Source organism: Peromyscus maniculatus, chromosome 22, assembly GCF_049852395.1.
Source record: "Peromyscus maniculatus bairdii isolate BWxNUB_F1_BW_parent chromosome 22, HU_Pman_BW_mat_3.1, whole genome shotgun sequence".
NCBI classification, from domain to species: Eukaryota; Metazoa; Chordata; class Mammalia; order Rodentia; family Cricetidae; genus Peromyscus; species Peromyscus maniculatus.
In genome coordinates this window covers 5,920,551-5,980,171 of record NC_134873.1, presented here as the reverse complement: position 1 = coordinate 5,980,171, position 59,621 = coordinate 5,920,551, and the positions used below count along the sequence as shown (strand labels likewise).

The 59,621-nt window shown below is 41.6% G+C and overlaps 1 protein-coding gene across 2 annotated transcripts; it reads left to right on the top strand.

Moving 5' to 3' along the window:
• Positions 1 to 30,983: 30,983 nt before the first annotated feature.
• Positions 30,984 to 55,427, top strand: LOC121825011 (uncharacterized). 2 transcript variants are annotated; one of them, XM_076558725.1, is made up of 5 exons: positions 30,999 to 31,107; positions 51,388 to 51,495; positions 52,054 to 52,180; positions 52,464 to 52,524; positions 53,380 to 55,427. In XM_076558725.1, the coding sequence occupies exons 3-5, from the start codon at positions 52,147 to 52,149 to the stop codon at positions 54,647 to 54,649; spliced, it is 1,365 nt and encodes a 454-aa protein (XP_076414840.1). In that variant the 5' UTR covers positions 30,999 to 31,107; positions 51,388 to 51,495; positions 52,054 to 52,146; the 3' UTR covers positions 54,650 to 55,427. The 2 variants fall into 2 exon arrangements, with proteins under 2 accessions (XP_042122989.2, XP_076414840.1); XM_042267055.2 differs by lacking the exon at positions 51,388 to 51,495 and having other exon boundaries at positions 30,984 to 31,107.
• Positions 55,428 to 59,621: the final 4,194 nt, after the last annotated feature.

Genomic DNA, 59,621 nt, shown 5'->3' with positions numbered 1-59,621 from the left:
AGAACAGCTCATTCAGCTCTCTCACCATATCCTCCTTTACATACATATCCTCCATTTTCCAAAAATGACCCTGAGGCATTGGGTAAGTAATTTACTAATAAATCTAATCTTGAATTGTCTCCACTTTTATGAAGACTTAGGAGAGCCTATGAAAACGTTGACTTCATTTATAAATTCCTTCTGGGCCTCATGAGGTATGATTGACATTTCTAGTGCAACTTTAGTGAAATCAAAATGTTTCACAGCTAATTATGCACTAATCAATCCACTTAAAACACTAGAAGGAGAGATGGCATTGGACTGACCTCACATATTATCTTGAGAGACAAAAAATAACTACAACAATTTGAATCCAGATCAAAAAGGCATTTGTATATCCTGTGGATCCTTTGTTTCCTTCAAAAGTACTTATTTACTACACTAAATTGTCACCTACAGATATTTTACACAAGTATAAATCTTTGGAATGGATTTATTTACAACGTAAGAAGTAGAAAATGCTACCAGCTTTCCCTACTCTTCTTGCACAATTAGTAAATCAGGGCAGTACCTGTTACCCACAAGTATTTGGATTTGATTGTTGCTGTATTACACTATCCTTAGCTACCAATCAGTATTTAAGTGTGTTAAAGAACTGTATGAACTTTTATATCATTTACAGATTACTATGGCAAGATAGGGGGTTTCTCATATGACCTGAATTTGTGATTACAAAAATTGTCCAATCTTTTCCCATTCTACAGGCAGAAACTTTTTCTATTGATGGCTCATTCAATGATTGGGAAGGATTCATAGTCCAGATAACCCCCAAGAAGCCCCCTCTCCCTTGGGTTCCATATACTGCACCACTAACTCTGGCAGAAGAGTTCTGCTTTACTGGAGGCCATGCTAGTAACCCCTTCCCAGGGCTTCATAGTCCAGCCAACAATTTTGGCAGAAAACTTATGCTCTATCGGAGTTCATACGTTACTAGGAACCCCAGAGGCAACATAGGCACCCAAAACCCCAGATGTCATGCAAGATAGAAAAACCTCAATGGAGACACCCCACTGGACCTGAAGACTTGCTGGTCACCAGAACCACAGTCTACTCAGGCCAGGAGACCAGAGAGGAAACAGAAACTGAAGGGAAAACATCCAAAAAAAAAATACCCATCTAATCAAATCAGAAATCAACACCTAAACTGATAATAACTACAAACCCATATGACTAGAGGCAGCTTAACAAAATTAAAAATAGCCTGGGTAATATGGTACCACCAAAGTCCAGCTATCCTACCACAGCAAGCTCTGGATATTCCAATACAACTGAAGCACAAGAAAATGACCTTAAATACAATCTTAAGATGACAGAGACTCTTAAAGAAGATATTAATACATCCCTTGAAGAAATCCAGGAAAATGCAAACAGGTGATGAAAATGAATAAAACTGTTCAAGACTTGAAAATGGAAATAGAATTAAAGAAAACACAAGCTGAGGGAATCCTGGAGATGGAGAATTTAGGTAAGTAGATGTAACTACTGACATAATCATCACCAACAGAATACAAGAGGTAGAAGAGAGAATCTCAGACATAGAAGATATTGATATATCAGCCAAAGAAAGTGTTAAATCTAAAACATTCTTAACACAAAACATCCAGGAAATCTAGAATACTATGAAAAGACCAAACCTAAAAAAATAGGAATAGACATAGGAGAAGAATCCCAGCTCAAAGGTCCAGAAAATATTTTAACAAAATCATAGAAGAAAATTTCCCTTACCCAAAGGAAAAGATGCTATAGATGTACAGGAAGCTTACAGAACACCAAAGAGATTGAACGAGAAAAGGAAGTCCCCTGCCATGTCATAATCAAAACACTAAATGTACAGAACAAGGAAAAAATATTAAAGGCTTTGAGAGAAAAAGGCCAACTAACACATGAAGTCAGACCTATTAGAATTGCACCTGATTTCTCAATAGAGACCCTAAGAGCCAAAAGGGCCTGGACAGATGTTTGCAGGCCATAAGAGATCATAGATGCCAGCCCAGATTACTATGCCCAGCAAAACTTTCAATCACCATAGATGGAGAACACAAGATATTCCATGAAAAAAAAAAAAAACAAATTTAAACAATATCCATCCACAAATCCAGCCCTATAGAAGATACTAGAATTGAAACTCCAACACAAGGTTAACTACATCAGAGAAAACACAGGACATAAATGATTTCACACTATTAAAACCAAAATAAGGGAAACACACACCACCACCACCAGCAGCAGCAGCAACATCAGAATAACAGGAATTAACAATTACTGGTCATTCATATTTCTCAGTATCAATGGACTCAATTCCCCAATAAAAAGACACAAGGTAACAGAATGGATGTGAAAAGAGGATCCATCATTTTGCTGCATACAAGAAACACACATTACCATGAAAGATAGACATTACCTCAGAGTAAGGGGTTGGAGAACATTTTCCAAACAAATGCACCCAAATAGCAAGCTAGTGTAGCCATAATAATATCTAATAATAAAGACTTTCAGCCAAAATTAATCAAAATAGATTGGGAACACTTAATATTCATCAAATGAAAAAATCCACTAAGAAGGCATCTCAATTCTCAACATCTATGTCCCAAATGCAAGGGCATCCACATTTGTAAAAGAAACATTACTAAAGAGTAAATCATTTATTGAACACCACACATTAACAGTAGAAGACTTCACTAACCCACTCTCACCAGTAGACAGGTGGTCTAGACAGATACTAAACAGAAAAATTACAGAACAAACAGACATTATGACCCAAATGGACCTAACAAATATCCACAGAACATTTCACCAAAACACAAAAGAATGTACCTTCTTAATACCTCATGGAACATTCTCCAAAACTGACTATATATGTAACCAATAGTACTCAACATAGTTTAAATCCCTGTTTTTTGGTTACAGAGTATTACATACAATGCTTTAACTCTTCTCATACTGTTTATTATGTTTACTCATGTATCAAATGACAAATAGCTTTATCTACAACATCTCAAATGAAAGCCACTGTGAATATCCTGATTTCAAAAAATAAAAAAGGAGGAGCTGGTGGAACAGAGTCTAATCATGGAGTCATTTAAGGAGAATTCTGAGTGCTTGTGCAAACATTCCAAGAAAACAAAACAAGATTGTTGTGACCTCAGTTTCTTCAAAACATGAAATTGTTCTTGGAATGGGTTTTTGTGCTGCTCTAAAGTGTAGCATACAGAAGTGAGTTTACTTCAGATTACTTATAATTGCTTGCTGATATTCAATTAAATGTTTAAACTATCCTTTTTATGGAGAAATGTGTTTTTTTTTAAAGATTTATTTATTTATTTATGTATACAGCATATGTGACTGCAGGCCAGAAGAGGGCACCAGATTTCATTACAGGTGGTTGTGAGCCTCCATGTGGTTGCTGGGAATTGAACTCAGGACCTCTGGAAGAACAGTCAGTGCTCTTAACCTCTGAGCCATCTCTCCAGCCCAAGAAATGTGTTTTTTATGTCTGGTGTATCCTTGTGATTGTATGTGGCTTGAACACATGAGAACTTTACTCATGTGACCTTTCTTGACCTTCAGGGTATATATATATTTTTCCCCTCTCATTGGTAGTGAGCTTGACATTCTGTGAGGGGCATGTAGGGCTCTCTAAAAGTGAGAACAGTTCCCTCATTTCCTGTTCTGGAATAGGTAGGAAGGGTTTAGGCCAATTTATTGTCCCACATAATTGTTGTAGTTCCAAAAGGGAGTATCTATCTTTTATATCTAATTTGAAGGACAACAGGTGGACATCCTTAGCAATAACAAAGGCCAAGAATGAAAATGGAGGTACTATTTGGATCTTATCTGTTGTCACAATTAACTTTAAGGAAGCCAAGTCTTGTATTATTGATTTAACAATTTGTTGTAAATAAGCTGAATCAGGGGATGCCAATAGCAAATTATCCATAATAATGTATTAACATAATATCCTTAGGAACATTATCTAGAGCTTGAGCAACATATAACTGACATATTGAGGGGCTGTTTTTCATTCCCTGTGGGAGGACTGTCCTTTGATATCTTTTTGCTGGTTTGTGCATGTTTGGCTCCCAGAGTGTAAAGGCAAAGTGACCATTGTCTTCCTGCGGTAGGGGAATCTGGAAAAAGCAGTCCTTGATATCTAATATTGTGATATAATGGGAAAGAGGAATTGTGCTGGGGTGTGGCAGGCCTGGTTGCACCAAGCCCACTTTTTCCATCTGGTCATTGACTACATGAAGGATTTGCAATAGATGATGCTTTCCTGACTTTTTTGGAATAACAAATATTAGAGTATTATGCCTGCTGGTAGACAGTTCTATATGTCCAGTACATAATTATTCCTCCACCAGCTGTTTTAATATCGATAAAATAGGCTCAATAATAGGCCACTATTCTACCCATACATATTGGTTAGAAAGCCAATTAATTGGAATAGGATCTGATTGATTAAGTAGCACTGGACTTTGAGAGGACAGTGGCCCATAGAATTGGGGGTTGTGCTTCAGGTCTTGGCCAGCAAGGTCTATTTTTTCATGGACAACAGTATCATCAAAGAAGTACCTACCATCTGTTGTAAGGACAGCCCCCATATCCTCCAAGATATCTCTGACCCACAAGTTTCTAGGCACAGTAGAGATGATAGGATGAATGGCTCCTCAGTTGCCAAGTTCCTTCCAATGGACTGGGTGGGTGGTTATCTTGGAATCTTTTTGACCCCCCAACTCTACTAATTGGGGGGCCAGGTTTAAATTTCCACTGTGGGAAATGGAGTGCTTTTGCCTCAGTTAAAATGGTGGCATCCATACTCATATCCACCAACCCTTTAACAGGCTGCCCATCCAAGAAGATGGTCATCATAGGTGAATGAGGAAAGATGGGCAGTGTCCAAAAAGATCTTTGGGTTTTCAGAGCCTCCTCTTATTTGTGGGGCTGAGTAGCACCCACCTGAGTTCAAGGGAACCTTGGCCTCCTCTGGTTGGGAGTGGCAGTCCTTGGCCCAATAGAATCCTTTATTATATTTTGGACATATAGTCTTAGGCTTAGCCTGGGGGCAGTCCCTCCTAAGATGACAAGGTCTGCCTCATCCTCAGCATGTTCAATCAGAGGGGCAACTTGTGTTTCTTCCCCATTCTGTTTATCAACAAGGAGGGTATTAAGGGAGGCTGTGAGGGCAGCAATTGGGCTACTGTTTGGATCAAGATCTCTAGCTATTACCTATCTATTAATGTCCTCATTGCAGATGGCAGCTACTGCATTGCATGTGGGAGCATTAAGCCCTTCCCATGTCAATTGTTTAATCAGCATCTCCTGAGTAGGGCCAGGATCCACCCTCTGCTCCACTGCTTCATTAACCTGCATGAGGAAGTCAGTAAACAACTCCCCTGGCTGCTGGATGAGATTACAAAAGTACACAGATGGGTCATGAGAAGTGCAAGACTTAAGTGCCTTGAAGGCCAATTCTGAGACCTATTGGAAATAAGCATGTTGTCCAATTTGAGCTTGTGTGACAGGTTTAACATATGATACTTGGCCCATGAGCTTCTCAAGAGAAACACAATGTTGTACTATATATTAAAACAAGCCTGAGCCTTAGCCTGGCCATCATAGGCAGCACACCAGTTAAGGAAGACCACAGGCTCCAACACAACCTTCATCAAATGGTGTCAGTCATAATAAGTCTGTAAATGTATTGCCCATTACCGTAGGATTTGCTCAAAAAATAGCGAGTCATGACCCAATTCATTAGCAGCCTTATGGACCAAAGACATCTGTATGAGGGGTAGGTATCCCTGGCTGATTGGCCACATTGGGGCCCACATTAACTGGAAATGCCATGGTGGGCACATGTGATACCATAGGTGGAATAGGCTGAGAGGTAGCAGCTGATTCAGCAGGCAAACATCGAGGTAAATCATTCCATGGATACTGCAGTGGGGGGTGGCAGCCAATCAAAGTATGGGGGAGCAGAGAGAGGGACTGCTGGTGTAGGCTTGGGTGCTGCTGAAGTCATTTCCTCCCTCTTTCCATCATTTTCCTTTACTTTACACCTATTCTCATCCATCTCCTTGTCAGCAGAGGTGGAAGAAATACCAGTCATGGATGGAATGAAGGTGATGAAGAAGTTGGTGTTACATTGTTCCTGGCAGTGCTTATTGTGGGCCTTAATGACCTCCTCAGTAGAGGAGGACTTCAGGCCAGCAATTACAGTCAATAAAATGGGCATAAAAAGCAATTGGAGGGTTACTCCCAAGGCCACTTCCCTTTTACTGGCCAGGAACAGAACTCTCACCCAAAGATCAGGTTCCCACATGTTCTCTGAAGAGATCCACGGAGCAAGCTCCACAGCCTCCATCCAAAACCTTTCTAGTTTGATGTTGTAGCCCAGAGCCCCTGGCTGTTTAGGAGGGACTTGAGAGCTCCAATAGGGCCACTTTACAGTGAGGGAGGAAATTTCCCACAACAGTAGAAGGTGTGATAGACAGCAGAGACCATGGCTCTATTTCCTGATGGTCCAGCCCTTATATGGAAACACCCAGCTAGCCTGAACAAAAGTATGTACCACCCTACCATACAGACAGGCTCACAAACAAGACAAACAACAAGAAGAAAGGGGGGGGGAGGTCCCAGTGCTTACCTGCCAAAGGGACTGAATGTACACCATATAGGACCTACTCACTGAGGTACACCACTCAAGGTTGTGCTCAACCAGTGCTGCATATGAGGAAAGGGAGACAAACAAGTCCCTGTTTGGGCACCAGATGTGGCAGGGTCCTGTGCTGTTCCCTTTGCGGGAGGGGGCGATTAGATGCAGAGTCAACAACATAGACTCTGGGAGGACAATGAAACTGCAAGCTCAGTTTATTCAGGAAGAGGCAAGCCTTATACCCTCCACCATGCCTTAGGGGAAGGTCCAATTAATACGCATCTGCTAGTGTACATGGCTGCCTCTCATTGGTCTAGGTCATCTCAAATCATGTCTCAGCTGCTGTTGCTAAGGCCCTTAGGCAGACCCAGGTTGGCTCTTAGGGAATATCTTATTACAGGTTTGGGCCAGCTGGCCTCAGGCCTGTTAGGGCAGAGTCATCCCACAGCCAACAAACCAACAAAAGGCAAACAAACAAACAAACAAAATACTTCATGACAAGTGATTATATGTGTGTATTTTGAGGCAGAATCTCTCTCAGTTGTCTGGGCTGCCTTTGAACTCACACTACATCTCTCAATCTACTGATTCTCTTGCCTCAGCCTCCTAAATATCTGGATCATAGGCTTGCACCACCAAGTGAGGAAGCTAGAACAGAGAGAGGATTAATTACCTGTTCAGGGACACACAGCTAGTGGCAGAGCTGCATGGCAGGACCAGAATGTTCCTGGGCTCAGGTGGGAACTGAAAACCTCCCTGAGGTAGAATGCCATAAGCTCAGCTTGGTTGGGTGGGACCAGCTGCACAGCCCTAACTTCTTGGGGAGTCTAAGTGTCCCTAGAGCCTCATTTGGGTTGGGCAACAGGTGCAGCATGAGGTACTATTAATGAAGAGCAAGAGGCACATGACCAAGGCCCAGGTGGCCATGGCCAAACAGCAGTCTGGGATTTTTGTACAGAGGATGATGGGACACTTGAGGCCCAGAGCTGTGCCCAAGAGACCCAGGAAAATAAGGACAAAAAGGAGGGTTCCCTCCTTTTACTGTCAAGAACTGAAGAGCCTCCGAGCTGGCAAGGTCTTGTAAAAGCAGCCTATTTCTCACATGGGAAACTGAGACATAGAGAAGTAAGAGTTTCAGCTAGAGCTACTCTGTTGATGCTCCAACTAGTCATTGTAACTGTGGTAAAAAGTGTGGCACTTCTATTGCTCTCTCTAATTGTCCCCATTTGAAGTAACAGGAGGAAAGGTAAATCCAGGCACACAAGGTCACATAGCCACTAAATGGATCGTAAGCCAGGATTTGAACCCAAATCTCCCACCTGTAACTTTTAAAAGATTTTTAAATTATATGTATTTCTTCAGCTAGGGGTTGTGATATGCATGTGTGGAAGTCAGAGGATGACTTGCCTGCATCTGTTTTCTCTGTAAACAACATGAGTCCCAGGAATTGAACTCAAGTAGAGAGGCTTGGCCCCAAGTGCCTTAACCCCCTGAGGAACTCATTGTCCCCTAATTGTATCTTTTTGTGGGTTCTTCGTGTGCATGTGCATGTGTGGAGGTCACAGGTCAACCTTGGGCATCCCATAAGACTGAAAACCAACTAGGGTTGCTGGGTAACTAGCTAGGGGCAGCCTGTTTGAGACTCTAGCATTCTCTCAGATTGGCCAACAAAGACCCTAATTGCAGGGGAGGCTGGGTGTTTTCCTATGAAGGACTAAAAAGACAAATTATTTGCTTACCTGTAGATCACACAGTGTCTAGTTTCTGTTTGCTGTGAGCAAACAGGGCCATGTGCCAATATAACATTATGGGTAAACATCAAATGCGATTTAGAATCACTTCAAGGGTCACAAAATAAATCTTCCCTTGGATTATTTCATTCTCAAACATTTAAAAGTAAGAGGAATGTCTTCATCCTCTGGGGTAAACAATACAAGTTCTTTGTTAGCTCATCCACTGTCCTCAATCTGTGACCCTGTAACAAGCTGCCCAGTGAAGGTTCCTGGTCCATGTTTGGCTCTTGGTGGCTGCTCATGGAATCCAGGTCACCTGTAGATTACAGACCTGTCCAGAGAAGTCTTCATGCTGCTGGAGGCCCTGAAGGCACAGCAGGCTGCCCTGGACAACTCTGAGAAGGATGTGCTGAGTGGCCAAGTGACAGTGTCACTACAGAGGATAGTTCTGTGCATGTGAGTATGGGTGATAGGAGCCAGAGATAGAGAAGACAGGATACAGACAGTGATAGTAAGATCCAGGCCAGAAAAGGCCCCTCAGTCAGTAGTGACCTGTGTCAGGCGTCAGTGACCACTGACCATGATGTTTTGACTCAGGTTCAGAGGTGTGGTGTGGGTGTGTCTTGCTGTAGATGAGTCACATCTCTCCTACCCTCCACTTCCCTTTCCATTCACCTCCTCCTTTTTCCTTGCCTTCTTCTCATTCCCTCCTCATCCTTCTTTTTAAGAAAGGACTTCTGTGGCCAGACTGACCTCAAACTGATGGTGCAGACAAGGATGATCTTCAACCTCTGATCCCTTTGACTTCTCCTCCCCTGTTCTCACGGGAAAAGTCCTGGGAGAATGGTGCTGTAATGGTTTTTATATAGCAACCATCTCATGTATGCCATTCAGGTAAGCACCATATCTCCTAGTTCCATCATGATGCCCATTCTCATTCAATATTCCTCTTCACAATACCTCTGCCACTCCTACAAACCAAAGAGCCATTAGGACTTCTCTAAACACACACATGCAAAAATCGCAGCCCTGCAGACACACACATCACACATGCTTTACACTCATAAATATAACTGTCATACTTAGATATATACTGCAAATATATACTCCCATATTTCTCAAAAAGTACAGTTAGAGTCAGGAAGTTGGACAAGTCAATGTGTGGCTTGCTGCCAACCCTACTGACCTAAGTTTGCTACCTACATGATGGAAGGAGAGAACCAATTCTCAAGTTCTCCCCGACTGCTGCCTGTGCACTGGGGCATGTATGCACCTTACTGCAGATACATATACACACAAATAAAATGTGATAAACATACCTTTTTATCTTTATTAAGAAATTTTTTATTCATTTTACATACCAACCACAGATCTCCTTCTCATCCTTCCTCCCACTCCTCCCAGTCTCTCCTGTAAACCATCCCGTACCTCCTTCTCCAAAGAGTAAGGCCTCTCATGGAGAGTCAGCAAAACCTGGTACATTCTGTTGATGTGGGTCCAAGCCCCTCCCGTTGCATCAAGGCTGTGCAAGGTGTCCCACCATAGGTAGTGGGCTCCAAAAAGCCAGGTCATGCACCAGAGATGGATCCTGATCCTACTGCCAGGTGGCCCCTTAAGCACATCAAACTACATAACTGTCTCACTTATGAAGAGGGCCTAGTCCAGTCCCATGGAGGCTCCACAGCTGTTGGTCTAAATGTCATGAGTTCCCACTACCTTGGTTCAGTTGTCTTCATAGGTTTCCCCATTATGATCTTGATGCCCCTTCCTCATAGAATCCCTCTTCCATCTCTTTCACTGGACTCTTGGAGCTCAGCCTGGTGCTTGGCTGTGGATCTCTGCATCTGCTTCCATCAGTTACTGGATGAAGGCTCTATGATGACAGTTAAGGTATTCACTGATCTGATTACTGGGGTCAGCCAACTCAGGCACCCTCTCCACTATTGCTAATAGTCTAAGCTGGGGTCATCTTTGTGGATTTCTAGAAACTTCCCTAGCACCAGGTTTTTTCCTATCACCATGATGTCTCCCTCTACCATGGTATTTCTTTCATTGTTCTCCTACTCCATCCCTTCCCTAGCATGACCATCCTGCTTGCTTATGTTCTTATCCCCCATCCCCTACCCTCCATTACCACCCCCATCCTCCATTTACTCAAGAAGATCTCATCTATTTTTCCTTCCCAGTGTGATCAATGTGTCCATCTTAGGGTCCTCCTTGTTAGCTAGCTTCTCTGGAGCTGTGGGTTGTAGTCTGGTCATCCTTTGCTTTACATCTAGTATCCACTTATGAGTGAGTACATACCATGTTTGTTCTTCTGAGTCTGGGTTACCTCACTCACAAATGGTGCTGGCATAACTGGATGTCAATATGTAGAAGATTGAATATAGATTCATATCTATTACCATATGGAAAACTCAAGTCCAAGTGGATCAAAGACCTTAACATAAATCCAATTACATGAAACCTGATAGAAGAGAAAGCAGGAAGTAGGAGACCACTTCCTAAATATAACATCAGTAGCACAGATACTGAGAGCAACAATTAATAAATGGGACCTCCTGAAGCTGAGAAGCTTCTGTAAGGCAAAGGACACGGTCAATAAGACAAAATGACAACCTACAGAATGGGAAAAATCTTCACCATCCCCACATCTGATAGAGGGCTGATCTCCAAAATATATAAAGAATTCAAGAAACTAAACATTAAAATATCAAACAATCTAATTAAAAAATGGGCTACAGTGCTGAACAAAGAATTCTCAACAGAAGAATGACTGAAAGACATTTATGGAATTGCTCAACATCCTTAATCATCAGGGAAATGCAAATCAAAATGACTCTGAGATACCATCTTACACCTGTCAGAATGGCTAAGATAAAAATCACTGATAACAGCTTATGTTGGAGAGGATGTGTAACAAGGGGAACACCCCTCCACTGTTTGTAGGAGTGCAAACTTTTACAGCCACTTTGGAAATCAATATTGCAGTTTCCCAGAAAACTGGGAATCAATCTTCCTCAGGATCTAGCTATACCACTCTAGAGCATATACCCAAGGAATGCTAATCCCTTCTTAGAGGCAGCACTCCATGATGAGTAAGTATTAAAATGTATGTGCCTATGTGGTCCATTCTCTTTCAAATAACACAGTATCACCTTTTCTATCTTATTTTTTACAGAGATCACTACTATAATCTGTATTTTCTTCTGTTTCTCAATGTCCCCCAGTCATTAAGAATTATACTCAAATTTTGACAAATGGTTATTTCTTTGTTTTTAGAGGAAGATGTCTGGTAGGTGTCTTAGTTTTTTTTTTTTTATTGCTCTGATGAAACACCACAACCTCACATGAATTGGGAAGAAAACAGTTTATTTGGCTTATACTTCCATATCACTCTTTATCATCAAAGGAATTCAGAACAGGAACTCACACAGGGCAGGAACCTGGAGGAAGAAGTTGATGCAGAGGCCATGGATGAGTGATGCTTACTTTATGGTTCTCCATGGCTTGCCTAGCCTATTTTATATACAACCTAGGTCCACTGGCCTTTAGGTTGGACCCACTTACAATAAGCTGGGCCCTCCCCCATCAATAACTAATGAAGAAAATGCCTTACAGTCCAGTTTACAAACTGATCTTATAGAGGCATTTCCTCAATTGAGGTTTTCTCTTCTCAGATGATTTCAGCCTATATCAAGTTGAGAACAAACAGTCCAGCACATTATTAGACTTTCCTTGTACAGTGTCAGTGAGCACATTATTAGACTTTCCTTGTACAGTGTCAGTGAGAATTGCTTTGAACACCAAGAACTGCCTGTGCCATCCAGTGCTGGGAATACAGTCATTCAGGTCAGCAAGGAGAATAAGACAAATGAATGTGTGTCCTAATAGAGCCTAGTGTTTTGGTGGGAAGTTGCAAATGCATAGGGACCTCTGTAAGAATCAGAATGTATTGTGCACTTGGCAAGCTGGTATACCCACAGCAGAGAAAAAGTGGTTTGCAGGAAGGAGGTTCATAAGTCTAAATTTGTCTGTATTTGGTATTTTTATTGACTAGTTAGATAATCAACTTTAGGTGATCAAAACGTCCAGATAAATAATTTTGGGATGTCCAAAGTCTAGGACTATAAAGAATTTGGACAAACAAGTTCTAGATGGAAATCTAGAAACCTAATTACTGCTGTTGCACTAGTTCAAATAGAACAAAAGTGCTGAAATAATTGGTGTGACTCTGAATAACTGGCTTGTTATTTTTCTGGCTGAAAAATGTACATGTAGAGAGGAAAGGTTTGATTAATTCTTGGTGTACTCCAATAAAAGTTAGTTCTTTGAGCACATGGGACCATTAATCTTGATTTAATGCTTAATTAGGGTTTCTATTGCTGTGAAGAGACACTACACCATGACCATGGAAACTCTTTTTTTTTTTAAAAAAAAAAAAAGATTTATTTATTATGTATACAGTGTTCTTTCTGCATGTATGCCTGCACACCATAAGATGGCACTACATCTCATTACAGATGGTTGTGAGCCACCATGTGGTTGCTGGGAATTGAACTCAGGACCTCTGGAAGAGCAGCCTATGCTCTTAACCTCTGAGCCATCTCTCCAGCCCAGACCATGGAAACTCTTATAAAGGAATACCTTTAATTGAGGCTGGCTTACAGTTTCAGGGGTTCAGTCAATTATCACTCATAGCATGGAGCATGATGGCATGCAGACAGACATGGTGCTGGCTACTTCATGATCCCAAGGCAACTGGAAGTAAACTGAGACATTAGGTATAACTTGAACATATATGAGACCTCAAAGCTCTCCTCCACAGTGACATACTTCCTTCAACAATGTCATACCTACTCCAACAAAGCCACACATCATAATAACATCTTCCTATGTGATGGGGCCAATTACATTCAAACCAACATATTTTGCTCCCTAGTCCCTATAAGCTTGTAACAATATTATAGTGCAAAATGCATTTAGTCCAACTTCAAAAGTCCCTACAGTTTATCACAGTCTCAACAATGTAATAAAGTTCAAAGTTTAAAGTCTCTTCTGAGAGTCATACAATCTCTTAACTGTAATCCCCTATAAAATTAAAATCAAAAAGCAGATAACATACCTCCAACAAATAATGTCACAGGAAATACCTCACCAAGTATCAACAATTTCAATAAGGCACACCTAGAATTGCCCACATCTCTCTTAGATGCGCAATTTTAGCCAAAACTTTAATAAGTTTTCCAGCCTTCTGTGGTGTCACTGGCCCACCATGCCAACAATTTGAAGGTGGAAACAGAACACTAAAATTTAAACCAGTTTGGTCTTATGAGGCTGTGCCAGGCAACCCTATCCTGATGGCATTGTTTTTGCCTGCCCAGAAAGAGCTGATCTAACTCAGTTATTAGGGTACTCAGATGAGAATGTTTACACAGGTCATCTGTAATAGCTAACGAAACTTAATTTATAGCCAGGCATGCCTTAAGTGCCATTGACATTTTGCTCTATCTCCTAGTAGCCTGCAGGTGGGGTAATAATAGGATAATGTCTGTGAGGTATTAATATCTCCCTTTGCTTCTGTAAAATTCCTTATTACGATGGGACATGATGAATAGGTCTTTTTTTTATTGCTGTCTAGCAGGAAAAGAAGAAATAACTGAAGGAAGTAAAACACTTTCCCTGTCCAGCTGTGAATTCCATGGATAGTTGTAATACTCACCTTTCTGTTGTCTGCCTAAAAATGCCACCTTACCCCCTTCCACACACCATTTTGTCTAAGAATTATTTAATCTAAATTGGAAGAGAGTCTAAGTTTTTGGTTTTTCCCTATGGATTAGAACACCAAAATATTCTATGATAAAAAACCAACAGAAATTAGGGTTCCCAGAGTAAAGGTGCTCAGGGTTAGAACTGTGTTAACAAGGTAAACATACAAAGATCGGGATTAGTAGGTCTTGTATAAGCTTTTGGTTCATGTTTAACAGAACATAGTCCAGGAATGTAGTCAGGTGAGAATTCTGAGAGCTTGTGAGAACATGCCAAGAAAACCAGACAAAAATCTTGTGATTCCAGTTTCTTAAGAAACACAGAATTGTCCTTAGAGTGTGTTTTTTGCTCCTCCAAGGTGCAGTAGATAGGAGTGAATTTACTTAAAATTAATCACTCTTTCTTGATGCAGTTATTCAATTAAATGTTTATGCCTCTATGGAAAAAAAATCATGATCTTGCAACATATTGCTCGTCCTAGTGTTTTTATATTGCTTAAGGTCAGGATAAATTTGCTCATGTGACCTTTCTTAAACCTCAGAATATATATTTTCTGAGGAGGTGAATAAAGTTTGCAAGTGGCTTTAATATGTCTCAACTATGGCTCCATTGTCCCAAGTACCACTGTCTTTAGGGATGTGATAAGGATTCACATCTGACTATGACCTCAGCCCCTCCCTGGGGGATTATAGGGAGAGGATCCCATTTGACTACGCCCCTAGCCCATCATGGTGGATTCTAGGCAGAGGCTCCAACCCTAAAGCATGCCTCTAGCCACTCAGGGGGACATATAAGGCAGGGTATCTACCCCTGAGCCACAACCCCATACTTTGGTTTCTGTACCGATTGCACTGCACTCGTGTTTATTTCCATAACTCTGTTTTGGATCCAGAAAATAAGACTTTCTTCTGGAGCCCCTGCCCAATCCCTGCCCTTACCTAATATCAGTTATTTATCCCTCTTGCAGTGAGTTTATACTCCTGGGAGGATGTTTTTAATATAGGTGGTATATGGGGAGTCTTATCAGATAATGAATGATGGGAATCAGAGGGCCAGTGAGTAGGAAGCAGAGAGTATAGGGCGGTGGGATCATCTGGGCATCATTGGTAAATTGCCAGGCTGGCCTTCTAGTGCATTATGAGTCAGTTTCATCACCTTTGTGCCTGAGGTAGTTTGTCCCCAAGGCTTCTGCTTGCAGAAGTGAAAGATGGATATTGAATATCTGATCCCTGTCCTCATTGGCCCTAAGCCTGCAACTGCTGCTTCTACAGGATCTGCCAGAGAATGTACTGCATATTCTCATCCATCTGTCCCTGCAGTGAGATGGCTGGATACACAGGCAGAGCACAGCCTGGTGCACTTGGGTGCTCAATTGACCCCTGCATTTTCCCCACTGAAACTGAAGTTTGTTAATGCTCCATGAGTTAGGTCTGTGGACAAGGATGTTTCCAGAGGTCACAAGCCTCTCCCAGAACAAAAGGGGAAAGTGAGGCCCAAACAGTGCAGAGGAATGCTGAAGGAGAGTGGGAACCCAGACAGATTCTGGAGTCAAAAGAATGACATCCAGGAGATGGATGCTGTATAAAAACCTCTACAGCACCATGCTCCAGGGCTCCATCTGTAGGGTAAGGGGAGGGGGAGGCAGAAGAATCAGAGGTTCAAGTTCATCCTTGGCTACATAGTAAATTTGAGGTCAGCCAGTGTGTGGGAGCCCATTTTTAGGTTCCTAGTGGCTTTACCAAGCAGGTCTGCATAGAGAGGATAATTAGACCACAGACCTGAGTGCTGATGTTTGAGATGGTCTGCATTTAGCTGTGCTGGGGGAGGTCTTTTCCTCCACTTCTTAGCATTTGTATAAATACCCTAAGGGAGAGGCAGACAGGGCCAGTTGGAATAGGTTCCCGGCCCACTCAAGGATTTCCTTTATTTTCTATCTGTTTATCTCCACAATCTAAATCCTTCTATCTAATATGGCCTGCTGCTCTCACTCAAGAAAACTCTGGGTAGAGAGGTCCCCAGAAATCCACAAAGATATCTCCACAATAGGCTACTGGCAATGGTCAAGAGAAAGTCCGAACTGACCTACTCTGGTGATAGGATGGCCAAACACCCTAACAGTCATGCTAGAAATCTCATCCAATGACTGAGGGAAGCCATTGCAAAGATCCATGGCCAGGCCCCAGGTGGAGGTCCAGGAGTCCAATTGGCGAGAAAGAGGAGGGATTGTATGATCGAGAATTGTGGAGACCAAGCTTGGAAAAAGCACAGGGACAAATAGCCAAACTAATGGAAACACATGAACTATGAACCAATAGCTGAGGAGCCCCCAACTGGATCAGGTCCTCTGGATAAGTGAGACAGTTGATTAGCTTGAACTGTTTGGGAGGCCCCCAGGCAGTGGGACCAGGACCTGTCCTTAGTGCATGAGCTGGCTGTTTGGAACCTGGGGCTTGTGCAGGGATAGTTTGCTCAGCCTGGGAGGAGGGGACTGGACCTGCCTGGACTGAATCTACCAGGTGGAGCTGAATCCCCAGGGGAGTCTTTGCCCTGGAGGAGATGGGAATGGGGGATGGGCTGGGAGGAATGCTGGGGGGGGGAGGACAGGGGAATCTGTGACTGATATGTAAAATTAAATTAAATTATAAAATAAAAAAAGAAAACTCTGGGGAACTGTGGGGTTGGTGGGTAGCCACCCTGAAGAATGGTGCCATAAACAGGGACTAAAGATAAAGAAACAGGGATTAAAGACAAAGGAATAAGGACTAAAGACAAACGAAAATAATAGTAATATTTAGTTTTATACAGAGTTTTTGGTGAAAGTGAGAGGAAGGCCCTGACAGTTGAAGTAGCTGGTCCAGTGTTGAAGTGAAAGTAGAGAAATTAATAAAGGCAGGAGGTTTTATCCTCAAGAGAAAAGGAAAACCAGACTGGAAGGATGTCTGATGCTGCAGCCCAAAAGTCTCTATCAAGATTTCTATCTTTTATCTCTTTCTCAATTTCTATCTGTGAAAAATAAGTAAAAATCCTCCCTGCAATAAGAGAGGCAGGGCTTGGATTTCTAAACACCTCTTCTAAGCTCCATCTCTTCAAACTAGTAAAAGGCAGTGAGTGGATCAGAGTGCCCTGAGAGAAAACGCTCGGGAGAGTGCAGGTGAAGAGCCACAAAGAGCCCAATAGGCCAGGAAACTGTTTACGTGGGAAAAAAGAAAAAAGCCAAGCCTTTTCAGTTACAGCCGAGCTGAGGCATCAAGGGTTTGTTTCTAAGTGAGCACTTGTTGGAATGAAAGGGTGCTCCTAACTGCCCTAATGCAAAGATCCCCTGAAGCAATGAGCTGAAACTCTCTATTAAGTGTTGTATCCTCGCTTCTGACCAACAACTGGTCAAGAGGCGACTGGCCAGCGCCTGTGATTTGGAGTGCATTCCAGGGATACTAGAGTTCCTGAAATTGTGAATATCTTCCTGGAGAGTAGAGCTGAGACAGGAAGGTGCAGGACCCAGGGGAAAATTGCTAATGAACAAAGCTAAAGTTGGCCCGAACAGCACAGTAGCCTGCTTTCCTGCAAGTTCAAGGTTGTTAGGTGGGGCTATGCAGTGTCCACAGCTTCAAAAAGAAATCTCTCTGAGAAAAGCTTTTCTATCAGAGAAAGGACCTTTCTGGGAAAACAGTAAAGCTGAACTGCATCTGCAGTTGGGCTGCCAAGTCAGGAACGCTGTCTGGGGAAAGAGCCCAGCCAGGGCAGAACGGAGAACTAACAAGGAGTAAAGTTCTTTTCTATCCGAGAAAGCATCTTTTTGAGAAAAGCTTTGTTTGGACTGACTCCTGGTGAGGTGAGGGAGTGTAGCCCTAAGGGGTGAGTGCCTCTGGAGATGAACTTTGTCTGAGAGCCTGGACAAAGGAACACACGTCACTGGGGGACTGGGTCAGGTGAAATGCCTAATGTGGCAAAACACCTGTTCTATTAGGAGCTTAGGGAACAAAAACTTCCCTTGCTGCTGTGCCCAGATCGTGACCCCCAGAAAGACCACCAAAGATGAGCATGCCGGAATGCAAAAGCAAGGTTTCATTCTGGATATCCAAAAGCAATACAAGCCTAGGCAGGGACTTCGTCCAATACATCCAACGCAGTGGAGGCTGGAGGAAGCGCCCACCTATCTGCAAGCTCAGCTTTTAAAGGGAAAAGTCACAAGGTTACATCATTTAGGGGTGCTAGTATGGATACAATTCTGATTGGCTCGCTTCTAGGGGCTTTCTAGAAATCATGGCTTAATCTCACTTCTAAGGGAGTGGATACCCGCCACCATTTCTCATTGGCTGCCCTCAGGTGGGGACATTTTTATGGTCAGTTACCCTTGAAACCAGGGAGAGGACATTCCATAGTCTGGCAGGCATTACCTCATGACTACCTTGTGACTCTGTACTTTTACACTTCCTGGTTTCTGGAATCTGAACTGACTGGTTTTAGTAACTCATGGCTGTTGTGCCCAGATCGTGACCCCCAGAGGGACCACCAAAGACGAGCATGCCGGAATGCCAAAGCAAGGTTTCATTCTGGATATACAAGCCTAGGCAGGGACTTCGTCCAATACATCCAACACAGTGGAGGCTGGAGGAAGCGCCCACCTGTCTGCAAGCTCAGTTTTTAAAGGGAAAAATCACAAGGTTACATCATTTAAGGGTGCTAGTACAGGTACAATTCTGATTGGCTCGCTTCTAGGGACTTCTAGAAATTACTTCTAAGGGAATGGTTGCCCGCCACCATTTCTCATTGGCTGCCCTCAGGTGGGGCATTTCTGTGGTCAGTTGCCCTGGAAACCAGGGAGAGAACATTCCATAGTCTGGCAGGCATTACCTCATGACTATCTTGTGACTCTGTACTTTTACACTTCCTGGTTTCTGGAATCTGAACTGACTGGTTTCAGTAACTAATGGCCTATTCCTAAAAGGGGAAATCTTAGGCCTTAATTTTAGGGTGAAAGCATTTTGGTATTATTTCTAAGATGGCTCATTTTGGTCTCACAATGGCCTGTACCTAAAAGGAGAAATCTTGGGCCTTAGTTTTAGGGTGAAAGCATTTTGGTCTTATTTTTAAGATGGCTCATTTTGGTCTCATATTTGCTAAGCTTTATTTATGAACACAAACCTCACAGACCCTGAAAACAGAAAAAGACAAAAAGCCCCTACCTTCAGTAGCAGGGAAAGCTGCGACTGTAGTGTCAGAAACTGTTTCTGGGGTAGAGGGAATAAACTGAGACCAAACTGGGAACTGTCAGGGAGAAAGACTCTCTGAAGAAGAAATGCAGAAGGGACAGATTCCTCCCCAGAAAGCTGCTAGAGTTTGAGGCAGATCTGGGGAAAGAAAAAAAAAAAAGCCCCTACCTCCTTAGGCATCTAGCAGAGGAACAGAGCCACAGCCTGAGATAGCTGAAGCTCTGCATCTGGGGGGCAAGAAACAAGTAAAATGAGATAAAGATCTATCGGTGGGAGAAAATCTCTCTGAAGGCGCTATGGAAAAGCTCTGTTGTAAATGCTTTTGTTTTTCACTGACTGGTTAAGGAAAAACACAAGCCCCAAGAAAAGTTACTATCAGGAATGCTCACCTCAATTTGAGCTAATGAGGCAAGTGCAGTACTGATTGGGGCCAGTGTCTGATAAAGGAGAGACACTTGTTGAGGCCACCTCTGAGCAAACAGAAATCTCCCAATGCCCCATAATTGAAAACATAAAATGCTTGGTTCAAACCTCCCAGGCAAAACTTTGAAAGCAAGCCTGGTAAAAGAGAACCAGAAGTTGACTCCCAGTCCTGAAAAGAACTATGGGAAATGAAGTCCATAAGGTAGCTTATAACAATGGACTGATATAAGAGAAATGCATTCTGGGAAAGGTAGTTTTTCCACTAAAGATGGCGACCCCAGAAAAAGTTTTCAGCTCGAAAAGCCATTCATAGTAAACTTAAAATACAGCTTTTAAAAGACTAAGAAGGAGGAAAATCATCAAAGAGTTTGTTGAATGCTAGTTCCAAGGAAAAAATTCTAAGAATACAGAACTTGGAGCTTCATGATTTTTGGGCTCTGTTGGGAAAATGTCTTATTTACCCTAATAGCTGTGCAAAGTTTTTATGGTAGTTAGATGACAAAAAGCTACCTATAAGAGCAAACAAGCCACTTTAAAATCCCTAAGAAAGCAAGAGAAAGCAGTTTATATACTGAACATTGTTTTAGATATGAAGAAACTTATGGGCAAATAAAGTTCTTTGCCTTTTGAACAAACTGCCTGCAATGAGTAATTCCTTTGCAAATCTAATAAGGAGACAAGGAGACAGGCATTCAAAAAGAAATGACTGCTTTATAGATGAGAATCAAACTTCAGAAAATCTAGCTGTCTTAAAACAGAGTTGCTTTACCTGAAAGTTCCTTATAAGAAATCAATGCTAAATATCACAGTTAACAGTAACATCAAGAGTTAAAGCTAATGAAGTGAAAATACTAAATCATAAAAATGCTCTTCCTCAGAGTAAGCTAATGAAAGAATATTTCATGAAAGAACATCTATGTTCTTGACTCCTTTGAATAGTAGCAGTTTTGGTGAAAATATTAGGTTAATAAAAACTTATCAGAAACATCAGCATTGTTAAAGAACTCATGGCAAATACAGCTTTAAAAAATTAAGAAGGGGAAAATTGTATCAGAGTTTGGTGATGAGTGTAAAAACAATGCTCTGGATATTAAGGTTCCATCTTGCAGTCTGGGGACAGTAGGAGTATAAGGAGACCTCCAGACTGCTGAAAAGTTTAAAATGTTTCAGCAATGTTTTCAGAACTGCTGAAAGCTGCAGGTCTGGAACCCCACTACAATTTAGACAACTATCTTCACCTGTTGGGAAATTGACTGTTGAGTTGTCAGCTAAGCAATTCAGAAACAGAATATTCCTTACAAGGTTTTTTTCTTCTCTTCTCTTTTCTTTCTTTTGAATTTGCTGTAAACTGACATAGCTCTTAGTAGAGTTGTTATGAAACATCTGAAATGTTTAGCAACAGAAGTCATTAAATCCCAGAGTTAAGAGAGAGCCATTTAAGAATTAAACTCATGTTTCTCAAGAACTTTCAGAAAGATAAGCTCTGGATATTAGAAATGATTTGCATACTTCCTGTCTAGTTAAGAGAATCTTTCTAATAGAGATAGTGATGATAATTAAGGGTAAAAAGTAGAAAATTATCCTGTCTTCTTAGAAAATGTTAAATCTCTTCTAAGTGTTAAAAAAATCTTTAGATGTTTGCTAAGTTAGATATTTGCTAATGGTAGCCCTGTAGAGTTTGCTTACTAGTTTTTATGAATGAATATAAGTTTGTAAAATAGATCTATATAATTTCTTTAAGACATGTAGTACATATAGTAATAGAATTTGCTTAATAGTATAATTGTGTAAAATAGATCTATAAGTAAATAAGTATAAGAAGTAATATAAGTATGTAATAGATCTATAGAAGAATAAGCTTGTAAGAAGTAAAGAAATGGCCATGATGTAAGTTTAAATAAGAATATAAGAAAGCCGGGTGGTGGTGGTGGTGCACGCCTTTAATCCCAGCACTTGGGAGGCAGAGGCAGGCAGATCTCTGTGAGTTTGAGGCCAGCCTGGACTACAGAGTGAGTTCCAAGAAAGGCACAAAGCTACACAGAAAAACCCTGTCTCAACCCCCCCCCAAAAAAAAAAGAATATAAGAAGATTAAGTATATTTGCTTAGTACTATAGAGTTTCCTTTAAAAGTATAAAGCAAGATATGTTGAATGTGAGTTTGTGGAAAAGTGTAAATGTTAAGTGGGAGTCTATGCTTAATGTATATGGTGAAGGAACCTGAGACACAGAAGTAGTGTCTAGTAGACTGCAAAGCTGGCAGTCTAAAGAGTTTCAAAAGTTCCAGAAGTCATTAAGAAGCTAAGAATGGCGGATGCCAGAACCAGCACAAGGTATCTGCAGCTGAGACCCATGGAAAATCAACACAACTCAGGAAAACCTGAGCTAACCGCAAAAACAGTGCAGTTTAAAATGTTACTGCGACTAAGAAGGTCTCTGGCTTGAGACCAAAAGTTGCAGAGATGCTTGTTTAAACTAAAATTGTTAACTGCAAAATGTTTTGGCTGTAAAAAATCTCTTCATAGTCGGAAGTGAAAATCTGATACCAGAATTTACTTTTTTTTGAACTTAAAAAAAATGAGATAAAACTACAAAAAGGATTTGGTTATGGATTTCTCTCTCTCTTTCTTTCTTTCTTTCTTTCTTTCTTTCTTTCTTTCTTTCTTTCTTTCTTTCTTTCTTTCTTTCTTTCTTTCTTTCTTTCTTTCCTCCCTCCCTCCCTCCCTCCCTCCCTCCCTCCCTCCCTCTCTCTCTCTTTCTTTCTTTCTTTTCTTTTCTTTTTTTTTTTTTTTAACCAGAGTTACAGTGGGCTTTATTAGAGAGAAGAGGGGATAGGACAGGAGAAGCCAGGCCTGGCAGAGAGGCAGAGAGAGAGAGAGAGAGAGAGAGAGAGAGAGAGAGAGAGAGAGAGAGAGAGAGGCCAAGCCAGAGGCCGAGACCGAGACCGAGACCAAGACTGAGACCGAGAGAGCACGTGGGTGTGCACATTCTGGCTTTTTGGCTGGGACACAGTCTCCTGCTATGGATTATTTCATATTTGGAAGGCTGATGCCAGAATTTATTATTTGAATTTTGGGACTTAAGAAATGAACAATAGTGATTTCATTGCAATGGGACAATTTTGAATTTACTTATAGTGATGACCTAGGAATTGTTTTCTGGAATTATTTGTGTTAAAAATGGAATTGTTTAAATGAAGAGATTTATTGTTTCTACCTAGACTCAAGATGCAGTTTTGTGTATGCATATAAATGGTGATTCATGAATTGTTTTGTGTTAAAAATGGAATTGTTTTATGGAACTGTTTATGTAAAAATGGAATTACTTATGCAACTGGTTTTGTGTTACAAATGGAACTGTTTAAATGGAAGAGTGTGGGTTTTCTAACTAGGCTTAAGATTTTGTTTAAAAAATTATAAAGAAAAGGAAAGTAATATTCCTTAGTTATTTAATTTAAAAAATTTTTTGTGTTATTTGAGTGGATTAATGTTATGTTTTGTTAGTAACAAATGCAAATGGGTATACTAAGTGATTACTTTAAATGCAAAGAGTTTTATTAAGAAACTGCTTTTGGATTTTTTGCTAAAAGTTTTCAAAGTGTTAATGGTTAGATTGAGAATATTGCTTTTCAATATGGGTTTGTAGGAATTGTGTAAGTCTGGGTTTCTAACTATGTTTGAGATTTTAAAAATTATAAAGAAAAGGAGGAGTTATGAGTTAATTAAGGTTGAATGTATGCTTGTAGAAATTATGTTAACCTATTGATATTAATGACCCTGGTTTGAATTTAAGGAAATATTTAAGTTTGATGGGAAAACATCAGAAGTTCTTCCTATGTTCTGTTAGCAAGTAATTCAAATGGTTCTGTTAAGAGTTTGGGTTAAGATGTAAGAATGAGAGAATTGTAATTATGTATAGTAATATTTATGTTAACTTGTTACTGGCAATGATGAAATAAGGAATTCTTTAAGTTTGCAATTGCATTAAGAGTTTTTGTTTAGAAAGGATTTAGTTTAGAAAGACTGCTGTATTCACCTTGGACCTAATCCAATAAAGAAATGCCATCTTTGTCATCCTCTACTCCCATATTGGGAGGTTTAACAGCTACGGAGATTGCTGTGAGCTCTTCTTAATAGTGAGTTGGTTTTTATATATTAAGAAAGGGGGACCTGTGGGAGTCCATTTTCAGATTCCTAGTGGCTTTACCCAGCAGGTCTGCATAGAGAGGATGATTGGACCATGGGCTTGAGTGCAGGTATCTGAGATGGTCTGCACTTGGCTGTGCTGGAAGAGGTCTTTTGCTTCACCCCTTGGCATTTCTATATGGGCAGAGATAGTCAGGGCCATTGGAAAAGGTTCCAGGCCCTCTCAAGGATTTCCTGTATTTTCTGTTTCTCTCCACTCTAAATCCTTCTATCTAATATTTCCTGCTGCTCTCACTCAAGAAAACTCTGGGGAACTGTGGAGTTGGTGGGTAGCTGCCCCGCACCAGTGTCACATAAGACCCTGCCTCAAAACAAAGAGGAAGAGGGAAATGGAAGAAAAGAAAGGAGGGGGTGTTGAAGGGGAGGCCCATCCATAGCCAGACACACTCACATACCTCTGTACCTGAGTCAAAAACCCCATGTTCAGTGGGACTGATGACTGACACAGGGAAGTGACCCTCAGGTGCACTGCCCAGTCTGGATCCTGCCAGCCATCCCTGTCTGCTTCCTGACTGCTCTGCCTGTTCCTCCCATCACCAGCCACCTGGGCCACAGAGCAAGTACCTCAGGCAGCTGCTGCAAGGTTGTCAGGTGACCGCACAGAGCTTCCTCCTCCACAAACATTTCTGGGGAGGCCTGCTGCACCTCCAGACCCCCATTCAGCATGAAGATATCTTTGGACAATTCTGTAATATGGTGGAGGAAGGCTGTGAGTGGCCACACTCATCCAGGCAGATACCAGGGATATTTATACCTCTTCTGGGAAGCTTGGTATAGGGTCACTGACTCAGGACAGTAGTCAAGCTGACTGGGAACTTTTACTGACATAGCCCAGGGGCTAAAAACATTCCTAATATGTTTGGAAGGACAATCCAGGGTAATACATTAAACAATGCCTGATGCTATGCCTGTGGCTCTAGACCACCCATGTTTCTCTGGACATTTAGAAACCAAAGAGGCTTGTATCCTGGTGCTCTTTCCTCCCTTCCAGTTTGAGCGGTTGGCTTTATACCTCAAGGAAGGTTTTGGATACCCACTCTACCTGAGGAATTTTCTAGTCCTGCTATGTACCTCTGGCTACTAGCTGTGTGTCCCATAACAGGTAGTTAAACTTCTCTGTGCCCTAGCTTCCTCATGCTTATGATCCAGGAACTTAGAGGTTGGGGAGTTCATGGGCTACAGTGTGAATTCAAAGGCAGCCCAAACCACTGAGAGAGAACTTGTCTCAGAACACACACACACACACACACACACACACACACACACACACACACACACGGGTGGGGGGAGACCTTTGAACATTCAGCCCTGTGTAATGAATTTTTTGGTTTGTTTACATTTTATTTTGTTTTGTTTTGTTTTGTTTTGGTTCATTTTTGAGAGAGTCTCAATGTGCAGCCATGCACACCAAGTCTGCTATATGAATGTTTTCAAGCTCAGATGAATCTCAATGCATAGAATGATGGTCCAGGATGCATCAGGCCTCTGTGTAAACCAAGATTGTTCATGGAACTTCTTATCTGTGGAAATGGTAAGTAGAGGCAGGAGGGTGATGAGTTCAGTGTGGGTTGTATATGTAAGAATGCATGTGTAGAGGTGAGAGCAGAGTGTTCAGGAGTTGGTACCCTTTTCATTATAAGATTTGAACTCTAGTCATTAGGCTTGGCTGCAAGTACCTTTCAGCAGTCTTGGTGGCACAGAAATTGGTCTTTAACATTTCTTTTCTTGGCATTTATAAGCAAAGGGTTTTGTTGAAATAAAGTAATAAAGTCAGAGATTCATTATAGTGATTTTACTTTATTGAGGGACAATGTCAACAAGAGAAAAATCACCATTTTAGAGTATTTGGTTCACCGTTGACATGGTCTTTTATAGCTATCACTGCTCCAATTGGAAAACAATGGAGTATGTGAAATCCTATCGTCAAAATAAAAAAGCTTGCAGGTTGTGATGGTACACCCTGGTCTCTCCTCTATAGGCAGTGGGATCTGGGAGAATGGAGCCTGTAAATGAGGTGTGCAGAATTAATACAAGTCAGGCATGCTGTCGCAGGCCTATGGCGATATTTTATCCGTGTCCCCCAATAAAGTTTATCTGAGGATCAGAGGAAAAAGTCAGCCACTATATTAAACATAGAAGTCAGGCAATGGTAGCACATGCCTTTAATCCTATCACTCAGGAGGCAGGGATCTGTCTGGATCTCTGTGAGTTCAAGGCCACACTGGGAATAGAGCCAGGCATGGTGGCACAAGCCTTAATTCCCAGCACTAACCATAAATGTCTGGAGGTGACAGAGATGTGACAGAGCTGGGCTGGAGGAGGAAGTGATAAAGCTGGGCAGAGAGGAAATGAGTTGGCAGAACAGAAAGGCATATGGGTGTGGGTATACAGGAAGTAGGTCTCTTCGGAAGTGGAGGGTAGGTGAGGTGAGGTAGGCTTGTGGCTTGTCCTATTTCTCTGATCTCTCAGCTTTAACCCCAATTTTCTGGCTCCGTGTTTTTTATTAAAAGACCATTTAACAATTTGTCTACACAGGCCTTTAATCTTAGCACTCTGCAGCAGAAGCAAACTGATCTTTATGCTCTTTAGGCTAGCCTGGTCTGCATAATGAGTTCCTGAGCAGCCAAATTCATAGAGTAAGACCCTGACAAAGAAAATTAAACGATAAAGGTGAGATGTAAAAATTCCTTTTCTTCATTTGTCTTACTTAATTTTTACTAATGATGCAGAATTGAGAGAAAAATAAATCTGCAGACTCATAAGTTAACTGGGCAGTAAAATAAGTGTAATTCAGTCATCAGAATATTTAGAGGCTCTATAGAAAGTATGGAGTGATTAAGTACAAACATTTTGTCCTGTAGGGTTTAGTTGACCAAAGTGTATTTACATTGATGGGCCTTTTCTACAGAATGATTATTTAAGAGACTGCAGATTTTTCGTGCATTGTTTTTGTCGAAGTTTCTTTTTACAAAAATGAAAACCATAGTATGTTTTCTACAGCTGGCCTGATGTATGATTGTCCCCCAAACTGACAGGTTTTCTTTGTTTTTTCTCAGTTTCATAGCAAGCCTGGCCAGTGCCCTAGAAATGAGTCCTCAACTTCCAAGAAGTTGGTCAGAGTTGAGGTCTGACTCAGTAGGTGGCTGGTTCCAGCAAAGGTTCAAGGTACCACACTTATCTTTGCAGCTGGGATGGTGGGAGCTCACTTCACTCTGCGGGCTTCCAGAGGGCTACAGAGGGCTTGGGGACAGGGTTGGCTTACCAGTCCAGACACTTACTCTAGCAATGTTCTGAAGGAGTTCTAGTTTGGTCAATGGTTGAACTACCACATAACTAGCTATTTTGCTGAAATTTTTAGTTTTGGTGAATTTTTGGTTTCCTTGTTTTCACTTTTCTTTTTAAAAAATTCTGAATTTGAGCCATTTAGACATGTGTGGACACACACACCACAGCACATGTGTGAAGGTCGGGGGGCAAGTTGGAGAAGTGGACTCTCTCTTGGGTGTTGACCTCAGGCCCTCAGACTTGGTTACAGTATCTTTACTCGCTCGGCCAACCAGCTGGCCCCTGCCAGAGCACTCCCTTCTAACCCACCCATTTCAGGATATTGTTGTAGTTGCTCTGTTGTCATTTTGTGGGTAGAGAATACTGGGTACTGAGTCTACAGTTCTCCCATGCTTGGCAAGTGTCTGTCCACTGAGGTTTAAACAAAAAGTTATTTTGAGGCAAGGTCTGATTAAGTTGCCCAAGTTTTTTTTTTTTTTTTTTTTTTTCCAACTTAGCCTATAGTTATACTAGACCTTAAACTTGTGATTCTCCTTCCTCAACATTCCATGTGGTGGGATTCCAGGACTGCACTACCACCCTCACCACTACATTCACATGGGAAGCCAACAATTTGAATCTGTCTTCTTTTAAAAGTAATATAACCAACCATATAACAAGGATGGTTTTTAAAACCAACTTTTGGTGTCAATCCTTTCTTATTCCCTATTTTGTCGTTTTCACCTTCAGTCTCCTCTAGTCTTTCTTCCCATGCATTAATCTCTTTGTTAACATTTTCATATATGGTTTTGTTTATTTAGGTTGGATATGTGCCTTTTGGGAACCTGGCCAACCCAAGGCTTTCTCAGATACCTTCATGAAGCTCCAAGGGAACAGTAGTTCTGTGTCTTTGTCCAAGAGCTGACTTGACCAGGTCTGGTCCAGTGCTTGAGTGAGCATCTTGAAAGAGTCAAGGGAACCAGGCTTTTCAGCTGAGAGGCTATGGTTATCATTTTCATGCCCATTGTGAACTCAGTTTGGAGTATCCTGTGTTCCTCTTGGTGGTATGGCTTAATTAGCTTTCTGCTGACTGTCCCATTCTCTCCCTACACATTGTGTATCAAAGCTGTACTTCTTAACACACTTTCTTAGCATGAGCCATCAGCTTATGTACCACCTGATACCTCTCTCATCACCTCCTATTCAGTACCTAAATTTTTGGTGTTTTGTGTCACAGATTATGCTGGTTTAAGCTTTTGATATCCTGCCTCCACCTCCCAAATGCTAACATGATGCACCAGTGCTACCACAGAAGGCTGGAAAAGTGTTCATGCTTGGCAAACAATTGCAGCTGAGAGAAGTGTGTGCAATCCTAGGTGAGCTTTTTTGAAATTGCTCATGCCTGGTGAATGTCAATCGGGAGGTTTAAATTTCACCTGAATGGGATGGGCATCATATCAGCTGTGAGGCATGGGAATCACTCCACTACACATAAGTAATAATCTGTGTATGCTAGAAACACTGTGAATGGAAAAAGAAAAAGAAAAAAAAGAAATAAAAATTCAAAGACATGACTGGTCCCAGATTCAGGCATTGTTGTACCCGCTTCTCGAAACCCCCAGAGACCAGCAAGGAGCTGGTTTCCCATGCAAGCACATAAAGGTTCTTTTATTACCAGGCAGATGGAGGGAAATGCAGCTTTGAGCCCAGGTGTAGAAAGTTTTTATAGGGAAAAACTGCAAGCTGGGAATTACATGCTTTGACAATTTGGGATTGGGTAGAAGGGATATGGCACAAGGTGATTTTTTTTTTAAACTATTTGTCTAGACTTTGGGTGCAAAACCACATTTGAAACCATTGGGTTAAACTTTTGGCAGGGAACCATAACTTGTAGTGGCATTCCTGCTGAGCTCCTGGCTTGGCTCCTGAGAACAGCACCTAGCCCTAATCCTTCTTTTGTTTAACCACACCTTTTGTTTCGCTTATCGCCCTATGTGAATCTTGTTTGAAAGTCAAGGATCAGAGAGTCTCCCAAGGATCAAAGGCCTATGCAAAACTTGGTCCAGGAACCCCGGAAAACCGTGGTACCTGATAAATCAAGTAATTTGCACCTGGCATTTGGTCTCTGGGAGCTCCTTTTGGTTTGCTTTGAAGGTACGGAGCTTAAGTATCTAAAATGTAAAATGGAGTAAATAAATATGCCCTAGGCAAAGGGTTAGTGCTTCAGTCCTTCGAGGCTGGACCCCACCCCCTGCAGCCATGAAAGGCTAGATTCATTCTTAAGATGCCTCTGGGTCTTCATTTCTTTTTTTTTTTTTTTTTTTTTTGGTTTTTCGAGACAGGGTTTCTCTGTGTAGCTTTGCGCCTTTCCTGGGACTCACTTGGTAGTCCAGGCTGGCCTCGAACTCACAGAGATCCGCCTGGCTCTGCCTCCCAAGTGCTGGGATTAAAGGCGTGCGCCACCACCGCCCGGCGGGTCTTCATTTCACAGACCCACATGAACCTACACACTCGTGTAGCGACCACACAGCTACAACAACTTGCTGAGCAGGACTATTGAGGCTGCTCAGCAGGATTATCTAGGTATCTTTAAGGACCATAAACCACAGACAGGATGTCTATAGGGGAATACTGCCCTGTATCTGTTTGAGTTGTTATGGCACATTCCTGAGGTCCTTCCTGGAACTGAGTACAGCAGGTGGTCTAAGATGGTGGCCTTACACTAAGATGAAGTCTGTATTGCCTTTACAGCACCAGACAATGAAAAAAAAAAAAACCTAAAAAAAGAAAAGGACATGAGTGCTCCTAGGTATGGTAGAGGAGAAAGTTTGTTGTTGATAAAAGGGAGATTATATTTTTGCTTGTGAGTCTAGCTTTAACGGCTGAGCCATATAAACTGGGCGGTGATGGCACACGCCTTTAATCCCAGCACTGGGAAGGCAGAGCCAGGCGGATCTCTGAGTTCGAGGCCAGCCTGGGCTACAGAGTGAGTTCCTGGAAAGGCGCAAAGCTACACAGAGAAACCCTGTCTCGGGAAACACACACACACACACACACACACACACACACACATTTTTTTTTTTTTTTTAAAGGGAGATTATAGGGAGAGACAGGGATATCTGGGAAAGTCCAGAGTGGACATGAGCCTGAGCCATCTGAAAGGAGGAGTTAGGGGAGAGGGGAGAGGCAGACCAAAAGGTCACGAAGGAAAACAGATGGCAAAATTAATTAATTAATTAATTAAAAAAGTACGGGATTATCAGAATGGTTGGATTATATAGGGAAGGGCCGCTCAGCCCCTGGGCTGGAGAACTTCAGGTAAGGGGGCGGGGCATGGCAGCCATATCCTGCCACAGGTAGGGACTGAGGGAGGCAGGGAGAACCTGGAAGCCAGTGTCTTTTATAGGTTAAATATGCACCTCAACTTTTTGTACTAAGTTTGAGACTTAACACCCTGTGTCCAGGAGGAAGGACGGGAAGTGCTTGTGTGTGTAGGGAAAGTGCAGGGACGTCTTTGCAGTCCAGGCTCAAATTCTGCGGCAACGCAATCTCCGAAAGTCTCAGACAGTTCTGTGCCTGGGGTGAAAGCTAGGGCTGCCAATCATTGTGCCGGGTCTGTTCACAACACTCTGTCCTAAGGGAGCTGCGCCTGTCACTCAGGCCTCACTAGCCAATCAGGGCTACCAAGCGGACTTTGGAAGTCAGACTAAGGGAGGGCACTTCTGGTCTGCCATGCTGGAGTCTAGGCGGCTACGGGCTCCGCTTGGGGGAGCTGTGAAGAGAGCAGCGGACCGTGTTCGGAATCCGTCATGGTGAGCGAGGGGCGCCGTCCCGGGCGGGGAGGGACCACGGGACCTGTGCTGGGATCCTTCCGGGGCTGTGGGAACCTGAGGCCAGACTCCGCACCCTGTGAGGTCTTGTGAGTACTCTGAGGTCCTTTGCTGTTCCTGCAATTCCTGGGTCCTGCAGCCTAGGAATAACTTCCATTTGCGGATTGAGGCTGCGGCTGCAAAGAACACGGGGATGTGGGAACTGTGCGTGGATAGTTCCTAGTTGTGACGTTACCACGCGCTGCATGCGCCGCTGTCGTCATCGTTTTGAAAGGCAGCTTTGCTAAATGCAAGAACTCTACTTCCTCTAGTGTCTTCTAAAAGTTCTGCACTTGGCGCCGAACATTCAAGTGTAGGATCCGTCTGCAGTTGATTCTGTGCAGGGTGTAAAGTCTGTGTCAACACATTTGCATGTAGATGCCAGGGTGGTCCAGTCACGTGTGTTAGTAAGGTTTCCAGGCCTCCTGTGTTCAAATCGAGATTTTTTTAAATTGTGATTTTGTTTGTAAATTTTCTCTTATGTTCTATTGGTCTCTTTATTCTTTTCCGGACAGTACAATCTTTATTGCAGTTGTGTGCTGAGTTTTGAAGTCAAATAGTGTCACTGTGTGTGCTGTTTACTCAGTCTTGTGTTGATCATTTTTCATTCATGAGGAACTTTTGTCATCATTTTTCTGTTGTTGACAGGAAAACTTGTTAGACTTTTTATTGGAGTGTTGCTGAATTTATAGCTCAGATTCTACACTGAAATAATAATTAGTTTTCTTGTCTACAATCATGGAATTTCTCTCCTTTGATCAAGTTTCTTGATTCTTTTAATTACAAAGGTATAATTTTGATACAGATATTTATCACATTTCTGTGTATTTTTTCTGGCTTATTTATCTATGTTGAAATATAAGAGATATGAGGGTACATGTTTTTAATTTTTCAATATTATATTTCTTCATTTGTATGAGTGATTTCCTTGCATATATATGTATGTTCACCACGTGTGTGTTTTGGGCCCACAGAAGACAGAAGGAAGATCCGATTCTCTATAATAGCATCTAGGGATGCTTATGAACCACCATGTTAGTTTTGGGAACCAAACCCAGGACTTCCATAAGAGCAAAATGTGGTGGTAACTGCTGAACCATCTTTCTGATCCTAAACTTAACAGATTTTCAAAACTTTGTGTATGTGACAAGTATATATTGGAAAACGAGTGTTAAGAGAGTTGAGGTTTGCTTAACAATCTGTCTGGGGGTTAGCAGATGACTCAGTAGGTGTGCTGGTTAGGTTTGGTTAGCTTGACAGAAGTTAGAGTCACACTGGTCTGTAGGCAAATCTATGGGGTATTGTCTTGATTTGTGGTTGATGTAATAGGGCCCATCCCACTGTGGTTAGTGCCACCCTGAACAGGTGATCCCAAGTTGTATAAGGAAGTAAACTGAGCAATCCATGATAGTAAGAGGATGGTAGGCAGCATTTCTGCAGGTTGACAGCATATGTGGAATGCATAAGCCTATGGTGAATATGTTAGCAAATCTGTCCCTTGTCAGCTCCTCTTTGTGTGTAGGTAGAGCTAGAGACTTGTAATTGAAGAGATTTTTCTCAGTTAATCCCTTAAGTGTGTGGCATGACTTCTCATTGTGATGGTACATTAATTCCAGAACAGTTGCACCTTCAACCTTTCAGAAAAATATTTTAAGACAAGGTTTGTTACATTGACTTTCTTTGCCTTGATCCCAGTGTTTAGGCCCAGAGGGCATTGACCCTGCTTTCCTCTGGACTCAACCTCCTCAATTCTTGATTAAAGGTTTGTAGCATCACACACTTCTAATACCACCCATTTGAGTCACAGAATGGGCTATCTATTGCACCATTAGGAAAAGGATGTGTGTGTCCAACAATAGCTTCTCCTTTGAGAGCAGAATAGAAAGAATGGTTTATTGTTTACACTGCAGGGGAAAATAGGCTAGGCAGTAGCTACATTAGAGGTTGTTTAAATTATTGACCTGTAGGTGTCTCTGTCATTAAAAAAAAAAAAAAAGACACGATTGAGCAGGGTGAGTGCCTTTCTGTGTACTTTCCCAGTATGCATTAATTCATACCATGTGAATGAAGGAAAACCAAATTGGTGGATGTACAGTTTGGGGAGATTACCTTGAGCCATTGAAATTTCCAGTTGGGCAACTCTCTTGTGTTGGTAAGTGCAAACCTGTTTGTCTCACTTATTTCTAAGTTTGCTCTTAGGTTACGTTGGTCTCTTCATTCTTTCCCAGATAATACATTCTTCTGTTGTTGTTATTTGTTTTTTGAGACAGGGTTTCTCTTTGTCGTTCTGGCTGTCTTGGAACTAGCTCTATAGCCCCGGCTGACCTTATACTTACAGAGATCCCCCTGCCACCAAACCCCAGGGACAGTACAGTCTTCATTGCTATTGCTTTTGAAGTTTAAAGTCATAGAATGTCACTGTGTGTAGTTTCTGTTCAACCGTGTGTTGATTTTTTTTATGTATGATGATCTTTTCCCATCTGATTCTATTAATTGGTAGAATAAATTCTTAGTTGTCTCCCCCCTCTCACCAGACTAAGCTTGCACTCATGTTCTGTTGATCCATTTATTGTTTCCCAGATAGTACAGTCTTTTTGAGGAGGCGTAGGAGGATTCCAAACATGATTTCTTTGTGTAGTCCTGGCTGTTCAGTAATTCAGTTTGTAGACCAGGCTGGCCTTGAATTCACAGAGATCCAACTGTGCCTACATCCCAAGTGCTGGGATTAAAGGCATGTGCCACCAATCCCTGTTTATTGGACTTTTTCTGAATCAGGAGTTCAATTCTGTATTGTCCTAATGTAATATTGACATAGTAGCCAGGATGCCAGCAAACCACAGGGTTGCTTTCTACTAAAGGTTAGCACAACTCACTGGTAAGGTGAGCCTATTCTCCAGCAGGTACAAGTCCCAGTGGGATCCCCATTTTTCAAAGTTAAATGTGCATAGTTACACTCTTTAAAAACAAACAAACAAAACAACACTTTAATTAGGTTACAATGAATATAGGAGGAGATGTTACTGTTGGCGTAGGCAGGTAGGCCCTACACAGCTAAGAAACAGGAAAGAATTCCATGGCCACAACCAGAGACAGGAGTCCACACATTGTACTGTGTAAACCAGTTGCTGTCATCCAGGTATTTCACTTTTTCAGTTTTCAGATACAAGATATTGTTTGGCTCATTTTATCCTAATTGAGTATGGTCTGGGATGTGATGAGACAGATTTTTGACTCTCCATGTTGGCTGGAATTGAAGACTTTCAGATTTCAACTTAAAAGAGATAAATCAAATTTAAAACTTTAGTAACCTTGTGTGACACCTCTGCCCAGTTAGAAATGCAGCTTCCAGATGATGGCATCATATACAGTAGGCACACTTAACCACACCAAGAGACTGACTGCTTTCATTAGACCAGATCCAAGCTCTTCCGAGTACTATGAGGGAACTGGGTAGGGATGGAAACGAGATAATCCCATTCATTCAGAGAAAAGATACAGATTTAAAACTAAGTTTGTAGGCCTCAAATTGTTTAATCTGTTCTTAGATGGGGTAGGAAAGTTATACTAAGCAAGCCTGTTTCCCAACTAGAGGGGTTGGCTCTCCCTACTTGGAGGAAATATATTTTTCCTTTTGTCTCTCTCTTTTTTTTCCTTTCCCTTTTCCTCTCTGTTATTCTTAGTATCTTTCACTCTCTTCCTTAGTGCTTTTTCTTCTTAGGTTGTATTCCCCTCATGGTTTTTAGTTGCTCTACAGCCTCAGGTTCCTGGCTTTGAATGCTTGGTGCCCAATCAATGGTACTAATTGTATAAAATTAGGAGAGATGCCTTTGTGGAAGTAGGTATGTCTTGTTTGTATAAGTATGTCACTGTAGGTGGACTTTCAGGTTTCAAAAGGTCAGTGCAAGGCAAGTCTTTCTTTCTGCCTAACTGCCTGTGTCAGGATGTAGTACCCAGCCCTACAGCTGTCTATAGTGATGCTTTCTTTTGAGATAATAATCAACTAACCCTCTGTCACTATAATCAATCCCAAATTAAAAGCTTTCCATTATAAGAGTTGCCTTGATCACAGTGCTTCTTCACAACAATAGAACAGTCACTAAGACATGTTGTTCATGTAATATTTTGACATATCTTTCTGTGTTCTGTACATGTTCTGTGAAATCAAGTATGGCTGAAAGAAAGAGTAATAGACTGATTTCTTGAGAAAACATTCAGTCTGTTGTACGGTTATTTCTATAAACTGTTGCATTTCTTTATTTTTATCCTGACCCATTTTTCATTCGTTAGAGTGGTGTTCAGGTTCCATGAATTTGTAAGCAATCTGATTCTTCTGATGTTGTTCATATCCGGCTTTAATCTGTGGTGTTCTGATAGGATGCAGGGAGTTATTCTAGTTTTCTTGTATCTGTTGAGGCTTGCTTTGTATCTGAGTATATGGTCAATTATGGAGAAAGTTCCATGAGGTGCTTGTGGGTATTCTTTTGAGTAGACTGCTGAGATGTGGGTTTAAGCCAGTAGGAAGTCTTTATTAGCTAGATTAGACTTTGTGTTTTCAGTTTCAGCAGGTAGTGCTGAATATGTGCTGAGTTTTACAGCCTAATGACACTTCCATCATGGAGTCAGTTGTGCTAAGATTTGGGGACTTTTTACAGTGTTGAGATCCGTTTGTGTTTGGTTGAAATGTTCAGTATATATCACTGAGGTCCATTTGGTTTATAATGTCTGGTAACTTCAGTATTTCTCTGTTTAGCTTATGTCTAGATGGCCTGTCCATGGTTGAGAGTGGGGTATGGACATCTCCCATTATCAGTGTGGGGGTCAATATTCAATTTAAGCTGCAGTAGTGTTTCTTTTACATTGAGGGTGCCCTTGTGTTTGGTGAATAGATGTTAGATATTGAAACGCCATAATGGCGGATGAAAATGAAGTGTCCTTCCACATCTCTTTTGATTTGAAGAGCCTCACATGCATTTTATATAGGTATATTGGACAAACGATGAAGCCGCATTTTCCCCCACTGTGGGCTACGGAACAAACCCAAGCACTTCACACATCACATATGATAAACAAATAATCTGCCACTGAGTCATCTTTTTTTTAGTTTCTTTTTTTTATTATTATTACGAAATTTTCTCTTCATTTTACGTACTAGCCACACATCCCCCTCTCCCTCCTCCTGCCGCTAAGCCTCCCTGGCACCGAACCCACCCCAATTACCACCTCCTCCAAGTCAACGTCTCCCATGGGGAGTTAGCAGAGCCTGGTACATTCAGTTGAGGCAGGCTCAAGCCCCTCCTCCCTGCATCAAGGCTCTGCAAGGTGTCCCACCATAGGCACTGGGCTCCAAAAACACTGCTCATGCACCAGGCACGGATCCCATTTCCACTGCCTGGGGGAGGGGGGCCAAACAGTTCAAGCTAAAGATCTGCTCAACTATCAAGAGGGCATAGTCAAGTCCCATGGGGGCTCCACAGCTATTGGTCCACAGTTCATGGATTTCCACTAGTTTTGCTGGCTGTCTCTGTATGTTTTCCCATCATGATCTCAATGTCCCTTGCTCATAGAATCCCTCTTCTTTCTTATCGATTGTACTCCTGGAGCTCGGCCTGGCTGTGGATCTCTGCATCTGCTTCCATCAGTCACTGGATGAAGGCTCTATGATGACAGTTAGGGTATTCACTAATCTGATTACCAGAGTAGGCCAGTACAGGCCCCCTCTCAACTATTGCTAGCAGTCTAAGTTGGGGTCATCCTTGTGGATTCCTGAGAACTTCCCTAGCATCCTGTTTCTCCCTATTCCCATGATGTCTTCATTTATCTTTACTCTCCCACTCTATCCCTGTTCCAGCTCAAACTTCCCATTCCCTTGTGTTCTCTTCCCCCATTTCTTGCCCTACATTACCTTCCCTCACCCCCAGTTTGCTCATGTAGATCTCATCTATTTCTCCTTTGCTGGGCAAGGGTCCTCCTTGTTAGCTAGTTCCTCTGGAGCTGTGGGTTGTAGTCTGGTTATCCTTTGCTTTACATCTAGTATCCACTTATGGGTGAGTACATACAATGTTTGTCCTTCTGAGTCTGGGTTACCTCACTCAGGATGATATTTTTTAGTTCCATCCATTTAGTTCCAGCCTGCAAATTTCATGATGTCATTGTTTTTTTTTCCTACTGAGTAGTACTCCATTGTGTATATGTACCATATTTTCTTTTTCCATTCTTCAGTTGGGGAGCATCTAAATTGTTTCCAAGTTCTGGCTATTATGAGTAATGCTGCTATGAACATAGTTGAGCATTTGTCCTTGTGGTATGATTGAGCATTCCTTGGGTATATGCCCAAGAGTGGTATAGCTGGGTCTTGAGGTAGATTGATTCCCAATTTTCTGAGAAACTGCCATACCGGTTTCCAAAGTGGCTTGTACAAGTTTGCACTTCCACCAACAGTGGAAGAGTGTTCTCCTTGCTCCACATCTTCTCCAACGTAAGCTGTCTTCAGTGTTACTGTTCATAGCCATTCTGAGAGGTGTAAGATGGTATCTCAGAGTCATTTTGATTTGCATTTCCCTGATGACTAAGGATGTTGAGCAATTCCTTAAATGTCTTTGGGCCATTTGAGATTTTTCTATTGAGAATTATCTGTTTAGCTATCTAGCCCATTTTTTAATTGGATTGTTCAGGATTTTGATGACTAGTTTCTTGAATTCTTTATATATTTTGGAGATCAGCCCTCTGTCAGATATGGGTTGATGAAGATCTTTTCCCATTCTGTAGGCTGTCATTTTGTTTATTGACCATGTCCTTTGCCCTACAAAAGCTTCTCAGTTTCATGAGGTCCCATTTATTAATTGTTGCTCTCAGTGTCTGTGCTACTGGTGTTATATTTAGGAAGTGGTCTCCTGTGCCGCTGTGTTCAAGACTACTTCCTACTTTCTCTTCTATCAAGTTCAGTGTAACTGGATTCATGTTGAGGTCTTTGATCCACTTGAAAGACCCCCGCTCCATTATGAGGATATGGGGCGTTGGGCCGATGTTATGCCCCCCCAATAACTTGGCCTTAGAAACGCCATTCTGCAGGAATCAGAAAAACAGGAGTTCACAGCCATAGCCAGCTACCCGGCCTTGACAAAGATAGCTATGGCCAGCCTTGAGAGAGATAACTGTGGTCAGCAGCCTTGGGAGTAAGACAGTTGATATTTTATGGCGGGCCCCTGGCCTTGAGGAATAAGCAGCTGGCCTGGACAAGGCCAAATCAGCCACACACATATGACCCCAAGTTCACCCTGGCCTTCTTTGAAACAACCAATAGGGACCCTGTAACTATGCTTCTCGCTTCTGTAACCGCGCCTCTGCCCCTGGGATCCCATAAAAAGTCCCCCTTGCCCTAGGAAAGCGCGCAAGTCCTCCAAGAGACTTCGCCCCAGGTACCTGGTCTAAATAAACCCTCTTGCTTTTGCATCTGATCTGTGGTTTCGGTGTGTTCCTTGGGTTTGGGGTCTCTCCCGGAGAAAGATCTCAGCCGGGGGTCTTTCATTTGGTGGCCCGTACGGGGAGTGAGACCCCTCCCTGGGACCACCGACCCACCATCAGGAGGTAAGCCGGCCGGCCTTGATTTATGTCATCCCTGTCCAGTCTGAGGGTTGTCTGTTTGTCTGAGTGTTAAATGTTGTTTGTTTGTCTCCGCGCCTGCGTCTGATAATCTGTCTGTGTCAGTGGATCTGAAAGGGGGGACCGACGGGTCTGGACTTCGCCACTGAACCCTGGGAGACGTCCTAGGGGAATCTGGGAACCTGGAAGACGTTCCACGGTTCATCTGAAGTGCCCTCTGTGGCACGGTCTGAAGACCCCTCCGGGGGCACGGTTTAAAGACCCCTCTGGGGGCACGGTTTTTCTGGTTTTGCTTTCGGTTTGGAACCGAAGCCGCGCAGCGAGTGTTAGTCTTATTTATATTGGTCTGTCGTTTTTTTTTGTTTTCTGTTTAACCGTTCTCCTCTTAAAAACAGCCATAGGACAGACTGTCATCACCCCCTTGAGCCTCATGCTTAAACACTGGTCAGACGTAAAGACACGAGCCAACAACGAAGAAGTCGTAATAAAAAAAAAAAATAGATCACTCTTTGCGAGGCCGATTGGGTTAAAATGGATGTAGGATGGCCTCGTCAGGAAACCTTTAACCTCAGTCTTATTTCACAGGTGGAGAAAAAAGTTTTTGCTTCCAGTCCCCATGGCCACCCGGACCAGGTCCCATACATTGCCATGTGGAGACTCCTGACAACAGAACCTCCCCCATGGGTTAAGCCGTTTCTCTTCCCCTCAGCCCCCCGGCGGCAGCAGCGCTCGCCGAATCCCGGAGCCGAGGAAGCCAGATCGGCGGATCCCTCCCACTCCCTGTTCCTCCCTAACCCCACACCAGCAAGTCTTTTCCTCTCCCCGCGGGCCGCTGCTCCGGCGCAGGCGGGCGCGCGGGCAGGCTTGCAGGCGGGTGCGGGAAAAGGAAACACGCAGGCGGGGCTGCCGGGAAGCTAGGGCGCCGGGACGCCCCCTGCCCAGTCCCCGCAGGCCGTCAGCGGTGATGGCGGTGGCGGCGGCGGGTGCCGGAGCTCCCCGCGCCTCCTCCCGTCCGCGCGGCCGCGGCGCGGTCGCGGGGGTCCGGGGCGGCGCTGGGGGGGCTCCCCTCACTCCCCGCTCTCCCCGGCTGTCCATGTCTCCCGTGCGGGCGGAGGAGTCCGCCCCGCCGGGCCGTGGTTTTCCGCGTGGCGCCTAACAGCCGACTTGGAGCTGGTACAGACCAGGGGAATCTGGTCGCGGGGGCCCGCGGCGGCGCAGGCGGGGCCAGGGGCGGGGCCGGCGACCAGCCGCCATGGAGCGCGGCAGCCCCCGGCGCGGCCGGCCGAGACCCGGGCGGCGGAGAGCCTGCGGCGGCAGCGCCCCACAGCCTCTCGCTCGGAGGGGCGGTGGATAGCGCGATGGGCGGCCGAGCGGTGCAGTCGGCAGCGGCGGCGCAGGCGGACACGGGATGTGGCAGGGGCACGCAGGCGGGGCCGGGGATGGGGTCCGCGAGGGACCGCCCCCTGGCCGGCGACCCGCAGCGATGTGCCACGACCGGCTCCGGCCCAATATGGGGAAGGTGACTAGGGGGCGGCGTCACCCATGGACGCCGAGTCACCCCGCCCCGAGTGTTACAACCCCCCCGACAGCGCCGGAGGGACCGGCGGCTCCTGCAGCGGCCCCCAAACAGCGGAGGATGAGTTCCTGCTTCCTCCCCAATTGCCGGTCGCCTACGAGGAAGGCGGGACAAAGCAGCGAAGCTCTGGTCCAGCAGCCCCCAGACCGAGTGATGTTCAGACCAGTTGTCTCCCTCAACCCCGCAACCCTGCTGCCTGGCTCACGGATGGGAGCAGCTTCCTCCAAGAAGGAGAACGGAGGGCAGGAGCAGCCGTCACCACCGAATCGGAGATAGTTTGGACCTCACCACTGCCACCTGGAACATCGGCCCAAAAGGCAGAGCTGATCGCGCTGACCCAGGCCCTCTGGATGATGAAAGCCCGGAGGACCAGGAACTAACAAAGAAAATGGGGGCGGAATGGAGCCCCGAGCGACAAGCTTACATCATAGATGGACAGAGGCCTTGCCTACCAAGAAAAAGGACCGCTAACGTGGTAACCAAGAAATTCCTGGATGACATCTTTCCCAGCCCTCCAACTGATGCAAAAGACGGTGTAAAAACCCCTGCCTGCCGGGAGCAACTGAACCGCCCGGTGGTGCCTCACCCATTCAAGATTGGGGACTCTGTCTAGGTCCGACGCCATCAATCCAGGAACCTAGAGCCGAGGTTGACGGGACAGCGGCTTGGGTCCACACGTCACATGTAAAGACTGCCAAGGAACCCGACGAAGCTGAGGGCACCGAGACATCTAGTTCAACGCTCTCCAAACCCACTAAAGATAAGACTCACCCGGGGGTCCCCTTGATCCCCCTAATAGTCCTCCTGACATAAGGAGGGACATCACCAGAGAGCCTGTTTCCCTGACGCTGGCCCTGTTACTGAGAGAAATTACCATGGGCGGAATAGCTGCTGGGTAGATACAAGACTGCAGCCCTTATGGAGACCGGCCAATTCAGACAGCTCCAAATAGCCATGCTCAACAAAAAATGATTTAAAAGATAGTTCCAAAGGTCACCATGGTTTATGACCCTTGTCTCCACCATTATGGGCCCCCTAATCGTCCTCCTGCTCATTTTATTGTTTGGGTCATACATCCTCAACAGATTGGTGCAATTCATCAAAGATAAGGTTTCTGTTGCCCAGGCTTTGATCCTAACCAAACAGTATCAGAGGCTCAGACAGTCAGAGATAGAGCTAACCCCTTATTCTCCATCCTAAAATGAAAGATTTCATTTGGTACAAAAGAAAATGGGGGAATGAAAGACCCCCGCTCCATTATGAGGATATGGGGCGTTGGGCCGATGTTATGCCCCCCCAATAACTTGGCCTTAGAAACGCCATTCTGCAGGAATCAGAAAAACAGGAGTTCACAGCCATAGCCAGCTACCCGGCCTTGACAAAGATAGCTATGGCCAGCCTTGAGAGAGATAACTGTGGTCAGCAGCCTTGGGAGTAAGACAGTTGATATTTTATGGCGGGCCCCTGGCCTTGAGGAATAAGCAGCTGGCCTGGACAAGGCCAAATCAGCCACACACATATGACCCCAAGTTCACCCTGGCCTTCTTTGAAACAACCAATAGGGACCCTGTAACTATGCTTCTCGCTTCTGTAACCGCGCCTCTGCCCCTGGGATCCCATAAAAAGTCCCCCTTGCCCTAGGAAAGCGCGCAAGTCCTCCAAGAGACTTCGCCCCAGGTACCTGGTCTAAATAAACCCTCTTGCTTTTGCATCTGATCTGTGGTTTCGGTGTGTTCCTTGGGTTTGGGGTCTCTCCCGGAGAAAGATCTCAGCCGGGGGTCTTTCACACTTGGACTTGAGTTTTGTACATGGCAATAGATATGGCTCTTCTACATGTTGACATCCACTTTTGTCAGCACCATTTGTTAAAGATGCTTTCTTTTTTTCCATTGTACAGTTTTGGCTTCTTTGACAAAGATTCAAAATGCTCATAGGTGTGTGGGTTTATGTCAAGGCCTTCAATTTGATTCCATTGGTCCACATGTTGGTTTTTTTGCCAACATCAAGCTATTTTTATTACTATAGCTCTATAGTGGAGCTTGAGGTTGGGGATGGTGATGCCTCCGGAGGTGGCTTTATCATACAGGATTATTTTAGCTATCCTAGGTTTTTTTTGTTTTTTTTTTTTTTCTTTCCAAGTCTATGAAAAATTATGTTGAGATTTTGATGGGGATTGCATTGAATCTGTAGATTGCTTTCAGAAAGATTGCCATTTTTACTATGTTAATCCTACCTATCCATGAGCATGGGAGATCTTTCCATTTTTTGCTATCTTCAGTCCTTCACTTGCTTAGTTAGAGTTACCCCAAGGTATTTTATATTATTTATGGCTATTGTAAAGGGTGATGTTTCTCTGATTTCTTTGTCAGCCCATATATCATTGGTATATAGGACTACTGATTTTTTTTTTTTTTTTTTTTTTTTTTTTTTTTAGTTAATCTTATATCCTGCCACTTTACTGAAGGTGTTTATCAGCTGTAGGAGTTTCCTGGTAAAATTTTTGGGATCACTTATGTATTCTATCATATCATCTGCAAATAGTGAAAGTTTGACTTCTTCCTGTCCAATTTGTATCCCTTTGATCTCCTTTTGTTATCTTACTGCTCTAGCTAGAACTTCAAGTACTATATTGAATAAATATGGGGAGAGTGGTCAGCCTTGTCTTGTTCCTGATTTTAGTGGATTCTCTTTGAGTTTCTTTCCATTTAATTTGATGTTGGCTGTTGGCTTGTTGTAAATTGCCTTTATTATGTTTAAGTATGTTCCTTGTTTTCCTGCTCTCTCTAGGACCTTTATTATGAAGGGGTATTGGATTTTGTCAAAGGCTTTTTCATCATCTAATAAGATGATTATGTTGTTTTTTTCTTTCAGTTTGTTTATTTTTTTTATAATTTATAACTCCAAATTTATTTATAAATTAGAAATGGAAAGATCTACAAATGAAATTATGAACGTTCACCAAAGTCATTTAATCTGTCAGTTTCTCATTCATTTTTATGTCTTAATAATATTCTATTGTATGAATAAGCCACATTTTATTTCTCTCCAGTATTTGATAGCTATTTGAGTTGTTTTAACTTTTTTACTATTAGCAACACACTGCTGTAAACTTTCATGTACATGTTTCATAGGTGCACATTTTCAGTAGTTTGAGGATATATTCCTAAGGGTAGAATTGTTGAGTAACAGAGTAACAATGTTTTGCATTTTGACCAACCACCAAACTGTTTTGCCAAAGTGGCACACCATTTTACAATCTCACCAAATCCTTGTTTTTAAAGCTCTGATTTTTGTACAAAAGCATTCAATCATTCTGTCAGACCAAACCAGGAAAAGTAAGCTATAATTCAGAGCTGTTCTATTCCATTTACTATGCAAAGCCATTCTTGGCATTTGCAACTCTCAGCCCTTTTGAGTATCCTTGCAGTGTTCACCTTTTCCTCCACCACTTTTTTTTCTGGTTTATTTCTATCTATTACAAATGTATAAAAAAATCCTCCATCAACGCTGCTGTTAGCAGCAGAACCTTGAGAAATATACCATTGGTTTGCCTCAGAAAAGGAACACATATTGCACTGTAAAGTTTATAAAATTGGCGCAAAACATTGTGATAATGTTACAATACCTGTTTTAAGAGTTCAGTGACTAATGGGGAGCCGATGGGATACATGCAGAACTGTGAAAGCATTCTCACTTAGCCAGCTTTACATGTAGACTGTAAATCTACATTCAGATCATTTCTGAACTAAGACTATCATCTCAGTTTATCTGTTGAGGTCAACCAGGAAACCCAAGAATATACCTTGATTTTTGTAAAAAACAAAATAGGGGGAGGGGTTTTTCAGTATTTCAGTCCACGAGTAACAGTATCCTAACAGGCAAAGTGTTCTCTCACTGTCAACATAGAATGAACTGCTACTGGAGGTCAACTTGGGTTTTAATTTGCATTAGCACTTACATGCATAGTAGTCCAAGTTGTCGACCTCATGACTTTAAAAAGTAACTCTAAAAAAGTAAAATGGCCCTTCTTGGAAGGCTAAAGAAAGACAACCAGCCACAGTTGTAAAAAGTCACAATATATCCTTTTATGAATTACGCCTCAATTAAAAAAAAAAAAGTAGCCCCAAATAAGAAGCAGCTCTGAAAAAGAAAATATAACTTAAGATATTTGAAAAAAACAAGGTGAATACAGGTTCAAAAATAATTAAGATACATTTTCTTAAAGCTACCTAGAATTAGGCTTTAAAGAATTCTACCATTTCAAGTTTACCACTAGTTACTAGATACCTATTTACAAACAAGATGTTCACTTTTTTTGTTCCTTTATCAAGAGAAAAATCTACTTTCAGACTATGAGGGTGGTGATGGGGAGGGACTAGAAAACAAGATTCAAACAATCCCATGCAAATATCACATTTTTCAAATGGAAGAACTCCAAACTGCACTAGAAGTTCCAATCACTAAGACACTTTCCATTGAAATGATTTAAGTACAACTACATGGCACCAAGGTTTAGGCCTAATATAGGCCTGACAACCAAGTCCTTGTTTTCTGGAAGAAAGGCCTCAAAAGTCCCACTCAATTCCACATAACAATACTTCAAAGATCAATTAGGTTTTCCTTTCCTTAATATTTTTGTTTTTGACTTCTAATCTTAAAGACTAGATTAAAACTTAGCTCATTTCCCAGAAGGCATTGCTTCCCTTTGCTCTATGAAAGAGTCCACTAAGACCTCTTCTTCAAAACCATCTAGCCCCCAGCCTCCAGCCTGTGCCTGTGATGCATCTTTCTCAACATCTTGAAAAGGTAATGTAGGTAAAATATGCTCATAAACATTAAAACTAGTTGTTAGAAAGACGTAACTAGCTTTATAATTTAAGTTTTAAAACATAAATACTTGCAGCTTGATCTGCACTGACAATGATTGTCAAAGCCTCGAATTCAACATTTACAAATTCTCATTCACACACACAAAACACACTATTATCACACAACTTGTGTCTTGAGAGAATCTTCTGCTTTTTAAATCTTTGGCCTCCCAGTCAATCCCAAGTTCAACCAACTTTAACTAAAACTTCACTCAGAATTTCACCAAGCTTTTCACCCACACATTAATGCTTGTCGTATCTTTCATCAACTGTCAAAATCTGAAGCCTGCTCAGAGATCGCCAGGTAAAAGAAAAAAAATGAAATACACAGAGGTTATTTCAAAACAGAACATGACCATCATCCCAAAAAAAAAAAAATGTCACGATTCCCGATTGGGATCATCTTTTGTTTCCCACGTTGGACTATTTCACACTCCGGCATTGGCCAAAGGACATGAGAGCTGGTTCTGGAGTATGCAGTTTCTCACATAGGTGTCCCCAGAGGAATACCAGAGACAAAGTCACGTGAGGCCTCTCCCATACAGAGACTGTCTCACAGGGGCAGCGAGGGAGGACACCCACTAGTTTGTGGAGATCCCTGAGAGAGTATGATTCTTAAAATCTGGACTGTACATAATTCACATCAGCCCTGTTCAGGTACTTAATGGAAGAAAGATGCAGCTGTTTACCAGAACTCAGCACTCCACTCTAGATCTCTGCTGCCTTAGTCTCCGTCGCGAATTTCCGAGTTCTGGTTCAGTTTGTTTATATGGTATATTACATTGACAGATTTTCATGTTAAACCATCCTTGCATTCGTGGGATAAAGCTTACTTGGTCATGGTGGATAATTTTTTTGATGTGTTCTTGGATTCGGTTTGCTAATATTTTATTGAGTACTTTTGCATCAATGTTCATGAAGGGAGATTGGTCTATAATTGTCTTTCTTTGTTGCATCTTTGCGTGGTTTGGGTATCCACATAATTGTAGCATCATAAAAGGAGTTTGGTAATGATCCTTCTGTTTCTACTGTGTGGAACAATTTGAAGAGTATTGGTATTAGCTCTTTGAAAATTTGGTAGAATTGTGCGCTGAAACCATCTGGTCCTGGGATTTTTTTTGCTTGGGAGACTATTAACTGTTTCTATTTCCTTAGGGTTATTTGTCTATTTAAATAGTTTATCTGGTCTTGAGTTAGCTTTGGTATGTGGTACCTATCCAGAAAATTGTCCATTTCTTTCAGATTTTCCAATTTTGTGGAGTAAGTTTTTTGAAGTATGACCTTATGATTCTCTGGATTTCTTCAGTGTCTGTTGTTATGTCTCCCCTTTCATTTCTGATTTTGTTAATTTAGATTCTCTCTCTCTCTCTCTCTCTCTCTCTCTCTCTCTCTCTCTCTCTCTCTCTCTCTCTCTCTCTGCCTTTTGGTTAATTTGCATAGGGGTTTCCATCTTGTTGATTTTTCTGAAGAACCAATTTTTTGTTTCATTGATTTTTTTTTTGTATTGTTCTCTTTATTTCTATTTCATTGATTTCAGCCTCAATTTGATTATTTCCTGGCATCTATTCCTCCTGGGTGAGTTTGCTTTTTTTTGTTCTAGAGCTTTCAGGTGTGCTGATAAGTCGCTAGTGTGAGATTTCACCATCTTCTTTATATGGACATTTAGTGTTATGAATTTTTTCTTAGCACTGCCTTCATAGTGTCCCATAAATTTGGGTATGTTGTGCATTCATTTTCATTGAATTCTGGGAAATCTTTAACTTCTTTCTTTATTTCTTCCTTGACCCATTCATTGGTGATTCATTTGGGCATTATTCAGTTTCCATGAGATTGTAGGCTTTCTGTAATTTTTGTTGTTGAAATCTAACTTCAGGCCATGGTGGTCTGATAAAATACAGGAGGTTATTTCAATTTTTCTGTATCTTTTGAGATTTGCTCTGTGACCAAGCATGTGGTTGATTTTAGAGAAGGTTCCAAGGAGTGCTGAGAAGGTATATTCTTTTGTGTTGTGGTGAATATTATGTAGCTATCTATTAAATCAATTTGTGTCAGAATATCTGTTAGTTCCCTTATTTTTCTGTTAAGTTTCTGTCTGGTAGACCTGTCCATTGGTGAGAGTGGGATGTTGAAGTCTCCCACTATTAGTGCACGGGGTTTAATGTGTGATTTAAGCTTTAGTAATGTTTCTTTTACCCGTGTGGATGTCCTTGTATTTGAGGCATAAATGTTCAGAATTGAGACTTCATCTTCATGGATTTTCCCTGTGATAAGTATGTAATGTCCTTCCTTATCTCTCTGGATTGATTTTGGTTTAAAGTGTATTTTATCTTTGAAGTTAATATGTGTTTTTTGTATGTAGCTGAAGGCTGGATCCTGTATTTGTATCCATTCTGCTAGCCTGTGTCTTTCTATAGGCAAATTGAGTCCTTTGATATTAATGGATATTTATGACCAGTGATTGTTAATTTCTGTTATTTTTTTGTGATAGTGTTGTGTGTTTACCTTCTTTGGTATTTGTTGGTGTGGTATTATCTATTGCCTGTGTTTTCATGGGTGCATCTAACTTCCTTAGGTTGCATTTTTCCTTCTCATGCTTCTGTAGTGCTGGATTTGTGGATAGATATTGTTTAAATCTGGTTTTATCACATTTTCTGTGCCTTTGAGTTCATATTCTTCTCTTTCTTCTATCCCTATTATTAGGTTTGGTCTTTTTATGATGTCCTAAATTTCCTGGATATTTTGTGTTGTGACTGTTGGCTTTAGTGTTTTCTTTGACTGATGAGTCTATTTCCTCTATTGTATCTTCAATGCCAGAGATTCTGTCTTCCATCTCTTGCACTCTGTTTTTTCTGCTGGCATCTGTAGTTGCTGTTTGTTTACTCAGATTTTCCATTTCCAGTATTCCCTCAATTTGTGTCTTTTTTATTGCCTCTATTTCAGTTTTCAAGTCTTGAACTATTTCCTTCACCTGTTTAATTGCCTTTCTTGGCTTTCCTTAAGGGATTTATTGATTTCTTCCAGTTTTTTGTTTGTATTTTCCTCGATTTCTTTAAGGGAATTTTTCATTTCCTCTTAAATGCCTCTATCGTCTTCTTAAAGTAATTTTTTAGGGTTGATTTCTTCTGCTTCTTCTGCATTAGGATGTTCAGGTCTTGCTGATGTAGAGCTACTAGGATCTGATTTGCGATATTGGTCTTTATGTTTTTTACTGTATTTTTGCACTGGTGTCTACCCATCTTTCTACCACTTGGTGTAAACGGAGTCTGTGTCTGAGGGAGCCACTGTTGGTCCCATCAATACTCATGGTTCAATGGGAACTCTTGGTATATTCGGGGCTCTTGGTTCTATCAGTGCTGAAGGACTTTGTGTCTCAGGGAGCTGCTCTTAGTCCAATAAGTCTGCTCTTAGTGCTGGCAGGCTCTGTCTCAGGGAGCATGTGTAGTTTTTAGAGAATGAGTGGGTTTCAGAGGGGTGAGGCTTGTGGGTTACAGGGTCTGGTGGGGGACAGTGGTAGTCTAACCTGTCTGCAGGAGCCCTTCCAGCTGGCCTGACACTGGGATTGCAGTGGATGGTGGTATTGGGGCACAGGATTGAGCCCCTGGACCCAAAGCCTAGAGGCTCTGGTGTTCAGCTATGAGGACAAAGATTCGCCTCTTAGTCCAGTTGGCCCTGGTGGGCTCTCACTGAGTCACCTTTTATAAAGAATTTCCTTGAGGGGGTCATAGTGACTCACAGTTGTAATCCCAGGCCCTGAAACAGAAGTATCACTACTAGCTTGAATTCAGACCTGAGCATAGAATGAGACCATGCTCCAAAAAACACAAAAGAATTTTGTCATTATAGGACCAACACTTCACCAGGGAACATGCTGTGCAAAGTCTACAGTGTGTTTTTGAGAAATGAAATGCACAGTTTTCCTAGGCCAATAGGAGACCAAGTGGTGATGTCTATTATATGGGTAGACTTTCCATTGGCTAGAGTTAAAAGATTTTAAAATCAATCTGTCACTTTCACTTTATTTGTGACCTTCAAGAAGTTACCATATATCTCTATATTATAGTTTTATTTAATTAGTACATTGAATTCCCAGAGTATGTGGGCTCACCCCTCTCATTCTAGTATTTTGGAGGCAGATGCAAGAAGTTGAAGATTACTGTGGCTCAAAGAGTGAGTTCCAGGCCAGCCAGAGCTACAAAGAAATCTTGTATCAAAAAGACCACAAAAAACAGAGATGTGTTTAAGTATAGGAATGAGACCATCTGTGGGTTAGAATTGGATTAAATAACGCTGGTGGAGTCTCAGTAGGAAAGTGCTTGGCATGCAAGCCTGATGACCTGGGTTTGATCCTAGGAACCCTTGGTGGAAGGAGAAATCGACTCTTAAAACTTTGTCCTCTGATCTTCAAACTCCTACTATGACACTCTTGTGCCTGCTCTCATGCATATATCACACACATACACATAATACTGATTTTGTTGTTGTCTAGATAGGAAAAAAGAATACAGTTTGGTATTGGATTGTACTTAAAAATTTTGATGGGATTAAAATGTCCCATCAACTTATATATAGGTATCAAACAGGTAAGTCTTACAATGAAAATGAAGTGTTTTATGTGGCACTATTTCTCTGTTTTTTTTTTCCTAGTGCTCTTTTTAATCAATTGTAACCTTTATGTGTCACATTAGAGACACTGTTGTTTTGTCTGTCTGTGTGTCTGTCTGTCTCTTTCTTTTTTGAGATAGGATCTTTTGGGACAAAAACTGGCTTTGACATCTAGATTCTCTTGTTTCCACTTCTCAGTTGCTGAGATCAGGGATGTCAGGTTTCCATGCCTATCTGAAAAATCCTTTCACTAAAAGACTTAATTTTATGGAGACCTCTCTTCTGCAGGATACAATCTTTAACCTAAACCTCAATATTTTATTTTCAGAGCCATGCATAATTATATGGTGATTTTGACAAGCAAGGACTGTTCATTTGATCCTATGGATTCTTGCTTCTGGACAGTAATTCCTGTAACCTTTAGATATTGCCATTGCTGGAGCATTCGAAGGGTCTGCTTCCTCCAAGATAAATATGTCTTCTATTGGTAATAACAGTCAAAAATGGAAGACACATTGTACTTAAACAGTTTTCAGGGGTTGGAAAGATGGGTCAATGGAAAGTGCACATATGAAATTAGTAAGACAGAATTCAGTTCCCACACATGTTTTGCCATTTCTGTGGACAATGAATGAATTTGATACCTATTCCAGATTTGTAGTCTTTCATTTCTCTCTTGTAACATATATCCCCAATCCTTTGCTCTTCTTTCTCCTGGGATATTATTTTTTTTTAAAGATTTATTTATTTATTATGTATACATTGTTCTGACTATACATATCCCCACAGGCCAGAAGAGGGCACCAGATTTCATTACAGATGGTTGTGAGCCACCATGTGGTTGCTGGAAATTGAACTCAGGACCTTTGGAAGAGCAAGCAGTGCTCTTAACCTCTGAGCCATCTCTCCAGCCCTCTCCTGGGATATTCTTATGTGATTCCTTTTGTGTTCTTGTTTGTAAGGCAGTGTGTCATATACCCCAGGCGCCCTCAAAATTCGTGTATCACCAAGAATTACATTCAACTTCTGATCCTACTACCTCCAACTCTTGAGTGCTGGGATTACAGGCATCCTAATCCTTGCCCCTTTATGGAACAAGGATTGAACTGAAGGATTCATACTTGCTAGGCAAGAATGCTACCAACTGAGGTACATTTTTGCCCCTTTATTCTTTTTATTTTAATAGGATATTAATTATAATTTTGTTATGTGTGAATGTTTTGCCTCCTTACATGCCTGTGTACAGTGTGTATGCCTTGTGCCCATAGAGACCAGGAAGAGTCATACCCCCTACGACTGGAGTTACAGGTGGTTGTGAGTGGTCTTATTTCACCATCATTTTTATTACTACTTCTTTTAAGATCAGCATTTACTAATATTTTTGAGACTCTGATCTGTCAGTCAGTAACTTACACAAAATGCATTTATCCTAGGAATTACTAGCCTTATAATTTACAAGGAATCACTTTAGTTTATAATTGAGAAGTACAGAATTGGAGTGAATGTTTTAACTCCATGGAGGAATTTTGAGTAAGCTTTTGAGTGCTTTCTGTTTGTTTGCTTGTTTGTTTGAGACAGGGTTTCACTGTGTACCTTTGGCTGTCCTGGAAATTTCTACACAGATCATGCTGGCTTGGAAATCATAGAGTATCATCTGCTTTTGCCTCCTGAGGTTTGGGATTAAAGGTGGGCACCACCACACCCATATTGTTTATCCTTTTTTGAATTAAAATTTTTGATAAAATTTTGCTGATGTATACTAACTAGTTTTTACTCTGTTTGCATGTCTTTCTGTATACATTACTATGCATTTCTCCTTCAATGCCGTATTCTATTTTGTCGGTACAGAAATGGAAAGCATGATTCTCCTTTTCTGTTTTCTTTTAAAATGTGTTGATAACTACATTTGTTATTTTATGACTCATGAGATAGAATAAATTGAGCACAATGAATTATGTAAATATATTTTCAATGAATATACATTTGCAATTCAGTCAGTCTCAACATTTCTTTTTTTTATATTTTAAGTATTTATTTATTATGTATACAGTGTTCTGTCTGCACATACCCCTGCAGGCCAGAAAAGGGCACCAGATCTCGTTACAGATGGTTGCAAGCCACCATGTGGTTGCTGGGAATTGAACTCAGGACCTTTGGAAGAGTAAGCAGTGCTCTTAACCTCTGAGCCACCTCTACAGCCCTAGTTTCAACATTTCTATTATGTTCATCTATGTGATACTTTAGGGTACAGTGACCTATGAGGATGTGCATGTGAACTTCTCTCATGAAGAGTGGGCTTTGCTGGATTCTTCCCAGAAGAATCTCTACAAAGATGTGATGCTGGAAACCTACTTGAACCTCACTTGTATAGGTAGGAATGTGAGCTTTCTATCACTTTTTAACTTAAGGGGACAAGGCTTTCTTGGAGATTTTTGCTCTTCTGTGACTTTGGATATGAAAAAGGAATAATCTAGTGAATAAATCAGGCATTGGTCTAAGGTTCTCAAAGAGTATATATAGTATAGGCACTTCCTAAAATATAGTAATTTCCATTGTGCCTAATTTCCAGTAATTTATCACATACATTTTCTGGTGCTGTATTGTGCCTAATTTCCAGTAATATATCACATACATTTTCTGGTGCTGTATTTTAGGTTACAAATGGGAAGACCACAATATTGAAGAACATTGTCAAAGTTCTAGAAGACATGGAAGGTAATTTTCATATGCAAGCTGATACATATGTACCTCGGGAAAAAATGTTAATGTACCCTGAACTTTTCGAGAAAAGCAGCAGAGTAAATTAGCATAGCTGTGTGATGGTTCTTAAATTCTCACAACACCATATACTCCAGTGTTAGGTGGCTGATCACTGTTTGGAAGGCATTCCTTCAAGGATAAAACAAGGAAACAATGCCATAACTGATGTCACAATTTTAATTATAGCCATATGAGAGGCATGGTGTAGAATTGTCCATCCATGTATTGTCATACCATTCAATCATTTTATAAGTATGCACATTGATAAGGGGATTAGAGTATGTCCAAGATCTTTTATAAGCAAATCTTCCATATTAAAGCTAATGTTCTTCATATACTTGTTGTGAGTAACTTACCATAGTTAAGTGAATAGAGCAATTGGGAGACAAGGAATATTTTTAAAAATTTTTAAATTAATTTTACATACCAACTACAGATCCCCTTCTCATGCCTTCTACCCCCCGCCCCCAGACTCCCTCTGACCAACCCCCCATCTCCTCCTCCAGAAGGGTGAGGCCTCCCATGGGGAGTCAGTAAAGCCTGGTACATTCAATTGAGGGAGGACCAAGCCCTTGCATTCAGAGTGATCAAGGTGTCTGACCGTAGGTAGTGGGCTCCAAAAAGCCAGCTCATGCAGATCCTGATCCCACTGCCAGGGGCCCCTCAAACAGACCAAGCTACACAACTGGGGAGACAAGGAATTTATTGTGGTGTAGAAACCTGAATCCATATGCCACATCTCTAAAGCACAAAATGCTAGACTGTGAATGTAATGTGAAAACCTTTTATTTTTTATACTTCCTTTAATAGGCATATCAACTGTCCCTCTGGATACAAGCCATGTGAGCATAAGGGATTTGGAAAGAAGCAATATACCTCTGTTTCTCCCGGAATAATTAGAAGATATGTTGTAGTCACTACTATGAGAAGACATGATGACTGTGATACAAGTTTATACTCTAACATTGGAGAAAACCCTTATAAGTACAAGGAATGTGGAAATTCATCTGTCTGTACTAGTTCCCTTTGCATATGTAGTGTGATCCGCAGTATAAAAAAATGTCATGCATATAATCAGTGTGGTAAAACTCTGAGTTCTTCCAGTTCTTTTCAACAACTTGAAGAAACTATTATGGGAAGAGGAAGTAATAAATGTGAGCTTTGTACTAAAGATTTTAGCCATCACAATTTTCTTCAAACACACAAAACAACCACTAATGAAGATCTCTATGAATGTAATCAACATGATAAAGCCTTTAGATATGATTCCTCCTTAAAAGTACACCAAAGAAATCATTTGGAAGGAAAAGCCTATGAATATAATCAAAGTGATAAAATGTCTGCATGTCACAGTATTTATCAACTACATAGAATTCATACTAGAGTGAACAAGTATGCATATCAGCAATGTGATAAAGACTTTGCAAGTCCTAGTTATCTTCATATATATAAAAGAGTTCATACTGGAGAGAAACCCTATGAATGTACTCAATGTGATAAAGCCTTTGCATCTCCCAGATATCTTCAAATACATAAAAGAATTCATACTGGAGAGAAACCCTATGAATGTAATCAGTGTGGTAAAGCCTTTGCGAGGAAGAGCCATCTGCGTAAGCATGAAAGAATTCATACTGGAGAGAAACACTATGAATGTGATCAATGTGGTAAAGCCTTTGTACAGAAGAATAGTCTTCAAAGGCATGAAAGAATTCACACTGGAGAGAAACCCTATGAATGTACTCAGTGTGATAAAACTTTTGCCTGTCCCAGTTATCTTCAAATACATAAAAAAATTCATACTGGAGTAAAACCCTATGAATGTAGTCAATGTGGTAAAGCCTTTGCAAGGAAGAGTCATCTTCTCCGTCATGAAAGAAGTCATACTGGAGAGAAACCCTATGAATGTAATCAATGTGGCAAAGCCTTTGCAAGGAAGAGTCACCTTCTCCGTCATAAAAGAAGTCATACTGGAGAGAAACCCTATGAATGTATTCAATGTGGTAAAGCCTTTATACAGAAGAGTCATCTTCTCACACATGAAAGAATTCATGCTGGGGAGAAACCTTATGAATGCAATTAATGTGGTATAGGTTCTTCATCTTGCAGTCTTCAAAGGCATGAAAGGTTTCATACTGGAGAGAAACCCTATGAATGTCATCAATGTGATAAAGCATTGCACATGAAAGTCATCTTCACAGGCATAGAAGATGTCATACTAGAGAGAAACCATAGGGATATGATCAGTGTGATAGGGACTTCCCATGTAACAGTCACCTTCAAATGAAAGAAAGTACTCCTACTGGGGACAAACCCTATAAATGTAATAAATGTGGTAAAGACTTTGCACAGAACAGTCATCTTCACAGTCATGAAAGGAATCATACTCAACAAAAGCCCTATGAATATAATCAGTGTGGTAAAATCTTTGCATGTTTCAGTATACTTCAGAATCATGAAAAAATTCACAATGGTGAAAATCTCCATGAACCTAATAAATGAGGTCAAGCCTTGCGGTCCACATACTTTTTTTTCCCCACTGAGCATTCTCACCAGCCAGGTGGTGGTGGCACATGCCTTTAATCCCAACACTTGGGAGGCAGAGGCAGAGACAGGCGGATCTCTGTGAGTTCAAGGCCAGCCTGTTCTACAGATTGATATCCAGGAAAGGTGCAAAGCTACACAGAGAAACCCTGTCTCGAAAAACCAAAAAAAAAAAAAAAAAGATTAGTAGAGCCAAATTCATAGTTAAAATATTGTCTCTATTTCCAGTTGTAAACGTATTGTTTTCCAGGAATACAGAAACATAATAATTTGAATAATAAAATGTATTTGCAAATATATTTGATATTTATACCATCATCCATTATTTTTGGATCCTGTTACTTTATTCTGAGGACTAAATACTTGTTCTTATCTCATTCTCAGAACCACAAATGAATGGCAGAGAATTTTATCAATGAGTAAATATGATTGCTGCTAAGCTTGATGACCTGATATTGAGTTCCAGGATGGCCATGGGTATATAAAGGGATCCTTTCTTAAAATATCCAAAAAAGGGCTCTGGAAAGATGGTTGCATTTCCACAGTACACAGGTTCAATTCTCAACACCCACATAGAAGCTCACAACTGTTAAGTCCAGTTCTAGGGAATCCAACACCCTCATACAGACATACATACAGGCGAAACACCTTTTCATCTAAAAGAAAAATAATCATTTTTAAAAAGTATATATCACATTGTGGAACTTCCCTGGCACGATGTGGACTCATTTTTACTCAGCTAAGTGATTTGTTGGGGTCATTCACATCAAGAGAATAGTGTTATCAATTAAAATAAGCAATGCGCAGAATTCATTCACAAAGGAATTCTAATCCACTCAATCTTTCACTGAACAAGTAGCAGGGACTTTTATCACCTGGAAATGATGGAGGGCAGAAGGAGTAAATGGTCATCTTCATTTTCTGCAGTATAATGACATCTTTTGGAACTGGAAAGTTGATTCAGTAGCACTGCTTCTGTTGGGCAGCCAAGTTTGGTTCTTAGCACCCACATCAGGTGGCTTAGAAATAACTGTAAATCCTGGTTCAGGAGGTCTGATGCACTTTTATGCCTTTCATGGGCACCAGATATATTAATGGTATATAGGTGGATATATATATATATATATATATATATATATATATATATATATATATACACATATACATAAGTACACTGTATGTGTGTTTGAGAGATAGAGAGGAGAGACTACATATTTTAAAAATAGCTTTCTTCATATATATGTTATTACTTTTTAATTAAATTGCTTTTGTGCTGGTGGCTATATCAGAGAAACAGCAGGTGGCAATTGGGGTTCAGGCTGTCACTCCATCAGAAGAAAAACTCTCTGATGGGTATATCTTTTTTAAGCAAGGCTTACGAGAATACAGACTCAGGAATGTCTTGATTCTGCTGTGCCTTTGCGTGTTGCCATCTTTTTCTGATATCTCACATGGGTTGAATTGGGTATGGGGAAATTCCCCACTGCCTGAAATGTATGTGTTTATCTCATGGAAACATCCCAATCTAATGGGCATTTATATTTGGGGATTGTCAGGAAGATGCTATATAATTTTGACACAGTCAAGGCCTGATTCCCCTTAGAAGGTACTTTTGATCACAGATCAAATAATTATTAACTGGGATCCAGGATGACTCAAATTCCTCTAATTTTATTGCTGAGCACCGCTAGCTGATACAAAGCTTCAAAAGAGCTATAGATTAGACCACATGTCTTGCACTGTTTTTAAGATAAACATTCCCAATCTTTAGTTCACAAGGACACACAGCTGAGCTGTCTGGCTAGGTTGTAAATACAAAAAAGCCCAGTTATTGCTAGCTGCCATATGATTAATTCTTTGCATTTATTCCTGACCTCAATTTGTGTAAGTAAATTCTGACTAGTCAAGACTAAGGAAATTATTTGACTCTGTAGCCCCAAATGAGGGCTACAGGTTTTCTTGGGTAATCAGGAGGTACACACAGGGCACAAATGGTTAAGTTTTAACCATTTTGGTCATAGTATCGGAAAGTGCTGGCTGAGCTGACGTTAAAAGATATATGGTAACCTGGGCCTGAAAATCTATGACACCTTCAGCCCAACACTCAGTAGGCAACTTGGAGATTTAAAGAGAATTCAGAATTTATGATTCCTAATTGCTGGGTGTTAGTTCAAAATGTTTACATAGTTGTGGATTAGCTTGAACTGCCTTTCCCCTGCCTGGGCCATGTTTTTATCTATAATCATTCACTTGAGAAATGGAATGTATCTCTTTATGACTTTTCTATTGTCTGAGAGGTTCTGTTGAAGTATTTAAGTGGTGGAGGAAAAGGGGACAAAGGAGCAATAAAGAACAATATGTGAAAATAAAGAAAGGAACTATCGAGAATGTGTGAGTGTCCTTTTTCCTTAAAACTCCTCGTATAGAAAAATAGCTTTGTGAATGCTGTGGATTCCTCTCAAACCCTGTGCTGCTTTGGGGCTGGTTTTCTGTAGTCATTGATACTTTTACTCATGTGTATTGTTGGAATGTGTCCTTGAGTGAAGTCATGTGAGGAGGGTTTTGAGTGCTTGTGTATACAGTTCAAGAAACAGGACAAGGCAATTGTGACTTAAGCTTCTTCAAAACATAATTGTTCTTGGAATGTGTTTTCATATTCCACACAATATTGCAGTTAGGAGTGAATTTATTCTCATTATTATTCTTATTACTCATCATTGTTGTTTTTATTCAGTTAACCTATGCTTTATATGCCTTCATGGGCAAACATGTTTTGGTCCCATCTAGGTTGTTTTTGTCATTGTATACAGTTTGAACGTACTAGAACTTACCTCACGTGCCCTTTCTTTGCTGTGGGATGTTCTGTATGTCCTGTGGGAGCCCTTCTTGGGTTCTTTGTGGCGTTACCCAGCAGGTCTGCATAGAGGATGATTAGGACCATGGGCCTGAGTGCAGGTGTCTGAGATGGTCTGCACTTGGCTGTGCTGGGGGATGGTCTGTATGTCAAGTTGTTCTGATTGATCAATAAATAAAACCTGATTGGCTGTGGCTAGGCAGGAAGGATAGGCCGGACTAACAGAGAGGAGAAATAAAAGGACAGGAAGGCAGAAGGACTGACTGCAGCCGCCGCCATGACCAGCAGCATGTGAAGATGCCTGTGGGCCACCAGCCACGTGGCAAGGTATAGATTTATGGAAATGGACTAATTTAAGCTATAAGCACAGTTAGCAAGAAGCCTGCCACGGCCATACAGTTTGTAAGCAATATAAGTCTCTGTGTTTACTTGGTTGGGTCTGAGCGGCTGTGGGACTGGCGGGTGACAAAGATTTGTCCTGACTGTGGGCAAGGCGGAAAACTCAAGCTACATTTCTTAACCCTCAGACTATAAATTTTCCGAGGCTCTGAATAAAGTAGGCTCTTGAATAAGACTTTGTGACTCATTTATCAGCTCATTTCTGCCAGGGCCCACCATCACTAGAATGGTGACAAGTGGATTTTGAATAGGGACCAGAAATTAGTTACAAGATGAGAGAGGATCCTCAGAGAATGAGGTGAGTGAGAATAATGGCACAGAAACCAGAACAAGCTTTGCCTTAAACAAGTGCATCATTTTAAAGGTAAGGAGAAGCACAAGTATTAAAAGCACAATTATTATATTCGGTGCAAATTGTTTTTAACTCCTGTTCCAGAAGAAGGCAATTTAGGTGAAGAAGTATGGGACAGAGTTCAAAAGGGAAATGAAAAGACATAAAGAGGGGGAAAGATCCCTGTTTGATTTGGGCCACTTGGTCATTAACTTGGACTGTTCTCAAAATAATCAAGGAGGGTATTAATCATGAAGTGTTATCAAATTCTTAGAATGAATATAACCTTTTTTTAAAATATTTATTTATTATGTATACAATGTTGTGCTTCTGCTTGCACATATCCCTTCAGACCAGAAGAGGGCACCAGATCTCATTCTAGATGGTTGTGAGCCACCATGTGGTTGCTGGGAATTGAACTCAGGACCTCTGGAAGAACAGCCAGTGCTCTTAACCTCTGAGCCATCTCTCCAGCCCGAATATAACCTTGACCTAAGTTTAAAGAAACAAGAAAGGTGAATTTCTTTGTTTGGGTAAAACTGAAAGCAATGCACCACTGATATTTGATGCAGGTGACAGCTTCAGGTCCCTTATTTGAGCCTCCTTTAGATAAATATTGTCCATTTTCTGAAAAAGATTGTGAAGCATGGAGTGAGTAATTTACTAATCAATCTAATCTTGAATTATCTCCATTTTGATGAGGAATGAAGAGAGTCTGTGGAAAAGCTAACTTCATTTACCAATTCCTTCCTGGCCTCATGAACTATGATTGTTATTTCCAGTGCAATTTCAGCAGAAAGAAAATGTTTAACCTCTAATTATGCATTAAACAATCTATTTAAAACTATAGAAGGATAGATGGCACTTGGCTGTCTTCCTTCACAGGTTTACATCAATAATATATTACCTTTTCCTCCTTATATCCTA

Coding starts and splice junctions, on each gene's coding strand:
- LOC121825011 (XM_042267055.2), top strand. Junction 52,181..52,463: donor CTTGAACCTCACTTGTATAG/GTAGGAATGTGA, acceptor GCTGTATTTTAG/GTTACAAATGGGAAGACCAC. Junction 52,525..53,379: donor AGTTCTAGAAGACATGGAAG/GTAATTTTCATA, acceptor TTCCTTTAATAG/GCATATCAACTGTCCCTCTG.